Source organism: Antechinus flavipes, chromosome 4, assembly GCF_016432865.1.
Source record: "Antechinus flavipes isolate AdamAnt ecotype Samford, QLD, Australia chromosome 4, AdamAnt_v2, whole genome shotgun sequence".
Classification (NCBI taxonomy): Eukaryota; Metazoa; Chordata; class Mammalia; order Dasyuromorphia; family Dasyuridae; genus Antechinus; species Antechinus flavipes.
In genome coordinates, this window is record NC_067401.1 from 285,537,340 (window position 1) to 285,603,276 (window position 65,937).

Genomic DNA, 65,937 nt, shown 5'->3' on the forward strand with positions numbered 1-65,937 from the left:
CCCACTATCCATTTATTTCCCCTTGCTGTAACATCTGACCAGAGAGAATTTTCTTTTCAGATTATACATTTCCTAGATGATATTCTTCAAGGTACTTCCTATACATAGGTAATCATTTAGACATTTCTGCTCACAATGCATCTCAGCTCTGATATCAAATCTTCTTTCTTGCATTATTACCTCTAATTCACTTTACTTATTATCCAAAATTAGTGCATATGTGTGTAGATATCTGAAGCCATAGAATTTATTGTTGATTCCTTTCCAAATGTTGTATTCTATGGATTTCTCGGTGTATACTGCTAGTCTTTTTCCTATATCAAAGCTAACCTCTATAATATCTAACTTGGTGAATCGGTAGTTTTATTTTTCTCCTTTCTTTCAGTCAAAACCTTTTTGATATCTACATACACACACACACACACACACACACACACACACACACACACACACACCTTTTCTTACTAGGATATAAACACCATGAGGTTAAAAAAAAAAAAAATGAATATCATCCCTGGGTCTATCCCATGTCCAACTAATTGAGTCCAACCTCAAGTCTCCTCCTACTGTAGTACAACTTCCACTCAGATATCAAATTAATCTTCCTAAAATAAAGATCTGATCGTGTCACCAGCTCCCACACCCTTTCAATAAATGCCATCAACTTCCCATTACCTCCAGAATCAAGTTTAAAATCCTCTGTTTGACTTTTAAAGCCTTTCATGACCTGCCACCCATTCTATTTTTCCAGTCTTTTCTCACTTCCCTACTGAGCAATCCAATGACCCTGGTCTTCTTGATGTGCCTAGAACACTTCATCTCCAGAGTTCAATCATTTTTTCTTGCTGTTCCCCATGCCTGGCATATGCTTCTTCTTCATCTATACCTCTTGATTTGCTTTGTTTTTTTTTTTTTAATTGCAGCCCAAATCCCATTTTCTACAAGAAATCTTTCTTGATTCCTTTTAACATCACTGTTTTCCCTCTGCTTAATGTCTCCAATTTACCCTGTATAGCGATATCCCTTCCATATATATGAATGTTATGGAATATTATTGTTCTGTAAGAAATGACCAGCAGGATGAATACAGAGAGGCTTGGAGAGACTTACATGAACTGATGCTAAGTGAAATGAGCAGAACCAGGAGATCATTACATACCTCAACAACGATACCATATGAGGATGTATTCTGATGGAAGTGGATTTCTTTGACAAAGAGACCTAACTCAGTTTCAATTGATAAATGATGGACAGAAGCAGCTACACCCAAAGAAAGAACACTGGGAAATGAATGTAAACTATCTGCATTTTTGTTTTTCTTCCCGGGTTATTTTTACTTTCTGAATCCAATTCTCCCTGTGCAACAAGAGAACTGTTCGGTTCTGCAAACATATGTCCCCCTCCTTCAAATGACATATCTAAGATAGTCACTTATTCAACTTATTTCAATGAGCCTATGGGCATACACAATTTTTTTTCTTAAAGTAGAGATTGGGGGGGGGGTTGTAGAGAAAGGAATGAGTATTGGAAGAGATGTTGAAGAAAGTAACTATTTTATCAGAATAGTTGGGGTACAGCAGATAGACAAGTAGCTCTGGAGACAGGAAAATTCTTGGACAAGTACTTCATTTGACATCTGTTTGCCTCAGTTTCCTCAACTATAAAATGGAGAGAATAATAGCACCTATCTCTCAAGATAGCTGTGAGAATTAAAGTCTCAGTTAAAAATCTGTGATCTATAAAGCTATAGAGACTTTATGACTCAAAGTACTCATATTATTTTGTTTTGCTTTTTTGTTTCACTTATCCTTGCTATCCATTGAATAAGGCTCAAATTCTTTAACCTGACATTCAAGATCCTGCACAACCCAGCATCACCCTCTCTTTCCAACCTCATTTCACTCTATTTCTCTCTATGTACTATATGTCTCAGTCAAATAGGACTGCTCATCACAATTTCCCATATATGCTTCCCTACTCATTTACCTCGGTACCTCTCTTTTGGGTCTGGAGTAGCACCCCCCCAAAAAAAAGTCTTCCTATTTCTACCTGTTAAATTTCTACTCATTTTTTAAGACCCAACTAAAAAGTCATTACCACTTTCATGAAGTTTTCCCTAATTTCCCCAGTTAGAAATGGTTTCCCTTTTCAGTCTTTATATGGAATTTAGTTGGCATCTCTCTTTGGTCCTGATTCTCTTCTAATTTGTATCATAATTAAGATTACATTGTATACCTATCCTAGATATAAATGCATTATAAATAAGAACTATATCTTATTTAATTCTTGGATTTCCTGAAGTTCCTAGCACAGAGCTCTATACAGATACATAGGAAATACCTGGTAAAGTCTGGTGAAGTTGAAAGAGGGTTAGAAAAAGCCAGACTGTAGGACAGGGAATCCTTTTGGTGTCATAGAGCCATCTGCCAACAGTCTGATGATACCTAGGGGCTGCTTCTTAGAATAATATTTTAAAGGAATAAAATAAAATGCATATATTGCAAAAAAAATAATTACATGGAAATATAATTAACAAATTTGGGGGAGGGGGAGAAGTCACAGGCCACTAGTTAAGGATTACAACGTTTATGTTGGATCATGAACAGAATGACATCTCTAGCTGCATGGTATAATTAAATCTCACCAGCCTGTTGCCAATAACTAAAATTCACTACAAAAGATTCATACTATTGATTAAAGATTTTAAATCTCTTATTAAAAAGGAGATAATAACCCTGGGAAGTTTGCCAGCCATTTTTCTTTTTGGTTATGTTTTAGGGCCAAAAATATTAACTGTTCCCCTCTATGCTTTAATCTGGTGTACTTCAGAAGGAAAGATGGACCACGTCCATAAGATTGGTAAAGATGGCAAAAGACAAATATAAATGTTGAAAGGGCTATAGGAAAACAGGCACACAGACTTACGAGGATGGATTTGTGAATTGGTCCAATTATATGGGGAGAAGAGTCTGGAATTATACTTTTAAAAGTTGACAAATTGTACATGCCCTTTGATCTGACAAAAACACTTTTGGGATATATTCGTAGGAGACCAAAGGGAGAGAAAGATGCCATTTATACAAAAATATTTATAGCAGTATTTTTTGGTAACAAAGAACTGGAAAGAAAGTGGTATTCATTGAATGGAGGATAGCCAAGTGAATTGTATCTAAGTGTAATATATAAAATATCATATTATATATATACATATATATGTCATGTTATATACTAAAGCATATACTTTACTATATAACATGTCACTATATTAAATATATACTAACATGTATGGCATTAGCAATGCTATAAATTATATTATTATTTTATAATCGTATAATTAAAATTTGATATTTAATATCACTTAACATGATATGTACCATATAATATTATCATAATAGAGAATATAATGACTATAAAAAAGCTTCCCAGCAATAAAATAATTAGAACCACAATAATTTATAAGGTGGTCATAATAACATAAGTTAAGAAAAGCCATACTGAAAACTTCAGAACTCTGATTAGTGCAGTGACAAATATTGATTTCAAAGAAATCTGTTGCTGAACCATGCTTCCTGCCAAAATGGAAAATGGAATCAAAATATGTCAAAATATGTTGTATCAATGGGAAATGATAGTTGATATTCAAAATAAAAGAAAAGAACATCAATAAAACTCTGTTTAAAAGAAGAAAGTAAAACCCATTGTTTGATTATGGAATCAAACTAGCCAAATTCACTTTGACTTTTTAAATCAGTTGGCGGAAGAAAGTTAGGAACACTTTAAAAAACGAACTGACATAGTTCACTCTTAATGTGCACCTACTGAGAAAACAATAATGTTCCATTTATGTAGCATTTTCCTCATACAACTTTGTAAGGTAGGAAATGTGAACGTCATTCTGTTTTATAGATGAGGAGACCAGGATTCAACAAAAGTGAAATAAATTGCTCTCATTTAAAAATAGCAATTGCCTAAAGAAAGACTCACTTCTTGACCCTTAGCAATCATTTACTTTAGTGGAATCAAAAGGAAGAGGAATTATAAGGTTATTAGGAACCTAGACTGCATCTGATTAACTCCTTAAATTTTACAGGTAAGGAAGTTGAAACCCAAGAAGAAATGTCACACTACTGGTTATTTCTAAGCCCAGAACTAAAATTTGTACCTAATACACCAGCCTAGAGATTCCTAACATCTTTCTGCAAAGACTTTTTCCTGAGATCAAGTTTGATGAGGAAAGGGTAGAAAAGTCATGAGGACAATCAGTCCCTAAAAGGAGAAGGTACTAGGGTAGGTAGAAAGAGAGTATCACAAAAGAGAGAAAAAGATTAAAACTAAACAAGTTTCAGGATAGAGTTGTGCTAGAGGGATTTTGTGTAAGACAGGACACACACACACACACACACACACACACACACACACACACACACACACACATTTTTTCCCATAATCAATTGACATCATCATTATCATCATCAAACAAATAAATTCTTGGTTTTCCTGACCAAGCCCTTTAAGACTGAAATCACGTTAATTGGTTGTCTTCTAGCCTAGAGTACTTTTGAATGCAGAAAAGTAAGAAGAAAGGGACATAATCACCTGGAAAAAAAATAACTTTTTATAGACAAATTAAATCAGTCTCTTCCTAGTCCAAATTTCTTTTCAGGTATTAGACACCAGACTATGACTAGCCAAAGAAAAGCTGGAAAAAGAAATTCTAAAGAGGAATATTTAGGTATTTTTTCCAAAATATCACCAGTTAGTCAGTCAACAACTATTATGTGACTCACTATAGGTCATGTACTATGTACTAAGCACAGGAGATACAAAAAAGGTAAAAGATAATGTCTGCTCTCAAAATGCTCACAGTCTAATGGGAGACAACATGCAAGTGGCTATGTACAAATAAGATATATAAAAGATAAATTGGAGATAATGAACAGAAAGAAGACATTAGCTTTAAAAGGAATCAAAAAAGACTTCCTGTAGAAGAGGACAATCCTCCCTAATTCCTTCTCAATAATTTGGGTACACTTTCCAGCAGAGCATTTCATAACCTATGACTTTCTTCTCCATTTCTTGACATAAATTCTCCAAACAGAGTCTACCTGAAATGCAGAAGACCTTTTTCTAGATCAGGAATTCTTAAATTAATATCCATGAATTTGTTTTAAAAATATTTTTGATAACTATATTCAGAGTAATTTTAGCTTATGCATTTAAAAACAATATTCTAAAAATATTGTGCTATACTGCCAAGGGAATCCATGAAACAAAAACAGGACCACTAAGTTAGATCTTTTCACATTGCATAGCTACCAACAGACATCAGACTTGACAGTTATTTTTTATTCTTGCTGAATGACCTCATTTCCTTTTCTTTTCCAACATCTTTCTGATAATCTTTATACTGTTTCCTGCATAATTCAGCCTTGACAATAAAGTGCAACCTACACACCTATCCCATGAATCTCTCTGTTCCATTTTGGGTGATCTTCAGCTTTTGTAGATTGCAATATCCCATGATACCACCCAAAGAGTATTTCTGCTAAAGTTATATAACTGAGCTGACTGTAATTATATTACACTTTTATATAATTTAATCTCAGCGAGGCCCTCACAATTGCACAATGATCCTTTAAAAAGTCTTCCCTGAATTACTCATTATACCACTTTCCACAACATTGGTTTTAAATTTCCTCTTTCCTTAAGCCACCTGTATCATTATCTTCCTTTCCTTAATAAGAGGAATAATTTTATATATCTCATATTTTACAAGGAAATTAAAAGCATCAGTCATAACCTTCCACTATTTTAAATTTTACTTTGCAAATACCTTTGAGGAAGATGAGGATCTTCTTTGCCTTTACTGATACATCTAACTTTTGGTCCTTTCTCTTTTTTACTACTTTGAGAACTTGACCTTTCCATTATTCTCTCTATCTAAATATTATTTTCTCTTTATATCCTGGCTCCGTCCCTTATTCTCTACAAATATTTGCATTTGCATCCCAATTTTCCCACAACTCTTTCAACATTTATTATTATCTTTTTCTGTAATTTCAGTCAATCTGAAAGATGTGAAGAAGTATCTTAGAGTTGTCTTAATTTGTATTTTTCTAATCAATAGTGATTTAGAGCATGTGACTATATGACTATAACTGGCCTTGATTTCTTCATCTGAAAATTGTCTGTTCATATCCTTTGATCATTTATCAATTGGAGAATGACTTGTATTCTTTTTTAATAATAGCTTTTTATTTTCAAAATATGCAAAGATAGTTTTCAACATTCACCCTTGCAAAACCTTGTGCTCCAAATTTTTCTCCACCCTTCCTCCCATCCCATCCCTAGATAGAAAGTAATCCAATATATGTTAAATATGTGAAATTCTTTTATACATATTTCCACATTTATCATCATGTTACATGAGAAAAATCAGATCAAAAAGGAAAAAAAATGAGAAGGAAAAAAGTAAGCAAACATTAATAATAAAAAAGGCAAAAAAATATACTATGTTGTGATCCACATTCAATATCAATATTGGAATTGGCCTGAATCACCTCATTGTTAAAAAGAACCACATTCTACCAATCAAACGCCCAAGAAATTATTTTACTGACCTAGAAAAAATAACAACAAAATTCATCTGTAAGAACAAAAGGTCCTGAATTTCAAAGGAATTAATGAAGAGAAAAGCAAATGAAGATGGCCTAGCTATACCAGAACTAAAACTATATTATAAAGCAGTAGTCATCAAAAACATTTGGTACTGACTAAGAAATAAAGAAGTTGATCAATGGACTAGGTTAGGTTCACAGAACAAAATAGTCAATGACTATAGCAATCTAGTATTCGACAAACCCAAAGACCCCAGCTTTTGGATAAGAATTCACTATTTGACAAAAACTGCTGGGAAAATTGGAAACTAGTATGACAGAAACTAGGCATAGACCCCACCTAACACCATATACCAAAATAAGGTCGAAATGGGTTCGTGATCTAGACATAAAGAATGATATTATAAACAAATTAGAAAAACACAGGGTAGTTTACCTCTCAGATTTGTGGAGGAGGAAGGAATTTGTGACCAAAGAAGAATTAGAGATCATTATTGATCACAAAATAGATAATTTTGATTATATTAAATTAAAAAGGTTTTGTACAAACAAAACTAATGCAGACAAGATTAGAAGGGAAGCCATAAACTGGGAAAACATTTTTATACCCAAAAGATCTGCAAGGATCAATGTTAGAAAAATTACCCATGCATATGTTTTGTAAATAAACAGCTAAACATTTCTAAAATATATAGAGAACTGACTCAAATTTATAACAATTCAAGCCATTCTCCAATTGATAAATGGTCAAAGGATATTAACAGAAAATTTTCAGATGGAGAAATTGAAACTTTTGTAGTTACGTGAAAAGGTGCTCCAAATCACTATTGATCAGAGAAATGTAAATTAAGACAACGAGATACCATTACACATCTGTCAGATTGGCTAAGATGACAGGAAACAATAATGACCAATGTTGGAGGGGATGTGAGAAAACTGGGACACTGATACATTGTTGGTATACCTGTGAACGGATGCAGCCATTCTGGAGAACAGTTTGGAACTATGCTCAAAGAGTTATCAAATTGTGCATACCCTTTGATTTAGCAATGTTTTTACTGGGATTATAACACAAAGAGATCTTAAAGGAGGGAAAGGGACCCATATGTGCAAAAATATTTGTGGCAGCCGTCTTTGTAGTTGCAAGAAACTGGACACTGAGTGGATGCCCATCAATTAGAGAATGGCTGAATAAATTATGGTATATGAATGCTATGGAATATTACTGTTCTGTAAGAAACAACTAGCAGGATGATTTCAGAGAGGCTTGGAGAGACCTACATGAACTGATGCTAAGTGAAATGAGCAGAACCAGAAGATCATTATACATGGCAACAACAAGACTATAAGATGATCAATTCTGATGGACATGACTCTCTTCAACAATGAAATGATTCAAACCAGTTCCACTTGTTCAGTGATGAGAACCATCTATATCCAGAGAGAGAACCATGGGAACAGAGTGTGGAACACAAGATAACATTCTCACTCTCTCTGTTGTTATTTGCTTGCATTTTGTTTTCTTTCTCAATTTTTCTTTTTCTTCCTTCTTGATCTAATCTTCCTTATGCAGCAAGATGACCGTACAAATATGTATGCATATATTGGATTTAACATATTAAACATGTATTGGACTACTTGCCAACTAGAGGAAGGGGTGAAGGAAAGGAGGGGAAAATTTGGAACACAAGGTTTTGCAAGGATCAATGTTAGAAAAATTACCCATGCATATGTTCTGTAAATAAACAGCTTTAATTAAAAAAAAGAAAGAAAGAAAAAGAAAACTCTAAAAAAAAGAAAAAAGAAAAGAACCACATCTATAAGAGTTGATCATCACATAATCTTGTTGCTGTATACAATGTTCTCTTGGTTCTATTCACTTCACTTAGCATCAATTCATATAAATCCCTCTTCCCCCCGACCTTTCTGAAATCATCCTGTTGATGAACAATATATTCCATAACATTTATATATCATAACTTATTTAATCATTTCCCAACTGATGGGCATCCACTCAGTTTCCAGTTCCTTGCCACTACAAAAAGAGCTGCTACAAACATTTTTGCACATGTGGATTCTTTTCTCTTTTTCATGGTCTCTTTGGGATACAGGCCCAGTAGAGACACTGCTGGATCAAAGAGTGTGCACAGTTTGATAACTTTTTGAGCATAGTTCCAGATTACTCTCTAGAATGGTTGGATCGCTTCACAATTCCACCAACAATGTATTAGTGTCCCAGTTTTCCTACATCCCCTCCAACATTTATCATTATCTTTTTCTGTCATTATAGCTAATTTCAGAGATGTGTAGTGGTATCTCAGAGTTGAATGACTTGTATTCTTATAAATTTGAATCAGTTTTCTATATATTTTAGAAATTAGTCCTTTATAAGAAACACTTGTTTCCCAAATTTCTGCTTCCCTTCTAGTCTTAACTATAATTGGTTTTGTTTGTGCAAAACCTTTTAAATTTAATATAATCAAAAATTATCCATTTTGCATTTCATAATGTTCTCTATTTCTTGTTTGGCCACAAATTCCTCCCTTTTCCAAAGATCTGACAGGTAAACTATGACATACTCTTTTAAATTGCTTAAATTAAACTATGACAAATTCTCTTAAAATAAAAGGTATTAATTACCTTTTATATCTAAATCATGAACCATTTCAACCTAATCATGTTATATAGTATGAGATATTTGTCTATGCTTAGTTTCTACTATATTATATTTCCAGTTTTCCCAGAATTTTTCTCAAGTAGTGAGTTAATATTCCAGAAACTGGAGTCTTTAAATTTATCAAACATTAGATTACGATAGTCATTGACTTATTGTGTCTTCTAAACCTAAATTATTCCATTGTTCCATTTCTTAACCATTTCTTACTAAATGGTTTTAATGACTGCCACCTTATAATATAGTTTTAGGTCTGTATAACTAGGCCACCTTTCTTTGCCTTTTTTTCATTAATTCCCTTGATATTATTGATCTTTTGTTCTTTCAGATGAATTTTGTTATTTTTTCTAACTCTACAAAGGAATTTTTTGGCAGTTTGATTGGTATGGAACTAAACAAGTAGATTTAGGTAGACTTACCATTTTTATTATATTAGCTCCTCCTACCCATGAGCAATTGATATTTTTCCAATTGTTTAGATCTAACTTTGTGTGAAAAGTGTTTTATAATTGTGTTTGTATAGTTCTTGGCTTTGTCTTACCAGGTAAATTCCAAAGTATTTCATATTATCTACAGTTATTTTAAATGGGATTTTGCTTTCTAGCTCTTGTTACCAGGCCTTCTTAGTAAAAGATAGAAGAGTCAATGATTTATGTGTGTTTATTTTATATATTGCAACTTTGCTAAAGTTATTTGTTTCTAGTAGGTTTTTTTTGGTTGATTCACTAGGATTTTCTAAATTATCATCATATCATCTGCAGAGTGGCAGTTTTGTTTCCTCATTGCCTAATCTAATTCCTTCAAAGTCTTTTTCTTCTCTTACTGCTAAAGCTAACATTTCTAATACAAGATTGAATAATTGTGATGATAATGGGAATCCTTGTGTCAACCCTGATTTTACTGGGAATGCTTCTAGCTTTTCCCGCATTACATATAATGCTGAGGCAAGTTATGTTGTGATTGTATAATTAACAAGACTTGGCAACTGGTGGAATGTGAGAAGTAAGTGAGAAACTAGTCAGAGAATATCTGAAGTTTCTAACTAAACTAAAGGTATGGAGGGTAGTACCTTCAATAGAAATAAGAATAGTCTAGGATGATGGACCCAAGAGTCTTTGGAATAGCATTGCTTCCAACCAAATACCCTGAGACGTCATCTTAGGAAGCAACCTCTGTGATGATGCAGCCTGGAAACTGCATCATTACATCTATTGAAGATCCAGAAAAGAAAGTTCTTGTCACCAAAGTCATTAGCACTTTTAAATCGTCCAACAACAAAAAATTAATTTCATTTTGTTGGTAGAAATTACATTAAAGAGGAAACATTAACATTAACTTTGCTGCTTTGCCATAAGGATCATGGGACTTTTCCATTTGACTTGCAACTAAAACCTTTCATATGTGTTGTCTCTCCTATAGAAGGAATTCCTTGAAAGCAAGAACTATCTTTTCTATTTGTATCTCCAACATTTAATAAGTGCTTTACACAAAAGTTAGTTTTAATAAACAATTTATTGATTCATTCAATAATTGCTTTAAATTGAATTGATGGAACTCTAATGCATTGTTGGTAAAGTTGTGAACTGATCCACCCATTCTTTTTTTCCCTCCCTGAGGCAATTGAGATTAAGTGACTTGCCTAGGTCAAGGTCACACAGCTAGAAAGTGTTAAATGTTTGAGGCCATATTTAAATTTAGGTTCTCCTGACTTCAGGGCCAACACTTTATCCACTGCACTATCTAGCTGCTCCTCCACTCATTCTTTAGAGCAATTTGGAATATCCAAAAGGCAACTAAAACTATCTATACCCTTTGATTTAGCAATAATGCTACTAGGTCTGTGTCTCAAAGACATCATTAAAAAGAAAAAGAAAAAGAAAAAAAAAAAAGGAAAAGGACCCACATGTACAAAAATGTTTATAGCCACTAACTTTAGGATGATAAAAGAATTGAAAATGGAAGGTATACCCATCAATTGGGGAATGGCAGAACAAGCCGTGCTATATAATGGAATACTGTGTTCTTTAAGAAATAATGAACATGCAGATTTCAGAAAAAAACTGTAAAGATTTACATGAATTGATACTGAGTGAAGTGTGCAGAACCAGGAGAACATTGTGGATATTAACTGCATGGGAGACAATGAATTTTGTTAGATTTAGCTCTTTTCAGCAATACAATGATCTAAAACAATTCCAAAAGATTCATAATGGAAAATGCTATCTACATCCAGAGAAAAAACTATGGAATGTGTATGCAGATTGAAGCATACTATTTTCACTTGTTTTCTTTTCTTATGATTTTTTCTTGTGTTTTGATTCTTCTGTTACAATATGACTAATAAAGAAATGTTTAATATGATTGTACAAAACCCATATCAGATTGCTTGACAGTAGATGTTGAAATTTTTTTAAGTAAACAATTGAATGACTGCAAATAATTTTAAAAATTGAATTTATTTTTTTAAAAAGAGTATTTGTTTCAAAGAAAGCTTGAAGTCATTAAGAAAATTCTGAAATTCCCTCAAGTGATTTTAGCCTGCTATCCCATTGAATTTTGGTTCTAGCTTATTGTTTATTTGGAGTCCCTATTGAAGATTTATGTCCTTATGATTGAGCTTTTTGGGCTGTCTATCTGTAACCGCATATCACAGTCTGAGAAAAAGCAATCTCCATCCTCTTGGGCTTTCCTTTTTGGATTGTTATAACTCTTTAGAGTGACCATTTTTGAGCCTCTTCAGTGTTCGAGAGTTTGATACAAATAGCACAATATCATCAGCAAATAAGAGCATCTGGTGGAATTCACCACCAAAGTGCTGAAGTCTAATGGTCTCAAAGTAATGAAAGAATGAAAGAAATTCTCTTGGACTATTTGGACTATGTGCTGGTTATGCTTCATGACAATGGTGAACATGTTTGGTAAAGCACCTGTTTTCTTTATCCATTGATGTTAATAATCGAGATTATTAATCTAACACAGCTAGGGCATGAACTGTCTTTTGCCTCTTTTTATATACTTAGCGCTTAGCACAGTGCCTGGCATTTATTAGGTACTTCATAAAAATGTCTGTTCATTCATGCTCTTTACTGATTTATTTGAATGGATATGACAGCCACTGAGACGACTAAATGAACCCTATAGCTGTTTAATTGTTTAACATCTAGTTTTTGTCTTTTACTGGAAGTAATACAAGTATGTGTTGGGACAGGAGTAGATTTGTAGAAGGTAGTAGCAGGTGGCTAAACAAACAAAAAAAAAACAAACAAAAAAAAAACCTTGGATTTCCTTGTACAAGCTATACAGGTACCTAGTATATGTCCCTCTTTGGAAGCGCCAGGATCTATTTCCTCTGAACCTGCAGTTTGAAGAGTGGAGAGGATAAAGATTTGACTAAGTCCAGAGATGAATATAGCAATACCTCCCTGGATTTTTTTTTTTTTTTTTGGAGAGGGATTGATAGGCCTCCTCTCTATCTAAATTGTGCACACCTGAATGCGGAGACTTTCTTCCCCTCTGTCTTCTGATATTACCTCCGTCCCCCAATACCCACACATAAACATCCTTTTCTTTTTAGTGGTCAGACAATATATGCCTCCTGAGATGCCTCAAAAAATGTTTACCATCAATAAATCAATAGTTGCCCTTGCTGTCCCCTAAAGACCAATTCTTTCAATTTAGTGGGTGCACTTAAAGGTACAGGAACATGTTTACATCCACCCTAACCTTGTTGTGGGTATTGTTGTAATTGTTGTAACGCTTTCTCCCTAACCCCCACCCCACCCCCGCTTCGCCAACCCTTCCTTCTTTCCCAAGTCTGGGGTTCTAAGGTCTTCTAAGTCTGAAGCCCCTTAACCGTTGAAACGATAAATCTCCCTTGGCTTGCGCACCCTGCCCTCCCATCATCCCCTCCCGGTCCCTCCTTTTCAAGGCGCTTTCTCTGCTATTGCCACTATACCAATCACGCCAGAAAGTCATCACGATGATTTCAGAGAGGCATTGTGATTTATGCAAAGCACGCGGATAATTACTGCCGGGCGCAAAGAGAGAGGAACACAAGGACGCGCGGGGCGGGAGGGAGTAAAAGAAGAGGGGGAGGGGAATGGGGGACCGACCGACAGACGGAGATAGAGAGTGAGAGAAAGGAAACAGGAAAAAAAAAAAAAGGAGAGGGAAAGAAGTCAGACACACAGAGGGAGAGAAAAAGCAATGAGGAACTAGACAGAGAGCTACAGGCACACTGGGAGCACTAGTGTTGCTGGGTGGTTTCTTTGGTGTGGAGTTTTCCAAGACGTCCTGGTTGATTGGGGTTAACCGGAGGGGGACCCGGAACGTCAATATTCCAATCTGGAAGTTGAGATAGCTTGTGACCACCGCCCCAAATTTTCCTGAAAGCGAACGGTTGAGTCTAGGCCAAGAATAGTGTCCTACCCAGAGGAACAATGGTTCTCCCAGAGTGCAATTTGAATTCATTTCATTCAGAACCTCTAATAAGAGCTAGAACTACGCAGTCTGGGACTGGGGGTGGGGGTGGGGAGAGCCTTATCTCTGTGCTTCTTGGGTCTAGTTAGATACCAATAAAAAGAAAATTCTTCCTTTAGATAACCCAGAAGAAAAAAAAAAAGTCTGTCTCAGCTTCTATCATTTTCTTTTCCGACCTTGAGTTAGCTGGCCAGAAGTCCTAGAGAATAGTGTTATTTGGGATGATGGTAATGTTGACTGTGGGTGTGAGAGGGAACGAGCAATGTGTAGTCAGTAAGATTTTCTGCTGCAGCCTCTGCATAGATCGGTAAAAAACATGTCACAAATTTAGAACTGGAAGAGACTTCAGAAGTCATTTGGTGTAGTCTCCTCAAACAAGAAACAGGGTTTTCAAACTAAACTCCCATATAGAACTGGCATTCCTGAGCCCCAGATGCTCTAGCTTTCGAGCTTTCTTTAGAGAAACACTACCATGACTTTTGTGAGTGAGGTTCGTGACTGCATTGATTCTTGGCTATATTAGTATCCCTTTCAAAAAGGCAGGCTAGATTCGGCACTTCAGTTTCTACTTCCTCTTAAAAAAAATACTTAAGGGCAGTTGCGAGTGAGCTGTCATTTCACCTAATTCGTCTTGTACCTACTAAAAACTCTGATACTAGTAAGCTACACTAACATTTCCCTAGTTGAAATAATTATGAGGTGCAATCTTACCTATCTTCTTCCTCCCAACCTCTCTATAAGGGATCAAAGAATCTTAGGTTTCTAGATGTAAGGTACCTGAGAGATCACGTGGTTCAACTCCGTCTTTTTGATGAAGAATATATAAGCACAGAGATGTTGTGACATGACCGAAGTCACAAAGATAAGAGTTTGTATTTGAACCCAACTCTTCCGACTACAAATCCAGACTGTTCTTTGCACACGTATAAAATATCGCATCCAACCTCCAACCACAAAACCGATTGTGATTAAGGAGGCATTCACTGAATATAGAAACATAGAAAGATCTGGGTTTCTTATGTATTAGTGCTGTGTTTTCTCTACTGTGTCCAGAAAGTTAGTGTCACATGTTGACTCAAGCTAAGTAAGGGGGAGGCACCGAGCCTGTTTCTCAAGGGAAGGGGGTGGGGTGGGGTTGAGAAGTTGTTCGCCTACTAAGACTTTTCCAAAACACACACACACACACACACATACACACACACACACACAAGCACGCACTCACACGCACCCACGCACGCACTTTTTGAAGTCAGGAATTTGTCCCAGAATCCCGGGGAATAAAATTTGTCTTGACCTACGTCAGATTTATACAAAGCAAAACAATCGTCTCTCTTCCACGAGTTTCACACCCTTTGGATCCCGGGTTCTGGAGATCTGAGCCCAAGGCATGGTCGGGGGGAAGGGACGAAGGAAGCTTGATCTTTAGGGGCTCACACGGCCCCCTACTGGTCACGTTAAGGGGCTTCGCCAAGGGGGCCAACTAAAGGGTAGGGAAGGAGAAGGTGAAGGAAAGTAGAATGAGACGGAATCCGTGACCTTCAACCCGAGGCCTAGCCCACGCCCCGAGGAAAGGTTAACCGGCACTTGTAGGACAAGTTTGATCTTCCCTCGGGGCTTAAAGGAGTATTAATCTCTTAATAAAGATGTGGGATGTGGCTAATAATCCTCCAAACCCTTGCTCCACCCCTCCCTCCCTCTTCTGTTCCAGGTGGAAGGCGGAGTGAATAGCGGAGGGGACAGCCTAGAAAAGGCAATGACTGGGGGTGAGGACCTACGGAGTGTTCCAGCCGAGAATTGCCTCAATCCTAGGTGGGCAGAGAAGGTCGGAGGGCCGGGCTCAGAGGCACACCTGTTCTCCCTCCCGAAAAAGAAAAGAAAGGAAAGGAAAGGCAATGGATGCTTCGGTTCCTCTGGTCGAGATGGGCCTATCTTTGTTTTTGGGAAAGAAGAAAGCACCTACGTGAGAAGAGTAGGGGAGAAATCGGCACAAATACTAACGGCAGCAGCAGCACCAGCACCACCCCTGGCCCCAGACCTACTGCAAAAGAGAGAAACCAGGCGCTCTTCCCCTTTAGCTTCCCGCTTCCACCCTCCATCTTCCCTGTGTGCACCCATATCCTAGCCCATGCCAGAAAACATCCCTGCAAGACGCCAAAACTTCCCTCAGGTAGTTGCAAAATGAACAGTTACTCACCTCGGGTCAGATGCAAGTTTTACCCTCAACAGAAGGGACACAGGGCACAGAATGAACCAAGCTCACATGGGCCACGTCCAGAGCGCGTTCACACACACAAACACACACACACGCACGCACGCACGCACACACGCACACTCACACATACAGGTCTCAGTCGCAGCCCGGGAGGAGTGGGAAAAGAGCATTTTGAGGAAGTCCCTGTATCCCTTCCCCCTTGCCCATTCCCCAAGGGGAAAAAAATCATAATTTACTTTTATTACTGTGGAAGCACAAAACAAACGCTCACACGCATACACTCAAGTCACACTGCCATATAATGCACACACCCTGCAAATCCGCTCCCCGAGCGCTTGCATTTTCTATGGAAGCCGCTTGGAGGTTCATTAATATCATTAGCATTTAACCCCCTCCCCCTTCCTCGCCCCCTCCCAGCACACAGCTGACGTCAGACCCCGCCAGGAGTTGGGGGAAAAGCAGGGAAAAGCTAAGTGGGCAAGGGACGCCCTCTTCCCCTCCCTACTGCTGCTGTCAGAGCAGCTCTGGAGGTATTATAGGGAATCCAGCCCGGAGCTCCAGACACAAAGTCACAGTGCAATGAACTTCTGGAAACCTTTGCTGGTTGGTGCCATTCCCTTGTTGGAAGCTGAGGCGCTGCTTCCGCGGAAGCCTTCTCCCCCAGCCAGAATCTATCTATCAGGCTTGGAGCCTCTTTTTGGGCAACACCGAGCCCAGCTGCTTCTGAAACTCGGACGTTGCGATTTGTCGTTGTTTGCTTAGAAGATCAAGCGGTCTGTATACATTTGCCCGTAGTCTACTTGTAGAAGGAAACTTAGAGAGAGAGAGAGAGAAAGAGAGAGAGAGAGAGAGAGAGAGAGAGAGAGAGAGAGAGAGAGAGGAGAGAGAGAGAGAGAGAGAGAGAGAGAGAGAGAAGAGAGAGAGAGAGAGAGAGAGAGAGAGAGAGGAGAGAGAGAGAGAGAGAGAGAGATTATAAGAGAGAGAGATTGTGAGAGAGAGAGAGATTGTGAGAGAGAGAGAGAGAGATTGTAAGAGAGAGAGAGAGAGAGATTGTGAGAGAGAGAGAGAGAGAGAGAGAAAGAGAGAGAGAGAGAGAGAGAGATTGTAAGAGAGAGAGAGAGAGAGAGGAGAGAGAGAGAGAGAGAGAGAGAGAGAGAGAGAGAGAGAGAGAGGGAGGAGGAGGAGGAAAAGGAGGATTCCTCCGAATTCCCGAGGGAAAAAATAATAATCTTTGTATCTGTGACTGTCCTTTAAGCCTCCTCCCTTCCCTTACTTCTTTCAGTCTGTCTTCCTGTCTATGTATCTATCCATGTATTTGTCCATACCAAGAAACATTCCTAGAAGCTGCATATTTGCTAGAGCCGGGAAGAAACTCGAGGATGCTTAAATTTCCACAGTGACACGAATTCTGACAGCCCAAGGGAAACACACACACGCACACACACACACACTCTCTCACACACACAACAATCAAAATCCACCTGTCACAGCGACAGAGGCTCACAGGCGGGAGAGAGGCATCCAAGAGAAGAGAGACCTACAGGCCGAGACTTGATCAGAGCCAACAAGCCCCTTCACTCCAGGATTGTCAGCATGAGCAAGCCTGCGGGATCAACAAGTGGGTACAATCGCCGTCCAGGTTCTTAGTGGATTCCCCAATCCGGGAAGACTTAGAGGTGGGAAGTGGGGGAGTGAGCAGCTAGTGTCGGGGAAACTTAGTATCCTGCCTAGCCCCTAGGAAGTACCAACTCTACTTTTCTAGAAATGTACTTCTTGTTGGGTCTTGGCGTTTTTGAACTGGTTATTTGCAGAGATAGCTCGTCTTTTACAAAGAGAACTATTTTTGTTTCTTTAGTGCTTATTTTGGTGCCTGGGTTTTACAGTTTATTTGCAAGACAGCCGAAAGCGCATCAGATCTGTCCCTACGAATTGGATGCTCCCTCTGCAGACACCTTTGTGGGGAGAAGAGCAGGGCAAATAAGTGGGGATGGGGGAGGGCGAAGGGGGTGGAGAACAAGATGTAGGGCTGACGCCGAAACTCCTTATTCTGCCTCTAACTACAAATTTGTGCAATCCCCCTCCACCGCCGCGCAGCCCAATAACAGACGTTTCAAACTCTGGACACTGCGAGCCCGAGAATCCCTTAAGCAGCTGCAAAAAGCGGATTTAAAATTCAATGCCTTGCACACCATTTCTAGTTCCTTCAAATAATCCTGCAAAGAGGGAAGCAGAAACGACTGAAAAGTCACACTCTCCTTAATCCTAAATCCGTGTACCTCATAACTGGGGAATTTAAAGTATGGCAAAGAGGGGCTCAAATCTATAATCCCGAAAGGGACTTTTGGCGAAGGTAAAATGGAGCTGGGGCTAATTCTCGTATGTGTCTATTGCAAACACAAGCATATAGTAAAGGGGGGGGGGAAGGATTGTAGGTTCCCAATTCATCCTTCCAGATAGTGTGGTTCCTTTGACAATGGCTTTTCCCCTTCAAACTTCATTTGCTATTCAAGCTTTACATCTCGACTGGGCTACTGTCCTATAACTTCTCATGTACACTTTGTGTATATGTACGTGTGTGAGGAGGGGCAATGGCTGCATAAGCGTACCATATACAGACATCGTTTATCGCATACCGGCTTTGGTCTGATTTTTACTTCGGTCCTTGTTGCTATTTTCCTCCGTTCACCTTTGCTCTTACCCGAGGTTTGCTGGAATACAGGTACTTTCGGCAGCTGCAACCTAGCGGTTGCAACAATCTAGTCTCAACACTTCCTGGTTGAGGTTTTGTTGTTCTTGTTTTCTTCTGTTTTATTTAGTTGTAAGTCCTCTTCCCTTCGCACCCCTCTTCGCCACAGTATGTGTGGCGGGGGAGATTTAAGTTGTAGGCCACCAAAGAGAGCTAAGAACTCCCTGGTGATTGGCAGAAAGTCTCCGGCAGGTGGGAATTTATCCTTTCTCCTCCCCCCCCCAAAAAAAAAATAGAACTGGGTTGGAATTTTCTTTTATTGAGGTCAGAGGAACACTCCGAGCATGTGGTATTTGGGTTATTTTCTATACACACACACACATATAGCAGCAGACATGAAAAAGAGATATGTTTGGAAAGGAAGGAAAGAAGAAAGGGAAGGAAGGAAGAAAGGAAGGAAGGAAGGAAGGAAGGAAGGAAGGAAGGAAGGAAGGAAGGAAGGAAGGAAGGAAGGAAGGAAGGAAGGAAGAAAGGAAGGAAAAAGAAAAGAAAGAAAGAAAGGAAGGAAGGAAGGAAAAAGAAAGAAAGAAAGAAAGAAAGAAAGAAAGAAAGAAAGAAAGAAAGAAAGAAAAGAAAGAAAGAAAGAAAGAAAGAAAGAAAGAAAGAAAGAAAGAAAGAAAGAAAGATAAAAGTAGGAGCTTTATCTATGAAGAAGTAAGAAACCGGGGTCAGAGGTAATGTAAAAAACTTGTTCTGTTTCTTGCAACTCATAGTAACAGTCTTTCTGGGGTCCTCATTTCGAGTCATTGTACAAGTAATGCGGGGTTGATTTTTGTCACTTTGGTGATGGTGAATTGTTTCCCGAGATATTTTCCCACGAAAGAAGCAGAAAGTAATGCTTCTTACCCGCGTTATAGTCACTTTGGCTGAACCGCGAGCGTCCAAAAAGAGTGAAGCCAAAGGCGTCCGATTCCTGCCCCTGCCCATGAGATGCAGGGTCACAAATCTCCCTTCTCTCTTTCCCGTCGTAAGAAGGAAACCAAACTACCCTTTTACTTCGGCAGGACAAGACGTTTGGCTGCCTTTTCCGAGACCGGGTTTTCTCTGAGTCCAAAGCTGCTGAGCCAGTTAAAAAAAGAAAAGAAAAACAATGAAGGCTGTTTTGTTTTGTTTTTTTTTTTTTTTTCCAGATCCCCGCGCTAGGAGCGGCTATGTTCCGGGGATAGTGGGGGGAAAGGGGGGGAGGGAGAGGGAGAAGCGAAGAAAGGACTAAAGATTTTCGGAGGAAGCCACAAAGTGTAAATCTCTTAAACTTTCTCGGAGCTTCTAATATTTAGCTTTTCTAAGATGGATTGTGCGAGGACGTCTGAGGTCAGGTCCAGAAGCCCGAGAGTAATTCGGACAGAGGTCACAAACTCTCGCGGCTCTTTATCTACTCTATTGCGTCTATCGTATCTGTCCAACCAAACAAAACTACGACTTCATCTTTCGTTCTGATTAGGGCGCATATAGAGCCCCGATCCCTGCATTTCTTTTACTCAATCACCCAGCCCGTTCCAGAATTCGGGGTACACTCTAGCTCCTCTCCTAAAAATGTAAGCCGAGAAATAGTATGAGTCCGAGCACAGTTAGAACAAAGCGACGTCGGTTCTAGGGACTAAATTGGTTGGACTCGGGGTGCCGGCGGAGTAGGGCTAGACCGGTAACCTGGGGAGGGGGCGGGAATAGGGCAAGGGGGACACGCCCGGCCTGCAGACCTCGCCTCGCTTGGCTTCTCTCGGTTGGAGTGTAGAGCTGTGTCAAATGTGATCCCTTCCTGGGTGGTAACAAGACCCCAGCCAGTCACCCCTCCAGCCCAGACTAACTTCTTTCAACAGCCTCTGATGGTAATTACAGTAATCGAAGCTGCCATATATCTTTAAGCAATTATAACACACAAAAAGCCCGAGGGGACCCCCTGGCGAGGGATGTTAAGAACGGTTTCCCGGCCCCAATAAAATCCCACTTTCCTCACGTTGTACCTCGGCTGGCCAAATCAGAGGAGCTTTACAACAAGACCAGCCAGTTATCTCATGACCCCATGTCACCGTAACGTGGCTTGGTAGGGTTGTTTTTTGGTTGAGACTTTTTTTTTTGAGCAGATTTTCTCTGCCCAGGAATTTTTCTCATCCCCTCCTGTCCCCCAGGATTCTCGACTTCTCCTTTCCCAACCCCCCTTTGCCTAGAGTGGTCTACTAGGGCTGTCTCTAATCAGTCAGAGCACCTACATCTAGAGTATAGGTGAGAGAAGGCCCTAGCAACTCAAGTAAGACTGCTCCAGGAGGACAGTCTTGGCTAAGGGAGCTAGAATCAGGACTGAGGATGCAGAATCAGTCTGTCTCTCTTGGCTGCGTTACTCCCTTCGCTCCCTCAGCTCCACAACTGAAGATCGATGAAAAAGTTTGCTTTTGTTCAGGAACCATACATTTTCCCTTGAAGCTCGACAAAGGAAAAACAACCAGAGACAACCACCACAGCAATAATAATAATAATAAATAATAATAATAATAATATCGACCAGAAAAATTAGCAGCGTCATCTAATGTGAAGCAGTTAACAGAAGGGACTGCAACAAGTCTTACAAACTTGAAGTACAGTCTGAGCAACTCGATTGGAAACCCGTTCCCTTGCATTTACTAAAGTCAACTGGAAGCTGCAAAGAGAAGATAAGGAAAAGAATATCTACACCCATTCATTTCTAGTGATCACAACTCCAAGTCGATTCAAAAAACAAATGCTGGCAACAATTCCATGCTAGAAACCGTTGGGTACTTGGGAGTACAAAGACAAAAATAAGACTGTCCCTCTCAAGAAACTCCTTTCTTCTATTGAGAGATTACAAAGTGTAAGCAAAGAAGTAAATATAGCCGTATAAAAAGTAAAAACAAAATTATTTTATGGAGTGAATTATCCAGATAGACACACAAGGAAATTAAAATTGGTCCAAAGGGAGGAAGATTGACAGGGAAGCAAGTATGCAGACAGACAGACAGACAGTCCTTCCCTTAGAGGCAAAGTCAAGTTCTCTGATTTCTGCAAACTCAGATGACCTGGGAGTTCCTCCTGCAGAGAGGGCCTGATGCCCAGGAAGCCAGAGCCAGGCAACAACGAGTTTTCTTGGCTGCGATGACCCGGCACATGAAGAGAGGGGAGATGGTACTGTTGGCTGTACATTCTCACTGTCTTCCTTCCATCCACCCTCTAGTACCACTCTCACACCCCACCCCCAACTACTCTCTGGCTTTGTATAAGCCTGTGGGCGCGGAAAATGTCTCAGTTGATGTGGAGATGGAGAGGAGACTGGGGTTGAAGTTGGAGGGGGGGGGGCGCGGTGGAAGAGAGAGAATTGAGTGCTTTCCTCTTTTGGCATTGTGTGATATCCGAATTCCCATGCTACCCTTTTTGACGGGTCACTGGTGACTCTATAGGCAGGTGGTAAGAAGGGTTTGTAATTACACAGTCCCAGGAACCATTCCTTGTTGCCCACCCTCCCCCTCCTCCCTTCTTCCCATTTCTGTCCCCGGACCTCCTACCTGCACCAGTCCCTTCTCCACCACTGACCTTGCACCCTTAGCAGGGAAAGCTGGCCTGGATGTGCCCAAAATGGTTAAGTATGGAAGAAAAGTTTACCCTATTCCAACAATCACACACACATACATACATACACACGCACACGCATACACCACTAGCCTTTCTACTTCCCCTCCTCCCTCCGCTTTTCTTTTCTTTCCCCTCCCTCCTCCGCCCCAGTCCCCAACTTAATCCCCAGTCCTCTAGCTATGTTGTATATAGCAGCTGTCGAGTTTCATTTAAGGGAGAAGCTGGCAGGTTGTACTGATTGGGAGCAGTCAAATGGGTTTCAATGAGAAAATCATTAAGTTAACACTTTATCTAATGTCCTCATTGTCTTGGAGAAGGGAGGCTTTCTGAGACTTGATATTAGTCCCTGGGTACTCCGTGGATCAGAAAGCTGGATTGTGGGCCCCCCTCCCGGCTCCCGAGTAAGGGGAGGCTATTTTGCGCTTTATCCCCTCCCCAATCCATTTCTTGGGTGCCTAGACTTTTAATGGAAAAAGTAACTAATGGAAAACGGGAAGTAGAAGGTGGGAGAGAAGTCGAATCTGTTTGTGGGGTGTGTGTATATGTATGTGTGTGCGTGCCTTGTGCGTGTGTGTTAAATCAGTGCCAGAGGGGCGCCGAGCACGAAAAACGGGACTGAAATAATTTTTCAGTCAAATGTCAGTTTTTTTCCTTCCCAAGCCTGAGGACAGACAACCAAAGAATGCATCCACCTAAAAGAACCAGTCAGCTGAGAAACTAAGGCTAGAGGAGAAAGGAAAGCTACTTCACTCAAGTTGGCACGATTGGGGTGGGGGGGGGGGGGAGGGAGAGATTCATTTCAGATCCCTATTCTGGTAATTGATATTATTTTTAAAGCATTTATTTAAACGTTGGGAGGAGAAATTATTTCTAAGATTCATCAAACAAAAGTAAGGTGAAAGTTTCACAGCTATAGAGTATTTATTATTACTTCTACTACTAAGTATGACTATAGTAACAATGGGTCTCAGAGCTGAGACCCAGTCTCTATGGTGGGTTCCCAGAATGTTTCTTTTTCTTGACTGTTTTTAAATTTCAAGTTTGTCGTTTCTCTCCATCACTAACGGCTTCCCTGGGCTCAATGGAGAAGTCCAGGCAGGCAGGCCAAACTTTTTGTCAGAGCAAAAAGACGAAGGACATTTTTGCTGTTGCTTCTACTGCAACTGAGGCTGCCGCCGCGGAGCCCAGAACTGCAAGGCCCTTTTATTCCAAACTGAGCCTCGCCGATTGTAGAGGATTCAAATAAATGTAGCGGTGCATGAATAATGGTCATTGTAGAAAACTGACACTTGCTCAAGGGAGGGTGGGGGGAAAGGTTGGCTATAAAATAACTTCATTATTTGCGTTTACCACAGCTCCAGTGCTAATCCCTTCTCAGGTCAGATTGCTTAGCCTCTCTCTCTCTCTCTCTCTCTCTCTCTCTCTCTCTCTCTCTCTCTCTCTCTCTCTCTCTCTCTCTCTCTCTCTCCTCTCTTTATTCATTTCTCTTTTCCTATTCTCCTTTCTTTCGGTTTTCCGCCTTCTGATTTCAGGTCGTATTTTAGACATCCCGTGTAAAGTGTGTGGGGATCGCAGCTCTGGAAAGCACTATGGAGTATATGCTTGTGATGGATGCTCGGGGTTTTTCAAACGGAGTATCAGGAGGAATCGGACGTATGTCTGCAAATCTGGAAACCAGGTACCAGTCGTTTTGTCTCCTCTTTCCAAGGTATCACTCTCTTCTCCTCCTCCTTATCCTCCTCGTCATTGTTTCTCCTTCGATCTGTTCAAGAGTGCACACATGGTTCTTCTATTTGGGATCTTTTCCTGCTTTTTTTTTTAACCGTTCATCTCCTGGTTTTCATAGGCTCCAAGCCTCCACCTGATGAACGTGGATAAAAAGCCTAGTAAGAGAGAAGGGGCGTGGAGAGAGGAATAGATTTTTTTTTTCCAAAAAAAAAAAAAAAAAAAAAAGACAGGAACACAGATTAAAATGTTTTCAACCTGGAGGAATGATTTTTAACAAATGGTAAGTCACAGGCAAAGTGCTTGGAAAGTAGATCACAGTTTCGAACCCAGAACAGGTTCTTAGTTTCTTTAAATCAAATACCAAGAGAGAAATCCTCAGATTTCCATCCTTCCCCGGAAGCCCTTCTTCATTCTCAGTAGCATGTATGGATCCTTACGCAAATCTGATGTTTTAGAAGTGACCTGTGCCTTAGGGGGATTCCGGAGAGCTTTTCTCTCCCTCTAAACTCTTGTTCTGTTCTTTCCCAGTTAAAGAGAAACCTTTAGAGGGAATCATCCTAATAATGATACCAATCAAAAGTCAGGAGCATTCGAGATTCAGAGAGTCAGGTTTGTAAATGTAGTTTTAATGCAAGTAAATTCCAGAATATTATATAGAATATTAGGGTTGGATAAATGATAAGGCAGATGAGAACAAAGCAATCTCTTTCAATTCCCAGGCCCAGAGTGGGTTTTCCTCTTCCCATCCTGTGCATCATAATCTGGACTGGTGTCAGAGATCATATTTAAAAAGATGGCTTTAAAAGGTTTTTGGAGGCTTGAGGAAATTGTAGCTGGCATATTCCTGCAGAATTCAGCAATCACCAAGAGGACTTAACTGAATTCCGACATAGGAAGTGAGGGAGACCAACCAAGAGCCAGACCAGGGCAGTATGAGAATTTCAGAAAAGCCTCCTGAAAGGAAAAACAGATGCCTCTATCAATAGAAAAGAGATGCCCAGGTTTTTAATAGGCTTAGCTTTTTCTTTTCATATCAGCCTTATGGTCATAGAATCTCCCCTCTCATCAGCCATTGAATCATAAATGCTCATTTTAGTGAAGATAGAGCTCTAGCTAAGTGCTTATGGTGTTAATATGGCAAGAAACAACTAGCAGCCTTCATCATACTACTGAGGGAATGATCAAAGCTATGGAGGTAGCTGTTGCTTTGCAGAATTGTGGAAACCTACTATATACATATATACATACATGCATGTATACATAAAAATATTTAAATATATACACAGAAATTACATTATTGTTACTAAGTTGCTTTGATTTCTATCTTCGGCTATATCTATACTTATGGATTAATTTGATAGAATTATATTTTTAAAATCATATGAATATAGCAAAATTTGAAGGAATAACTTAGTTTGATCGAAATTTTCATTTTGTGATTGATCATTTCATTCCTTTGTTTGAAAATCACAGCTATGTATCTATTAGGTACTTTAGTATCTCCATTCTTGGGCAATTAGGTGGTTCAGTGAATAAAATACTTTCCCTGGACTCAGGAAGACCTGAGTTCAAATTTGACCACTGACACATACTAGCTGTGTGACCTTGAGCAAGTCACTTAACCCTGTTTTTGCCTCAGTTTGCTCATCTATAAAATGGACTAGAGGAGGAAAGGGCAACCCACTCCAGTATCTATGCCAAGAAAACTCCAAATAGGGTCACAAATATTCAGGCAGGCAGGACTGAATAACAAATACACACACACACACACACACACACACACACACACACACACTACTTCTTGGAATGTGGGGGAAATTATTACACTCACAAGATGAGAACACTGTGTTAGAATCATAAGATTACAGTTTTAGATATGGAAGGGATCTTTGAAGTAATCTAGCCAACACTCCTTAGGACAGAAAAGTTAAGGAAACTGAGATTAATTGACTCATCCAAGGTTACTTATAGTAAGTGACTAACCCAGATCTTTTGACTCCAGACAACTTCACCATTCTGTCTTTTTCAATTAATTTTTTTTTATTGAGATACAGTGTGAATACACCAACAAACAGAACTGGAGAATCAAAATATGGGAAATGTTCTTTTAAACACCAGGAAAGCAGCCAACTCAAAATATATTGATGACATTAGCATTTGTAAATGAGCAACAATGGACCTTAGCTTACCTGCTCTTTCCTGACTTTGCTGGCCAAATACATAAATTGATCTAGTCAGATATCTTTGTTCCAGGCTTTTGATAGTCATGTACATTTAATCTAGCTAGATGCACATACACACTAATGAAGGCCTTTAGTTAGGGTTAACATGTTTGTCAAAAGAATGAGATGACACTCTTAATTAAATGTTAACATACTTTAAATTTTTTTTGGAAATCTTTGAAAAGAGTTGCTGTTAGGGAAGATGTGCTATAGAATTGTTCCAGCAATCTTCTTCTCTCCCCCCAAAATTCATCTTTCATTTTACTCAATTTAGAATCAGGACATCAATAATTTGAAATTATCGCAAATTCTTTATGCCTTTCTTAGGACTTCAAAGGACGCTTCTTTTTAAATATAAATATATGGATACTACACTGATCTAATTGTATATCCTAAGATAGTGCCCTTTCTTCCCCAAAGAGAATAATCAGTTCTTTTGAACTGCTCTGAACATTTAACTCCAAGTTCCCTTTATATGAATTTATCTGACCTTACAAAGCAAAATAAAAGTATCTTTATTCCACTTTTTTCTACCACTCATATAAAAGTACTTCCATGAATAAAAAGAGAGGAAGTACTTACCTTTGGTGGAATCAGAAAAACCTACATAAAATATTAGCTCTGTGAATCTCTAAATATTAGCTCTGCAACTCTCTAAGATTCTATTACAGATAAATTGCCATTAATGGAGGCAGTTTTCACACTTCAATAACATCCTAGATCCAGATCAAAAATAAAATAAACACAGAACACAGAGACTGAACTAACTTTTTAAAGTCAGTGTTTGTAGCCTATTGATCTCAATACATGTTATTTCCTTCTCAAAATTATACTGTATGCTATAGTTTGGAGGTTTCTTCATGCCTTTCAGTTCTTCCTTTTTCACTCCTCATTATGGGTTTCCTGATCCTCTGATTTCTTTAACCTTAAATTTGCTTCTGTCCTGTACCATTTTTGTCCCCAAATCAATGTACATTTTCATAACTCTAGACTTAGTCAAATCTTCAGGAAAGCCAGTAAAAATGTTGAAACATAGAATCAATATAGGAAAATAAGAAAAAACTGAACCCATAGGGTATTTATCAGTGGAACCTGAAAGGAAAGCCTGACTGGTGAAAAATGGAGTAAGAAGCAAACCATAGAGATAGAAAGAAAAAGGAGGGAAGGAGAAAGAGAGGTGGGGAGTGGGAGAGGAAGAGAGCTCAGAGATCTGCCCCATCTGGAGTAGTGATGGAAGCCTTTCTACTATGGGGTGGGGGTGAGGATGGGGCATAGGAGAGAAAAGAAGCCCTGAAGGTAGCTGCTGTCTTTGGTGCTGAATAGACCTCACCAACCTCTTTGTCCGAAGTTCTCTATTTGAAAATACCTCTCAAAAACTTAGCAGTTCCAACTTGACTCAAACTCCAGGTGGTTGATCAGCTCATTATTCTTCCTTCTATTCTCACTTCCTCTTTTTCCTTTTCATTTGGCCATTTACCCCGGGATTCTTTACTTGCTTAACTGAGGCAACCAGTACTCACAACACCAAAGGACTTTTTCAAGCTCAGAGAAGCAAACTCAGGTCAGGAACCCAGATATTTAGTGCCTTTCTAACACGCAAAAGGAATTATCTCAAATTGAGAAACCCAACCTGGACTTTTTAAAGCCTTCAGGATATAAAACTTCTACTTTCTGGGGGTTTCAAAGGCAAAAGCAATAAAGTCAAAGATGAAAATCAAATAAATAGAACAGCACATTGTCCGTCTTGTCTTCTGCAACCTCCTCTTATGTGTTAATTTGTTTATTTTCCTTGAATCTGCCCTGCTGTATCTTCCTTTCATGAACAAAAAGCATCCCTCTCCCCTTGCCTGTAAACTCTTATTTCCCTCTCTGTTTCAGGGTGGCTGCCCAGTGGATAAGACGCACAGAAACCAATGCAGAGCTTGTCGCTTGAAGAAGTGTTTGGAAGTCAACATGAACAAAGATGGTAATCAGTACATTCCTTTATTCTTCTAATGTTGATTGAGTAGTAAGTAAATTATATGTACAGAAAATACATTGCATTCATATGCATGTAAATCATCTTCCCCAAACACTTCTACCAGATGCCTGGGAAGTTGTCCCAGTGTTTCAGCCAAAATCTCTCCCTTGACCCTGATCAGTGTCAGTCCATTTAGAGTTCCCCCTTGTAGAGGGAACCATTCTAGTAGGAAATCTTAAGACCTGCCTCTGCCAAATTATTAGTTCTGTGATCCTGGGAAGGTCAGCTAAACTCTCCCAACCTCAACTTCTTCATCTATTAAAAGTGAGAATTAGCCAGAGTTGGAAGGAGTCCTAGAAATCTCTTCCAAGCTCTGTCACTCTGAACTACTGCACCCGATTCTCACTCTCAGGATGAGATGCTGAAATAAGGAGGGGAGAGACTGCTTTTTAAAACACTGGGTGGGCATTTCCCGGCATCTGTGGAAGGAAGGACAATGATTTCAGCCTCCTTTCCTAATCCCTCTTTTTCGCCTCTTTCCAGAGTCATTTCTCTTTGCCTACCCTTTGTAACCCAACCTCTAAGCCTATTAGACATCCCTGGGACCTTGGCACCCATTACTTCTTCATCTTAGTGAACCTGGAGAAGGGAGAACGGAATTTGTGAGACTTTTATGAGAGAAGATAAGAATACAGAAGAAAAACACTTTTTAGCAACAAAGGAGTGCTCTCTAAGGTTACTTCACAAGAGAGAGTTCTGCATCCTCTACAGATATGAAGAGGAAAGAATGCCTTTGGGAGGCAGGGGAGCATCTCCTATAGATCCCCCTTTCTCTGTGCTTCCGAGGAGAGCCTCTTAGTAGCACCAGGAGAAAGAACTAGCGACTGGGGTTCTGCAGGGGGCCGGGAGAACACACACACACACACACACACACACACACACACACACACACACACACTACAATTCCGAACAGTTTTGGGAATGCCTCCCAGCAGAATGGGAGGCTGCTACTGCTCAGGCTGAGGTGTCAGTGTTAGGGACCAGGGTCAAGTTTGGGGAGAATTTGGATTTCGGGACCAGAGCCAGGGACCGCAGCTCCCCAGCATCTAGTTGCCAGTTCAGGAAGCTCGCTTGCTCTCTCTGCAGCAGGGGAAAAAAGCAGGAGCGAAAAACCTGTTGAACTTCTGTATTGACAAGTTGTCAAGCTCCGCGGGCGGGAGATTGCCCCTGAATTAATTTGTTTGTTTAAACTGTTTGCGGTAATTGTCAGATCTCTCTCCTGCTGTTTGCCTGCCTGCCTCCCTTCCCGCACACTCTTCTGAGGCTAGCTCTCTTTCCTATCACATTTTCCCCACTCCACTCCCCAGGCCGCTGGCACCTTTCCCTCTCGAAGCCTTGAAGGCAGAAAGTCACTTCCTCCCGGGGGCTTCACATTGATAAGGGATTCAGAACCTGTTCGTGTGCAGTTGCTGCCGGTAGGATTCAGGCTGCTTTTTGAAATGGGAGTCCTAAACGCCTCTGAACTAGGAGACCTAAAATCGCTGTCTGATAAAAGACAAGATACTCCTCAGAACTCTGCTTTCAGCCCTCCTCTCTAAGTTCCTCTCTCAGAGCAGATTGTGAGCAGGTGACAGACATCCTATTCCTTGCGGGCAAAGTTGTCTCCAGTTTCCAGTGATAGTCCCCAGATACTGAAGATATTCTCTCCCTCGTCTAGCATCCCTGTTCCAGTTTTGGAGCTTGGAACCTGGGGTCTTTCCTGATGAGCCAAACGAGAAAGAGTGAGATTATCTCTAGTGCGAGCACCAAGTAAATTCATGAAAAAGCAAGATTAGGGATTTGTGGGATTTAGACTAGAAAGCAATTTAGATAAAACCAAATCTAACTCCCTCGTTTTGCAAATGAAACTAAGGCCTGGAGCGGTGAAACTACTTGCCCAAGGCCATACAGCTTTTTAGGAAGGAAACAAGATTCAAAAGCGCATCTTCTGATTCTAAAACCAGAATGAGGCTGATAAACTGAGGCTGGAGTCCTTGGGTTACCAGACTTGTTAGAATCAAGCTCAGCCTTGTCACTGTCTGTCTCTTTCTGCAGCTGTGCAACATGAGCGAGGACCCCGGACGTCTACTATCCGCAAGCAAGTGGCCCTCTATTTCCGCGGCCACAAGGAGGAGAACGGCGCAGCCCCTCACTTCCCTTCCGCAGCCCTGCCTGCCCCAGCTTTCTTCACGGCAGTCACGCAATTGGAGCAACATAACCTGGAGCTGGCGGCAGTGTCTGGTACCCCAGAGAGGCAAACGTTGGTGGGACTGGCCCAGCCCACACCCAAGGTCAGTGGTCCATTCCAACCCATGAAAAATAGGAATAAGAGTGTCAAAGATTCGTTGTCTCTGCATTGTTGGTGACAAGGAGATTGAGAAAGAAAATAAAGTTAGGTCTTTTTCTATTCCCCTTCGATTTAGAAGTGGGAAATATTTCCTTAAATGGAAATATTCATCATAGGAGTTGTCTTCCTTTAGCTGGGGAGGAGGGAAAAGGGGACAGGGATCCGACTTTCTTTGCTGTTAACAATTTCCTCAACCCTGTTAAAATTTTGTGTTCCTTGCACATCGGTTGAACAGCAGTATGAGGGAAAATGACCTCCAAATTGGAACTTAAAAGGTTATTGACGTGGGACCTAAAAATTAAATGCGATTTAATTCAATTCAAGAAGCAGCCATTGAGTACGAAAGGTACTGTCCAGGGTTCTGGTACTTAGAAGACAAAAGTCAAAACAATTCCTGCCTCCAAGGAGTTTACCATCTACTGGAATTAGATCAACTATTAACTTCTTATATCGTAAATCTAATGTTAAGTCTAGAAACTGACAGGGAGTTGCTCATTAACCGGTGTGAAAAAGTTAAATTCTGTACTACCATTAAAGAGGGGAAACACAAATGCAAACCCATATGGTTTGCTTTGGCTCCTTCCCGACACTCCCCCCAGTCTCTTCCAAACTGCTTGGATTTATTCCAGTGTTAATTCTCTAGGATAAAAAGGAGCATAACATTTATCACCAATTTAGAATGCTGCCATCTAGAGACTGGATTTATAACCCCTAAAAGGAAAGCCTCATTTAGACACCTCACAATTTCTCTGAAAGTAGAACCACAACTGTATGGAGTCCTACACTGTCAGAGTTCACACACACACACACACACACACACACACACACAGCCTCAGAAAGCAAAACACCTGTGCACCAGTACACGCACACATGCATACACAATATTTAATTTTTTTCCTTACCCCTTGATGCGTATAATAAGCATGGGAAAGTGCTGCTATGAATATGTTGTCAGTTGTGAATGAGAATGCTCTATGAATGATTAAAATGTCTAATTGAAATATTTCCATAATATACTAATCCTTTCTAAAAATATTCATATGCATATTTGTGTTTTGGATGCCTATTAATTTATACTTTTTCATGTCTATTTTTATTTACACAAATACAAGCTGCTCTTGTCTAAATTGGGAGCCAGGCCTGCCACTTGGCTCAGCCCTGTGTAAATTTGCTGGGAAGGATAAAGAAAGACTGAGAGATTCATAGACTATTCACTCTGGAAGAGACCTTAGCAATCATTTAGGCCAACATTTTCATTTTGCAAATGAGAAAACCACTTCCCAGAAAAGGGAAGTGATTCAACCAACATCCACCTCTCCCAAGTGAATTCTATCATTCAAATAAGAACTTTTAATTGATCCTTCTTCCAAAGGGATCAAAAAAGTTGGTGCAGAGTATGGCTTCTCCCAAAGAGTTACAAGTGACAGTTCTCAAACTATGCATAGGTATTTTAATTATACAAAAGTATATAAAACTTAAATGTTTCCTTTTTTCTTAAGAATATCTTTTTCCTAGGAATTTTTGGTTTTTATTCAAAATAATAAAAGATTGGTTTCCTTTTAAAATGCTGTGATTTTCTCACTCTGCCCCCTATTAATCTAGATTTCTTTCTTTCTTCTTCCTTTCTAGTATCCTCATGAGGTTAATGGAGCTCCCATGTATCTCTATGAAGTGGCCACTGAGTCTGTATGTGAATCAGCAGCCAGACTCCTTTTCATGAGCATTAAATGGGCCAAGAGTGTTCCAGCCTTCTCCACTCTGTCCTTGCAAGATCAGGTAGATCTGAGTGTACTTTCAGAACCTTAGGCAATACAAATAATAGGAGAGAGAACACAAGAGAGGAATAAGAGTAATTACTCCCAGTTTCATGAAGCTGAAAGGGATCTGTGGATATCATCTATAACAACTCCTTGTTATCAGTCAAGTATGTGTCTCGGTCTTAAATACTTAGCTGGCTAAACAGCCACTGATAACAAAGTATTTTTTAATGCCCCAAAACATAACCATGAAGTCAATTCAACAAATATTTGTTAAGCATAATGAGGTTCAATGACAAAGTGGTTGGGAGCCTGACTTTGGAATCAAGAAGAACTGGGTTCAAATCTTACCTCTGAAACATAGTAGCTTGACCATTATTGATTCATTTTACTTCTTAGTTTTCAGCAACTCTCAAAGACTATAAATTACAGAAGAATTACTGAGCTGCATCTCAGGATACATCCATACTAGAAGTTCTGTACATCAATCATTATGAATCCAGACTCAAAAAGAAAATGTGCATTGTCTTGTGCTATGTCCTGATGATATACAATCACATTGAGGAAATTAGTAAGATAAAATTCATTTAGGAAACTCAGTAAATTGGAAGAAGAAAGTCTCCTTTTTCAGAGGGTGCCTTTTCCCCTAATAGTTCCACCAGTTACAATGTTTCTTTACTTCAGGAAAGTAGAATGAAGCTTATTAAGAAATAAATGTATAAGAAAATGTGATTTTTTTTCTTGTAAGTGGAATTTTGAAATATTGTCATACATATTTTAAATTTTTTAAACATTTGTGGAAAATTAGGAAAGGGAAAAATAAGATGTGTGACTGATAAATAAGAAGACATTTCCATTCCTCTCTTGAAGAATTATTCACATCACATTATGGTCACACTTGTGTATTCTCTGATGATGATATATAGAGTGTGGGTCACTAAACTATAAGGAGATAAACAAGAAATAAGAACCCAAAGTGTATTACAAAACTTATAGAGATGAGTTCATTTAATTCTTAATTTTAAAAAAATAAATCCTTACAAACAAATATTTCTCACAATCCTATGGTCACAAAAGATTTTTAAAACAGATGATATTGTACCTAAAATTTTAACATGCTCAGAAAGAAAATAATTTTTATTCATCTTAAAGTAATTCCTTCTAGAATTATTTTGACAGTAAATGAATCTACTACGAAGAAATTGCAGTCTGGATTGTTTTCTGAAGAATTGGCTGTGGTATATGCATTCAGAGGGACTAGTGGCAATATCTACCAAAAACTATTAAGTGATTATACAAGCAAGCGATATAAATCCTTTAAAAAATAATAATAATTTAAAGATCCCATTTTACCTAATTAGGTTATACTAGCTCTCCTAAATATAAAATGCATTTTTTTTTTACTGAGACACACATTAACACATTCAAAACACTTGCTTTTTCTGAATAAAGTCTATTTTATCATTTATCAAGAATAGACAAATTGCTTTTTTAAAGATTAGAACTAGATATGATTCATTGAAAGTATTTTGATAAATATTTAGTGAACCAGTTCTTGAAACATTTAACTTATTTAAAAAAATAACAACAACCTTAAAATGAGCTATTTTTTGCTCATTTTGGAAGACAATTTTAAAATGTTCATCAGCTATCTTTACTGATTTACCTAACATTAGATCCATTTTCAAAATTCCCATCTTTGTGTCATTTTTAAACTCTTCCAAATAAATGTCTAGAAGCTGTGGGAAGCCAAACATAAATTGGTTCTCTTTTCAGCCTTCAGAAGAAAACTGTACAATAACAAATCAAAGCAGGAAAGGGTACAAAAAAAATGGTAATTTAAAGACAACCAAATTTTGGCTTCGAGTTGTCAGTATCACTTCACATAAAAATTAATGCAATCTGTTTCTTTATGCTTATCTGAGAAATCAGGCAACCAACAAGGAGTTAAATGTGGAAACCCTGATTAACTTAATTGTATCACTATTTTTCCTCTCCTAATGCTTGTCTTTGATAAGTACTGTGACTATTATCCCTCACATACATACTGTTCCTTGATCTTCTCATTCTCCAGATCTTCTTTGGGCATAAGAGTTAGACAGAAATTCAGCAGTCCAGTCAGTAATCCTTGAGAATTTGAGCATTAATATTCCAGAGGGGTCACTTTAGATGGCATTCCAGTATGTTACAGTTTGCCATTTCATAGAGCACTAATTTAATGAGTAATTCCTGAGTTTGGCTGTAATAAAAAGACAAGAAAAGGAAAGCAGACCTTTTCCTGGGAGAAGCAAACTTTGGGGAAAATAGACTCTGGAGTGCATATTATTTTATCTATAGGCACCTTGTGGAAAAGAGAAAAGAGAAAGCTAAAATATTCAGAAGAAATTACCAAGACAGGCATTTAAAACATTTTTTTTAAATAATGGAAATTTACATATTGAGATTGTTTATAAATTTATAAATTATACACTATATTCTATTATACATCTATTGTATGACAGCTGATGCTTTTGGAAGATGCTTGGAGAGAACTGTTTGTTCTAGGAATAGCACAATGGGCCATTCCAGTTGATGCTAACACTCTACTGGCTGTATCTGGTAAGAACTGCACAATTTAATGACTTTGTTGTAGAAATTACCATAAAAATACATTACTGAAAAAAGAACAACATGTAAAGAATAACAAATTCCTACTGAACAATAGAGTATACCTGTCATTTATAAATCTATATTTAAATGCAAATAATGTTGTTTTGTTGTATTCATGACTGCTTGCATTGTTATTTAAATGCAAATTACTGTGTTTGTTATCATCCCAGAGAAGATTTTATATTAACTTCCATACAATATAGTCAGTCTACTTGGAATCAGAGATCTCAGAGTGACAATTGAATAGATATTTATATGCAGAATTTTGTCAAAAATCAATATGAAATCATGAAAATGCCCTAATATTAGGACATTTATTTCACATTCCCATTCTAGGCATGAATGGTGAAAATACAGATTCCCAGAAGCTGAGTAAGATCATCTCTGAAATACAGGCTTTGCAGGAGGTAGTGGCCAGATTCAGACAACTTCGGCTGGATGCAACTGAATTTGCCTGTCTCAAATGCATTGTCACTTTCAAAGCTGGTAAGCAAACGTGAATCCCTTCTTCTTTTTCTTCTTCCTCTTCTATTCCCTTCCCCTATCTCGACAGCTTCCCTTCCCCATCCCTGCCCCTGCCCAAACCTGCCCCTTCATGATAACCGCCACTTCAGAGTCAGAAAGAGCCTCATAAAATGGAGCTGATCTTTCGGACCCTTTGACTCCATTTTAGAGAGCCACGGTCTTCTTTCATGCTGGACCAGCTTTGCATTTCATCGCTGCTTTATACCGTTGCACCCACCTGGAGGTCAACTGACCGACTGGTTCCTGATCTCTTTTCTAGTACCTACACACAGTGGTTCTGAACTGAGAAGTTTCCGGAATGCCGCAGCCATTGCAGCACTTCAAGATGAAGCGCAGCTAACACTTAACAGTTATATCCACACCAGGTGAACCTTATTTATTTAATGATTAAAAATAACAAGAACAGTATCCGCCATGCAGATAGCTATTTTACATGGGGTATAGTTTACAAAGTGTTTTCTCTGAACATCCTCTCATTTGCTTTGAGCATGTACCTAAAAAGAATCCTAAATTTTAGATTTGAAAGGAACTTGAAATTTTTAAAAATCAATCAACCAACAAAGCATCTTAAACATCTCCTAGTGCTAGACCGATGATCTGGTGATAGGAACACAAAGACAAAAATAAAATCGTGCCTGCCCTCAAGGAGCTTACATTCTAATGAAGGGAACAATATGTTCGATTATAAATATATGCAAATTATTTACCAATTAATGGGGGAGGAGCACTGACTATTGGAAGGATTTATCAATTGGTCCCTGTTCCTTAATTTAGACTCAGAGGTGTGAAGTAACTGGCTTAACCCATATAAATAGAAAACCCATACTAGAAAATTACTTTTGTGAAGGAACAACATCAAGCTATATATAAATCTCCCCAGAAAATCCAATCCAACCAATTAGGGGAATTAACCCCTGAATCCAGTGAGTTCATTAAAAAGAGCACTAATAACAGATCAATTAGTCAGAATGGTCCAACTGATATTTGTGCCTAGACTCAAGCAGAGTGAAAAAGGTCAAAGATGATGACCAAAATCTGTTGTGGACAATGACTTTTTAAATGGAATTAGATAATCCCAAAGAAATGAAGGTTTCTTTAAGGGGATTCTGATTAGTTGTCCATGGAAAAGATGGACTATCACACTGGTGATTCATTCATTTGGGGCTTCTTTAAACACCTGACTGGTAAGACCTCTGTGATTGGCTCCATCTCTGATTGTGAAGGCAACCAGAATGGGATTGTCAGCTATGAATAGATGCTAATGCTTTCACACTGTTTTTGGCAATGGGAAGCACCTCCATTCCAGGGAAACCTTGATAGAAAATATAGCAGATTAGAGTATGGAAAATTTATAATGTGGGACTTATTCTAGATCCTAGGAATGAGCTTTATAATAGCATTTCAACAAGGCAATGCTTTCTATTCTATGACTCTGTGGATTATTATTAGCCTCCATCATTGTTTCAAGATATAACCCTCCCTAGTAAAGTGGGAAACCCTACATTCCTCTAAAATAGGGGTTCTTAACCTATAGTCTGTGAATTTTTTCAAAATTTTGATAATTATCTTTCAATATAATTGGTCTCCCCTTGCAATCCTATGTATTTTATTACTGCATTTAACAACATTATTTTGAGAAGTCCATAAATGTTGCCTGATCACAAAAAAAGTCTATGACAGTTGAAGGTTCTTGTTCTATAACTTTTGCAAATAGTATACTTGGCTTCCTTAGCCAATCACTCACCATTAAATAGCAATATTTTTCTTCTTATGCATGATACCTTTTGGGTGTCAGTAAGATGGTATTTTTTTAAAAAAAAATATGTACATCTATCAATCAATAAACATTTCTTAAATGCCTATTGAGTGCCAGGCACTATATTAGACTCTGAGGATACAAAAAGCGGCAAAAGATTATCCCTGACATCAAGGAGTTTGTAATCTAATGAGAGTACTTTGCAAACCTTAAAGCACTGTATAAATATTATCTATTTTTTATACCTTAAAATGAGCATTTGTTTTGAAATGGTTCCGTTGTATTTTTTTAAAAAAATTAATCCAAGTCAAGTTCTAATAATCCAAGTACATGGGCAATTTATTCTAGCTGTAAGAATTACAAAGAAAATATACAATAGTGATGGGGAAAGACATCAGGCCAGAATAGTGGCCATGGGATCTAGAGAAGACAGAAAATAGTATATATATGGATTATAAAAGCCCTCAAAGAACAGTCATGTTTTTCATCAATCCTTCCATTTTTTCCTTACTTCTTTGTTTTTTACATCTTTTACTTTCAAAATGCAGAATGGCAGTGCATAGTGGGCAGTATTGACTGATATTTTGATAACTTTTGATAAGTGAATTCTGATGAATGATAATTGTGATAGATTAGATTAGATTAATATAGATTAGTTATGATAACATAATGGTCTGAGTTCATATCACAGTACACTTAGAGATGAAGAAAATTTAGAGACCAAAATTCTTGCCTTCAACACTGTTTTGCATGGCACTTCCAAAGTATCTTTTGCTCAAAGATTTTAAAACTCTTGAGAAGTATGGTTTAGCCAAGAAACATAATTTTCAGGTATGGAATTTCTTGATTCCATTCTTTTTTCAGTTGGAGATGGGTTTATTAAAAGCAAAAATTTTATCTTTGCTTGCTTTTTGCTTAATGGCAGAATCAAGGAGAACCCTCAATTATTCTGGTTTCTGGTTCTCTATATTGATCTTAAAGAAAAGAACTAAATATGAGAACCAGTTTGGAAAACTTCAAAGGAGTTACCACCCTCACAACCAACCCCAAGAAATACAAATTCAGTTTATTACAAACATTCATTTTTAACTCTCTAGATATGAACAAATCTCTAAAGAGTCAGAATAAGACTGCAGGCCAAGTCAATATTTTTGTTTTGACTGACATAATGTCCCCTAGGGACTCTTCATTTCTCTTATAAAATTCCTTTTTTTTGTGAGAGGGAATTATATTAGTTGTTATACTCTTATATGGTGTTTTCCCTCAAAATTAAAAAAGGTGTTTTTTTTTTTAATTAAAGGCCGGACTTTAATTTTAAATTTTTAAATCCATTTTTAGTCAGTTAACCACAAACCAGCTTTCTTTTAGAACTGATATTTGGTTTGAGTAGTAATCTTAGAAAACAATACATTGTGGTTTCTACAAAGAACCTCAGCTTGAGTCAGATGTTCACAAAATGAAAAGTATGAAAGATATGACTTCATATAAAATTAATGATAAGATTTAAAAAAACAACAGAATAAAGTGTTTTATGAAAAGGCAATTGCCAAACTTTGATCCACCAATGCAAGGAAATAATTTTTAGCTGTTTTTCAGTCATGTCCAACTCTTCATGAACTTCATTTGGCCTTTTCTTAGCAAAATACTGGAAGGGTTTGCTATTTCCTTCTCCCGCTCATTTTGCAGATGGGAAAACTGAGGCAAACAGGGTTAAGTGACTTGTTCAGGATGACACAATTAGTGTTTGAGGTCAAATTTGAACTCAGGAAGACACATCTTCCTGAATCCAGACCTGGCAATACATCTACCACACTCACTACCTAGCTCCACTAAATAATTATTAGCACCAAAATAAATTGTTACATTTATGAAGTGATTTAAGCTTTACAAAGTACTTCCCTCACAGCATATATGCTAAGTATATAATATAAATATTATCACTCTTTGGGTCAGATAAGAAAACCAAAGCCCAGAGAGATAAAATTATTTTTTATGAGCAGTTTATCAATATTTATGAGGTGTCTACTATTTATTTGATCTTCTCCTAGGGACCATAGATCTACCAAAAATGAAACAATCTCCATTCCCAAGGAGCCTAAAGTTTATTAGGAGAGACCACATATAAACATATGAGTAAATATAAAATAAATGCAAAATCAATATATTAGCTAAATTCAAAGTAATTAGGGAAGGTTAGAAAGCATTAGAAGTTGGTAAGAAAGAAATGCTTTGCATAGATGTTAGTTCTTGGGGACAGGGGAAGAAGTTAATTCTTGACCTGCCTCTTGGAGGAAGAGAAGGATTCTGTAAGGTCAAGGTAAGAAAAAAGTGCCTTCCAGAATGGGAAGACAGTCACTGAAAAGGAATAGAGATAGAAAATGGAACATTAACATGTGAGGAGCAGAGATAAGACCATTTTCACTGGACTGAAGAGTGCAGGTAGAGATGATCCAGGAAAAGTAGATTGAAGCAAGCAAAGGATTTGAAACTAGAAATAATAGAAAGTCACTGAAGTTTATAGCATGGAGAAGTGCTCTGTCAGGAAAAACTAAGGAAAATCACTTTGGCAGCAGTTGGGGTGAATGTATTGAAGTGGAGAGACACAAGGTGGATTGAATAATTTGGAGGCACTTGGAATAATCTTGATGAGAAGTGATGAAAACCTATTCTGCTTAGAAGTTGTTAAACTAGGAATCAAATTTGGATCCTTAAACTCTCAAAATAACATTTTGTTTCATTTTTTTCTCTTTTTTGGTAAGTACTTAATAAATGTTTATTTTTCCCCTTTTTCAACAGTATTTTATTTTTCCAAATACATGTAAATATAATTTTTCAGCATTTATTTTTGTTGTAAGATTTTGTATTCCAAATTTTTCTCTCTGCTCCTTACCTTCCTACCTCCCCACAACAGCAAGCAATTTGATATAAGTTAAATATGTGCAATCCTTTTATACATACATATTTCCATATTTGTCATATTGTGCAAGAAAAATCAGATTAAAAAGGGGAAAAAACAAATTTGTTTTTTTTTTCCAATCATGTCATGCATGTGCTCTCTCTGCAGCACACAGCCTTCCAGCATTAGTAGTAGTGAAATATCTGCCTTTACCCATCCTTCTCAGTTTATGCTCTTGGCCTAGAGATGTAATTTAGTGCATCTGGAATCATACTTGTTATGAGATTTTCTCTATGTCAGTTTAGTTTCATGGAACTAGTGAACACAGGCTCATACTCTCCCTTGTGAAAAAATAATGGTGTAGTTAAGTAAAGCAAAGATAGTAGTCCAGCTGAATTCTAGGGATGGAAATGCAATAGCTATAAGTGGTAATCTGAATGTGTATTCTAGCATCTTTCCTATTTTGAAGTTGCTTACAGTCAGCATATATAAGCTGGGAGAAAAAAAGAGTGCCTCTGCTGATAATTGAAAGCTGTCATTGAGTCATTATAATAGGAGAGACAGAGACAGACAGACAGACAGATACACACACACACACAGAGTTTTTTCAAAGGAGTTATGAGACAGGAGATTCCTGGGCATCTTTCTTATTGTATCTATCTATCAATGCTTTCCCTTTTTTCTGTGAATAATCTCCTGAGGGAATCTTTTTTGTGTCCCACCTTGCTACCAAGTTACCTGTGGTCTAGGTATGAATTGACCCTCTGAAAAGTTATCTATGATCAACTTATGCCATAGGATCCCTAAGACTCCATCCTTGACTCAGTGACTTTTGGAAATCACTGTCCCTGCCCTGACTAGAATGGAAGGATTCACATAACTGATTTGTGCCATATAAAATATGCAAGTACTCATGGGCAGAATCAGTTCTCAAATATCCCAGCTTCTGGGTAGATGAGAAGACCTATAAATATTTTTTTCAAAACCACATTTAAAAATTAGTGACATACAAGATGGCCATAATGGAAATATGTTTTACATATTTAAGCACATATATAACTATTTCAAATTGATTACCATCTTAGGGAAGAAAGAGGTGATGGAGGGAGGGAAAAAATTAGAACTCAAAAAAAATTTTAATGAATGTTAAAAGTTGTCTTTACATATAATTGGGAAAAGAAAATCATAGCATTTTTTTTAAGAAATCAGTGACACAGATGGTAATTTTCAAATATATACTTCAGATAATGTACATAGTTCTCTTTGTTCCTGCCTGGTTTGATAAAAATTAAAGTGGGGAAATCAATTCATGTTCCCCTTTTTGACTGAGGATCAGCCATGGAAGAAGACTGTAGAGGGAATGATTTACTTATAAGAAATCAAGAGTTGACTGTTTTTGTGACATATGGATTTTGAGTCATTTGAAAACTTCAAAACTTTGAATAATAATAACAGTAGTTCACATTTCTATAGCATGTTAAGAGCTAGGTTTTTCTTTTTGGACCAAACTTGTAATTTCATGGATGTAGGACACTATCTACCAATGCATTTCTATACCTGCTCCACAATACATAGACTTAGAAAGTAAAAGAAAGGGCCTAACTGGGGGTCATACAGCCAATATATATGTCAGAGGTCTTCCTGATTCCAAAGCCAACCCTATATCCAATATGCTACTTTGCAAACATTAACATTTACAGAGCACTTTTCTCACTGCAACCCTATGAAGTTAGTGACATAAATCTTATTAACTCATTTTGCAGATAAGGAAATTGAGATTTTAAGAAGTCAAGAGATCATGAATATATAGCATATTTCAGAGCATTGATTCAGAGCAATTCAGAAAATTGATAGCTCCTGACTCCAAATCTGATACTTTAACTAATCTTTTTTCTTATTGAGGACATAGTATTGCCTTTCATTCTGGACTTTTAAGTAGCTTTTGATGTGTGCCTAATACTGTTCTTCTCTCTGCTATAATAGTAAGGGAAAAGATGAGTATGGTGAAGAGATAAGGAAAGAATTGACTGCAGTGGATATCAATGTTTCTCTGAGAAAAATCTTTTTGGTTCATAATCATTCTCCACTACAGACTCAGCAATATTCATACAATCAAAGTCCCAATTTTGGAAAGGATCCCAGAGGCCACTTAGTCCATCCTGTATTTGGAAAAGAAACCCCTCAACAAGAGCTCCAACAAGTGGTGATCCAGTCTTTACTCGTAGACTCACCTGTAATAATGACTTATGATCTTTCAGTTTTCCACTGACATTCATCTTTTTTTTTCAGGTCTTAGGTTCCTTGCCTATCTTCAAAAGCTTTTATGTGAGATATGGAGCTTGAATTGAGCTTTGAAGAAATCAAGGGATTTTTAGAGGTTGAAGTGAAGAGAGAGGGAATTTTAGGCTGTCCACTGGATAGCCAGTCAAAGGCAGGGAATCAGAAGGATTGGACAGCCTTGAATGAGGTATAAAAAGTAGGCCAGGTTAATTGTATCATAGAAAGACTTTGCTAGAAGGTGAAGATGGTCAAGAGAGAAATGCTACAGAGAATTCAAGAAGGATGAAGATTGATTTTTAAAAATTATGTGTGGCAATTGAGAGAACATTGGTAGCTTTGAATGGGACAGTTTCAAATAAAGCAGATTGCAAAGGATTAAGAAGTGAGTAGGAGGAAGCAGAAACAATGAGAACAGGTAGCTTTTTATTTAAAGGAGTTCAACTATGAGCAGAGCAAAGAAAAATAGAATAGCTTGAGTGATAATAGGGTAAAGTAAAGGTTTTTTAAAGGATGAGGAAGTCTTGGACATGTTTGTAAGCTGTACAAAATTAAGACCAGTGAAGAAGGAGATACTGAAGAATAGAGAGTAAGGTGGAATCAAGAGTACATGTAAATGAGTTGATATTAATGAGGAAAAAGGTCATTTCTTCATGCAAGACAGGAGCAAAGAAAGAGAAAATGGGGAACAAGGGCAAGGGGGGCATTTTCATGGTTTCAAAGGGAAGAAGAGATCAATAAAGGGATTGGCAAATTTGGACTTTCACTCACCCCTTGTCTGGTGTTTGCTATGGCAAAGGAGGCTACTTAATTCTGTCTTTAGTAAAGCCTTATTTTGAATGAATTCATATATTAGCCAGTTTCCAATATGAGAGATTAAATTTGGTCTTTTCACCAATGTTTCCAAACGATGGCTTTGCTTGTGATTTATTTCCAGAGAGACCTGGAAGGACAAGTTCTTAATGACAAAGATTACATTAGTATAGACCAGCAGTCTCAGAGGCTGTACAAACTTGTGCATTGGAGCCTAGATGGATGTTGGACCTCAAGAGGGAGAATTGTTCAACATTTTTTCGTATCTTTAATTAGATGCCAATTTCATTGACATGTAAGTTGGGTGGCATTCCCACCCAACAGAATTTAGTCTTTAATTTGTAATGTAATAGCAGAATTATTCCTGTGAGTGACTAAGTATAAATCCTGAATAATAATTTGGAGAAACACTTAGAAAAAAGAGCCATTTCATTTGAGGGAAGCAATCTGGGGGAGAAACATTTGGACTAAGAATCAAGAAACTTTCATTCATTCAAAAAAGCATTTCTTAAGCTCCTGATATATTCCAGGCTTTTTGCTAGGCACCAGGAATATAAAGATAAAGAAAATAGTCCCTGCCCTTTGTAAGCTTACAGGCCAGAAACAATGTTTAAGAAAGAAAGAGTCTGATAACTGAGTGAAGGAAGGCAAGATTGTTCTTTTTTGTAATTGATCATTAGCTCATAATATAAAAAGTACTAAATAAATGCTTGGTTACTGTGCCTCCATTTCTCCCTCTGCAAAATAAGTGATGTCACTCTTCTAAATTCATTTCTAAAATATCCTGTTATTTATAAAATCAGGTCAAAAATCAGTCGGCACATTTGGATATAATTTTTGACCAAATATAAGACAGTAAGATCCTTTTAACAAACTTTATTTCTGGAAGCACTTTGACAAATGTTTATCTAACTCATCTGATTTCTTTGCATTCCAGGTATCCCACCCAACCTTGTCGATTTGGGAAACTCCTGTTGCTTCTGCCAGCCTTACGCTCCATTAGCCCATCTACAATAGAAGAAGTGTTTTTCAAAAAAACCATTGGCAATGTGCCAATTACGAGACTGCTTTCAGATATGTACAAATCCAGTGATATCTAATCTCTGCTGAACATACACAGTCTTCAGGATGGACAGTGTCAGATGAACTTTTACCTTTGGAGAACAAGCCTCAACTAACAAAAACCTTCAGGAAGCATAAACCTGGGAAAGTGTAGTCTTTGGAGGAAAGAAAACAAGAAAATAATTAATTGGCACAAGACTATTCCAGTAGTTATGACCTGCTGCCTCTACAGAAGATGGTAGACCTGAAGAAAGGGCATTGCTTGATAGGACACTTGGAGTGGAGAGAACTCACCAGTTCCCCTTCTTCCTGAAAGGGATTCACGATTGTTGGTTGCTACTGGCCATACTATTCTATCACTTATTTTGGAAAATGATTCTGACATAACAAAAGCTCGAATATAGCACTTCATTTTTTCCTTTTCAGTATATCAAGTTGGGTTACCAAAAATTACTCTAGAGGTGTAATACATTGTACTCCAGCCTTCAGAAAGTAACTTAAGTTGAAAGATTTGTTCTGAAAATAGTAGGCAACATTCAAAATCAAATTCTCCACCACACACTTTCCTTCTATTGCAAGACATCATCAAATGGCTCCATAATGAATTGAAAAGTGTTTTATGTGATTGATTTCCATCCCCCCCATTTTTTGGCCTTTGAAGGCCAGGCAACCCTATCAAAACAACTGGTGAACATAGATGACTCTCTCATCAGAACTGCAGTTTGGATAACATCTCAAAGACAGAAGAATTTTGCAAAAACAATACAAGTAAAAGAAGGAAGAATAAAACAGCAAAACCAAATAAAGCAGAGATGTCTCACTGAGTGAGCTGATTGCTGTCCCGTTGGCATAGTGCTGAAACCAAAGGCAATGGGGTCCGAACTCTTGGTCCAATGAGACATGCAGAACAGCAACTGAATATACACAGCATGCTAGAATGAACTTCAAAGAGATAGGCACTAAAAAGTTTCTTAATTGATAAACTGCTAACAGTCTCTGAGACTCTACAATGCCTTTCAGAAAACTTTGGTTTCTAAATAAAGCCTTGTTCACACATACACACACACACACACACACACACACACACACACACACACAACCTTACACTATACGCTGCTTCTTTGAGATGAGACTATACTTATGGAAATGTAGAAACAAACATTTGAAGATAGCTGCTGTACTTTTCATGTTTTGATTTGTTATTAGATACTAGCCCTGAGAAAAATCAGCACTTGGCCTATCATAGGATGAGTAAAACTTTTCTTGTACAAAGTGAATTAACAGATTTGTGAAGTTAAAAAGTTGTACTCATTGTATTTACAAAGAATAAAATATATATTGAATTTAAATCATCTTCCCTTTATTTTATCAATGTCTCTTGCTAGTTTTTATCCCTTAGATACAAAGTGATAGCAACACTTATTTTTAAACATCTAGCACTCAAATTATACTCCACACTGGAAGTCTAAAAGATTGCAAGACAAAGAACTCTTTTTTTTTAAACAACTAATCCAATGTATGAAAATCATAAATAAAGGAATGAAACAAAAACTGTTCTCCACATCTCTCAACTAGAACTGCATCTGCAGGGAAAAATTACTATGTGAGAAAGAGACTGATTAAAACAGGTTTTGTTCACTTCTCTATTTCTCACTATCTTGCCAACATTTCAATCCCAGCCACAAATTTCTTTGTTCAGTAATCAGGAAAAAAAATCATACAGAACTAGACAGAGTTAAGTGGGTAGTAAGAGAGGAGAGGTGATTAGAGGAGAAACAGCAAAAGAAAAGGAAAATAGATGTCAGATCCAGACTTTCAAAATAAAGATCATCCATTAGCCTTTTCTTTAGAGGGCATAGAGGTAGAATATGCCCTCAATCTACTATTTTTCATTATTTCTAGGAAAGTTTCCTTGCTGAGGGAATTGAAACAATTAAAATGAAGACTGGAGATGATAGGCAGATTTCAATTCATATTATCATGATCATAGTTAATTGAGCACTGACTTTAAAGAGAAAAAGGGTGAGATTCCCCATAAGATTTCACTCAGAACAGGAATCACTTAAATTTCTGGCAACTCCAATTTACTTTTAAAACAAATGTTGCTAAATCACATTTCACTAAATGCTTTCTTTTTGTTACAAGACATTATCAAGTGGTCTTCATGATGGATTGAAATGGATTTATTTTGTTATTGAATCTTTTTTCTCTTTTTTGGCCACTGAAGGCCAAGAAACCCTATCAAAGCAACTGGTAAACATAGTTGATGATTTTCTAGGATGTGACTAAGCTCAACAACTTGCTAGGGAGTCTCCTTGTAACACCATCTTACCTTACAACTTACCTAATCTTCTATAAAAGAATCATGAATTCTCTCTAGTTTAGATCATAAAAAGGTTATAACATATTCTTTCAACTATAAATTTCCAAATGTTATTTTATGATCTATTTCTTTAATAAAATTCAAGGCTAAGAAATAGAGTGACGGGTTAGTGGAATAGGTTAGGTACACAAAACACAATAGTAAATGACTATTAGAATTGTCCTGGATCACTAGATTGCTGAGAAGAGCAATGACTATAGTAATCTACTATTTGATAAACTAAAAGACTCCAGCTTCTGGGATTTGAACTCACTATTTGACAAAAATTACTGAGAAAACTGGAAAGTAATACGTAGAAACTAGGCATAGTCCAACATCTCACACCTATATATACCAATGGGTATATGATGGGTTCATGATTTAGATATAAGGAGTGATACTAAAAGCAATTTAGGAATGCATGTGATAATTTACCTGTTGGATCTTTGGAGAAAGGAGGAACTTAGCCAAAAAAGAAACAGAACATTATAAAAAGCAAAATGGATAATTTAAATTATATTAAATTCCAAAGGTTTTGAACAAACAACCAATTGCAGCCAAAATTAGAAGGGAAGCAGAAAGTTGGGAAACAATTTTTATGGCCGGTGTTTCTGATAAAGGCCTCACTTCTAAAAATGTGTAAAACCAAGTCAGATTTATAAGAATACAAATCATTACTGAATTGACAAATGGTCAAGAGATATGAACAGACAGTTTTCAGATAAATTAATGCCAGTTATAGTCATATGAAAAAGTGCTCTAAATAACTATTAGATTAGAGATTATGCATGATTATGATTAGAGAAATGCAAATTAAAACAACTCTAAGATATCTCCTCAAACCTATCAGATTGGGCAAGATGATAGAAAAAGATAATGAAATATATTGGTAGGTGATGTGGAAAAACTGGGACACTAATGCAGACTAATGCATTGTTTGCCGAGTTGTGAGCTGGTACAGCCATTCTGGAGAGCAATTTGGAACTATACCCAAAGGGCAATCAACCTGTACCTATACTTTTGATTGATCAATGTCACTCCTGGAGCTGTATCTCAAAGAGATCATTAAAGACGGGAAAGGATCCACATATGCAAAAATGTTTGTAGCAGCTCTTTTTTGTGGTGGCAAGAATTTGGAAATTGAGTGGATTAGGGAATGATTAAATAAGTTGAATGTAATGGACTATTCTTGTTCTATAAGAAATAGGAGCAGGCTTGATTTCAGAAAAGCCTAGAAAGATTACATGAACTGATGCTGAGTGAAGTGAGCAAAACCAGGAGGACATTGCACATAATAACAGCGATATTGTGTGATGATCAACTATGATAGACTTGGCTCTTCTCAGCCATATAGTGATACAAGACACTTTCAATAGACTTGGGATGGACGTTATCCATCTGAATATAGAGAACAAATTATGGTGATTGAATATGGATTGACGCATACTATTTTCAGCTTTTTTGTTTTGTTTTATTTTTTTCTTTCTCATGGTTTTTCCCTTTTTTTTTCTTTCACAACATGTCTAATGTGAAAATATTTTTTAAATGATTATACATGTATTAACCTACATCAGATTACTTGCTTTCTTGGGGGAGTTAAAGGAAGAAGGGAAAAAAACAATTTGGAACACAAAATCTTTTATTTTTAATTAAAGCTTTTTATTTACCAAATATATTCATGGGTAATTTTTCAACACTGATCCTTGCAAAGCTTTCTGTTCCAAATTTTTCCCTCCTTCTCCTCACTCCCTCCCCTAAATGGCAGGTAGTCCAATACATGTTAAATATTTTAAAATATTTTTTTAATTTTAATTTTATTTAATAATAACTTTATATTGACAGAATCCATGCCAGGGTAATTTTTTTACAACATTATCCCTTGCACTCTCTTATGTTTCGATTTTTCCCCTTCCTCCCTCCACCCCCTCCCCAAGATGGCAAGCAGTCCTATATATGTTAGATATGTTGCAGTATATCCTAGATACAATACAAAATATGTTAAAATATATGTTGAATCCAATATGTGTATACATAGTTATACAATTATCTTGCTGCACAAGGAAAATCAGATCTAGAAAGAAAAAAGACCTGAGAAGGAAAACAAAAGGCAAGCAAACATCAACAGAAAGCATGAAATGCAATGTTGTGGTCCACATTTAGTTCCCACAGGCCCTCTCTCTGGGTGTATATGGCTTTCTTCATCACTGAACAATTAGAACTGGTTTGAATCATCTCATTGTTGAAGAAAGCCACGTCCATCAGAACTGGTCATCATAGAGTCTTCTTGTTGCCATGTATAATGATCTCCTGGTTCTGCTCATTTCACTCAGCATCAGTTCATGTAAGTCTCTCCAGAACTTTCTGAAATCATTTTGCTGGTCATTTCTTATAGAACAATAATATTCCATAACATTCATATACCATAATTTGTTCAGCCATTCTCCAATTAATGGGCATCCATTCAGTTTCTAGTTTCTAGCTACTACAGAAAGGGCTGCCACAAACATTTTTGCACATGTTGGGTCCCCTTCCCTCCTTTAAGATCTCTTTGGGATATAAGCCCAGTAGTAACACTGCTGGATCAAAGAGTATGCACAGTTTGATAACTTTTTGAGCATAGTTCCAAATTACTCTTCAGAATGGTTGGATCCATTCACAACTCCACCAACAATGTATCAGTGTCCCAGTTTTCCCATATCCCTTTTAACATTCATCATTATCTTTTCCTGTCATCTTAGCCAATCTGAGAAGTGTGTATTGGTATCTGAGAGTTGTTTTAATTTGCATTTCTCTGATCAATCATGATTTGGAGCACCTTTTCATATGACTAGAAAGAGTTTCAATTTCTTCGTCTGATAATTATCATGGAACTCAAAATCTTACAAAAATGAGTGTTGAAAACTATCTTTACATGTAACTGGAAAAATTAAAAACTATTAAAATAATATACTATGATAATATATCATATACTAATTAATAATATAGTAAAATATGGATATAATATAATTATAACATTAAAATAAATAAAAATAAAATACAATTAAATTTTAAAATATTCAACAGAGTGCTAGGTGAAATGAAGAAGTTGAGGGAAGAAACAGTACTTGCTTCAAGTAGCTTATAGTTTCATAAAGCAGGGATAGAAACAATGACTGATAATCCACAACAGTCTAAGATAAGTGATTAATATCATCTGATACATTTAATATTTATGTATATGAAAGAGATCTTACAGACCCTAGGCAAAATATGAGATTTTCACAAGTGTGAGTGGCAATGATAAAACTATAGTAAGGGGGTTGGGAGGCATCAGACCCTATTTGGACATGCCTAATACTTGATTATTAGAAGTAAGTCTTAATTCTTTTCTTTTTTGCTCTTTAGTTTTTTTCACTATTATAAAAGTTTTATTTTTTTTTCAATTATTGAAAACTGATTATTCATCTTCCTATGTCTCCTTGCCCATAGAGAGAGAAAAACAAAACCCCCTTTGCAAACATTTATTCTTTTTTTTTTCATTAAAGGTTTTTTTCCCCAAAAAACATACGCATGGATAGTTTTTCAGCATTAACCTTTATAAAATCTTGTGTTCCAATTCTTCCTCCCTTTCCACCCAATCCCTCCCCTAGATGACAAATAATCCAATATATGTTAAACATGGTAAAAATATATGTTAAATACAATATATGCGTAGATATTTATACCATTATCTTGCTGCATAAGAAAAAATAAATAAAAAAAGAAAGAAAATAAAATGCAAGTAAGCAACAAAGACTGAAAATGTTATGTTGCAATCCACACTCAGTTCCCACAGTCTTCTCTCTGAATGTAGATGATTCTCTTCATCACAAGATCATTGGAATTGGACTGGATCATCTCATTGTTGAAACAAACCACGTCCATCATAGTTGATCATCATATAATCTTGTTGTTGCCATGTACAATGATCTCCTGGTTCTACTCACTTCACTTAGCCTCAGTTCATCTAAGACTCTCCAGGCCTTTCTGAAATCATCCTGCTGATCATTTCTTATAGAGCAATAATATTTCATAACGTTCATATACCACAATTTATTCAGCCATTCTCCAACTGATGGGCAAGCATCCACTCAGTTTCCAGGCAAATATATATTCTTAAGCAAAATAAATTCTTCCATTGGTCATATTCAAAGAGGAAAAAAACACTATATCTTCCCTTGAGTCTACTACCTTGCTTTCAGGAATTAGATAGCAGTAAACCCACTAGAATCATGGTTTGCCATTGCATTGATTAGTCTAAAGTTTTTCAAAGTTGTTTGTCTTTACAACTATGTTGTTATATATGTTGTTGTATAAATGGTTCTCTGGGTTCTGCTCATTTCATTCTGCATCAATTCCTGTAAATCTTTCCAGATTTCTCTAAAACCACCCTCTTTATCATTTTTATAACATGGCAGTAATTCCATCATATTCAAATTCCATATAACTTATTCAGCCATTCCCCAGTTTGTGGATGCCCTGTAAGTTTCCAATTCTTTGCCACCACAAAAACTGCTGTTATAAATAAATTTGTACAAACCTCTTTGAGGGTCTACATTCCACAGTGATATTGCTGGGTCAAAAGGTTATGCACAGTTTAATAACTTTTGAAGAATAGTTCCAAACTGCTTTCTAGAATGAGGAGACCAATTCACAGCATCATCAACAATGACATTAATATACCTGTTTTTCCACAGTTCTTCCAGAATTTATCATTTTCTTTATTCACATTGTTTACCCTCAGATGGATGTGAGCTAGAACCTCTGAGTTATTTTAATTTTTGTAATTATTAACAATTGAGAGGGGTTTTTATATGATTATTGTTAAGTTGGCTTTTTTCCTTTGATCACTTGTCAATTGGGGAATGGCTATAATGTTTATAAATTTGAATCTATTCCCTCAGAAATGTGATCTTTACCAGTGAGACCTGCTGCAAGAATTTTTTCCCCTTTTGCCTACCTCTCTAATTTCATCTGTATTTGTTTTGTTTGAACAGAGACTTTCTTCAAGTCAATAACCTTCTTGGGGCATAATCCTATTAGTATAATTTCTGAGCCAAAAAGTATGGATATTTTAATGACTTATTTGTATAATCTCAGGACTATTTTGATTTGCATTTTCCTTTTAATTAATTATTCAAAATATTCTTTCATATGATAGTTAATAGTTTACAATTCTTTCAAGTCTTTGTTCATATTCTTTAAGCACTTATCTATTGGGGAATGACTTTTGATATGCCACTTTGTTCAATCATTCCATTCCCCAGTTGATGTGCACCCTGTTAGTTTTCAATTGTTTGCTGATATATATAAATAAAAGAGCTGCTAAGTGGGCTACCCCTGATTCCTAAGAGGTTGTTAGGGGACATTACTAGTTATCTGTATCCAAAGAATTTTCATAAATTAAATGGCATTTTAAAAGATTTGGAAACTACTAAAGAAAATATGTGAAGAATTGTACTTATTTGCTGAGTCTTTCAATGATCTCACTTGGGACATGGAGGTCATCAAGCAGAAGGTCAAGAAAGATAATTGACTTGATTTGGAGACCATTGAGATTAGATGTGAACAAATCTTTAAGGGTTTGATCAACTGTCTTGTTTGTACCAGTATTTTCTTAGGCAGATTCAAGTTTGCTAAATGTTGATAAGAGATATCTGCATTTACTACTGGCAATGAGACTTGTTTTCTCATAGACAAATTAGAATCCTTGATTTTGAAGAGGGTTGTCACTGACAAATCTCCTCTCTCCTCAAAAAGCTTCATTGCCTCTTTATTACTTCCAAATCACACATAAATTCCTCTGTTTGACATTTAAATCTCTCCATAACCTGGCACCTTCCTACATCTCCCATCTTTTTACTTATTATCCCCTTCCACAAATCCTGCATTCCAAACTACACTGTCCTACTAAAAATTCCTCAAATTTGACACTTCATCTCTTATCTCCATGCTTTTTGTTCTCCTGTATGTGAAATGCTCCTGTCCCTTCACTTCTGCCTCTTCATTTACCTGAACTTTTTTTCAGAACTCAGTTTGAAGTTCACCATCTTCAGAAGACCTTTCCAGATTTCCTCAACTTCCCCTCTCAGTTTACCTTACATATATTCTGCACATATCTTTTATGTCCTTAATTATTCATATCTTGTCTTCCTCCCTCATTAAAATGTAAGTTCCTTGAGGGCAGGGACTATTTTTGTCTTTCTTTATATCCTGATGCTTTGCATGTTTCCTGTATATAGTGAATGCTTAATAAATACTTATTGACTTATTGAGTTTTGACTATAAAGAGTTCAATTTCAAGCATAAAGTGACCAGCTTATAAATGGAGGAAAGGGACGCATTTTGATTTGTTCGAAGTTGACCATTGTCTATTAGAATTAAGACCTGTAGGCAAGCATGAGTTCAATTGTTTCTATGCCTCAGGGAAAACTAATTGAAATGAAGACATATCTTAACATTTAGGTACAGGTTGGTCCCTTTGCCTTCATTTCCATTTATATCTATTTCTAGTTAACTTCTCTCTTCTTTGTGTTTGAGGCAAAATTCAGTTTACCTGAACTGTTTGGGTAACAAAGCAGCAGAATGGATTTCATTATCTGTTCTTGGACACATACACAGAGGGGAAGATGGCAAAAGAGCATTTTCCTGGAATTTAAAACTTTCTCAACAGTTGGTGATGTAGTGGATAGCACACTGGGCCTAGAATTAAGAAGACCTGAATTAATTTCCAACTTCAGACCCTTAACAGTTGTGTGATCCTGGGCAAGTCACCAGCTTCTGTTTGCCTCAGTTTACTCAGTTGTAAAATAAAGATAACATCATTTATGTTGCAGAGTTGTTGTAAGAGTAACATGAGATAATATTTTAAAGCACTTTGTCAGGCACATAGTAGATATTATATAAATGTTTATTCTTTTCTCTTTCCTTGAAACTTCCTTCAGTTCTTGAGTAGGTGGATGCAATTAGGGGCATCAACTGTCCGAAATGCCCAGAGGGAAAATATCTCCCTTCTTTGGCACAGCACAGTGCCAGCTTCCATTTCTGGTTGCCCCTGGAGGATTAGATTTTCTGGCTTGGTCCTGAATTCCCCATTCTTTTCACTCTAAATTTCTCCTTGATCAGGACCTAACTAAATCCTTTATCCAAAACTTTTAATCGTAAAGAAGATTCTAATGAGATATTTAGGCCTTACTCACACCTAGTTATGATTTATGGATTCAATCAAAAAAGTACTCTTAGTGGAGTGAGCAATGGAGCCAGACTGATCTCAGATACAGAGCTTGCGTTATAATAGGGGACATAGACAATTAATCAGTTAGCCAGTCAATAAACATTTAATAAATGCCTATTATTTGTCAGGCATTCTGTTAAGTAATGGATAAGGCAAAAGACAGTCCCTGCTCTCACAAACTAATCAGGGAGAAAACATGATTATGCACAAACAGACTATAGACTGGACAAACTGAAAATTATCAAGTCTCTTTTTCAGAAGTAATTCCTTGATGGCAAAAAAGAAGCCTGAGGATTTTGATATATCTGGAAATCTCCAGCAAATGCAGACAGCTCATAGATTCTGATAATAATAATAATAATAATAATGATAATCATAAGTCAACAAGGTTAAAGGATCCACAAAGACAATCTATGCTGGTTCAGATTCTTATCAACAAGGACAAACTGTCTGCTCAGGTGAAAATAATTGGGATCTTGATGGAGGGAGAAATGACAGATTATTAGAATTTGTGATACAGAAGGAGAGCAAAATAGGATACAGTCTAGTTTGCACCTTTGATTTTTGGGAAAATAAATTTCAAAGGGTTCAGAGAAAAAATAGATAAGACCTCATAGGCTAACATTCTACAGATAAAGTCCTCAAGAATTAAATTTAGAAGATGCAAAGAAAAAAATAATGAAGAAGAATAGGAAGAGTTGTTTAAAGAGCCTGATATGTTAAGGGAACTTATGTACCAACTTAATTTTTTTAGTTGTTGATAATGTTCTACTTTTATATCATCTTCACTAGCCAATGTGTCTCCATCCAGTGAGTTCTCCCTTCCAACAAAGAAAAATGTTTCAGCAAAACTGACCAGCAAAACGACTCCATTGAATAGTGTAAGTTTCACACTCAGAGCCTCCCATTTCTCTACTGAGAAGAATGAAATATATTCTCTGGTATCAAGCTTACTTACTATAATTAATTAGTGTCATAGTTTATGTTATTGTGGTTATTTACATATATTACTTTATTGGTCCTCATTATCAGGTTCTATATATTAGTTTATTTGATTTTTATCATGTTCAGCTCTTCTCTCTCCCTTGGTTTTTTCATTCTTTTCCCTTGTCCTCTTCTGTTTCTCCCTTCCTTCTGTGTTTCCTTCCCTCTCTCACACTGTCTCTTTCTCTTTTCCTCTCTCTCAGTTTGTTTTTCTCTTGTCTCTCTCCCTCCTTCCCTTTCTAGCATTCTTCCTACCCTTTTTCTCTTGCTCCCTTCCTTTCTCCTCCTCTTTCCCTTCTTCTTTTTCTGTGTCTGTCTCTCACTTTCTGTCTCCCTTTCTCTCTCTCTCATCCTCTTTCTTTCTGCCTCTTCTTCACTTTCTCTGCATCTCTTTTCCCCTCCCACCTTACTCTTCTGTCTCTCTTTTTTTTTGTCCATCTTCTGTTTCTATGTCTCTATATCTGTCTCTGTCTCTCTTTCTTATATACTTTGATGACCTTTAAGAAAGTTAATTCTTTTAACTCTATTCCCTTTTTGAGTCCATTATTGAACTCGACCCACTGATTGCAGCACTTATGATTGAGAACCCTCTTCTGATCAATTCCCTTTCCCCAGAAATTAATTTGCCCATTAAGGCTTATAATTTTACTCACCAGGGCTATCAATCAAGGAGCTCAGAAATAGAGTTAAGGGTTTTCTTATAATTGGTAGCTGCCTGAGCTCTGTAAGAGAGTGTGCAGAGGAAAAGGGGGAGTTAGAGGGGGAGCACAGGACTGAAGTTCCAGTAACTGGTTATATGTCTCTGTCAATTTGCCTCTTTGTAGGATCAGAATGCCTTTCAGATATGGACAATTGCAGGACCACCTGACTTGGTCATCTTCCACAAATATCAAAAAGAAGCGATATTTCCAAGGCTGGATTTTTATTGATGTCCCTAGCTGGCCCTTCTCTTCCCCAGCTTCCTGAAAATCCTTTGAATTGTTACAAGAAAATGAAACCTGGAGACATTAAAGGACTGACTTTAGATTCCACAGATAGGAAATAACAAGTTCAAGTATAAATCCAAGTCTTTGGATACCAGGTTTCATTCACTTTCTACTTTCCCAGGCTTCCAGAGGGAACAATCTCTCCTGTCCACATGAGTTAGGACCATGTCTTAGGTTTCTTTCCAAACATGGGAGAAAGTTAGAGGTCAGACATAGGACAGAAGATTTTTTTGGTTAGATCAACACTGATCCAAATCAACCAATCAGCAAGCATTATTAAGCACCTACTGTGTACCATGAAGTGGGTAGGGTGCTGGAGGATGGACAGAATGCTTAAGTCCTTTGCTACTAGCTGTTAGGCCCAATTAAAATGCATTCTCTAATCTCCAGTGGAAGCAAGAAGTTGGATAAATGAGTTGGCAATATTATTTTGGCCAGCTATTTGCATGAACTTACTGTAAGTGATGACTATTTTAAAATAATATTTTATTTTCCAAATATATTCAAGGATAGTTTTCAACATTCAGCTTTGCAAAATCTTGTGCTCCAAATTTCTCTCTCTCTCTCTCTCCTTCCCTCCTCTTTCTCCAAGACAGCAAGTAATAATCTAAGTTAAACATGTACAATTTTTCTGAACATATTTCCATATTTGTCATGCTGTGCAAAAGAAAAAATCAGATCAAAAGGGAAAAATCATGAAAAAGAAAAACAAACAAACAAACAACAACCAAAGAAAATACTATGCTTTGATCCATATTCAGTCTCCATAGTTCTCACTCTGGATGCAGATGGCCCTTTCCATTATAAGTCTATTATAATGACCTTGAATTGCCTAATTGTTGAAAACAGTCAAATCTAAGTGATGACTATTCTTAAAACCAATCAAAAAGATGGTCTTTCTAATGGCTAAAGAAAAACCATAGATTCCCAGTAAGAAGAGAAAAAAAGTCAGGAAGAAAGAGTCTTCATCTTAAACCCTCAAAATTAAGACCATGGTCTTACTGACATTTTTTCTCACTGGGACTGAGATTTCATCTTAAGAGGAAAAATTCCCTTCAGCAATGCAGATCAATAAAAGCTGAGATCTTTAGATTTCTCAAACACAAAATGATTGTGTTCATTTGCTACTGAATATTGTGTGCCTAATCTGTTCTACCCATCGATTTCTCTAATTCATAGCCAGTACCAAATCATTTTGATGCTTACTACTTTGTACTATAGTTTGACATATGGCATTACTAGATTTCCTGCCCCATTTTATTTTTATTACTTCTCTTGAGATTTTTTATTTTTTTGTACCTCCAGAATTTTTTTCTTGCTTTATTAATTGATCCATTGGTTTATTGGTTGGCATGGCACTTAGTAAGTAAATTAATTTAGGTATTTTTCCACTTTTATTATATCCAGACTATTCTATTATGGTTTAGTCTACCCATGAACAATTAACATTGCTCCAATTATTGAGATCTGTATTTATTTGGGTAAAGATCATTTCAGAATTGTATTCCTATAGTTCCTATGTGTACCTTGGCAGATAGACTCCCAGGTATCTTAGACTTTCAGTAATTATTATAAGTAGAATTGCACTTTCTAGCCCTTCCTATTGGGCATTGTTGGTCATAGAGAGACATGCTGATGGTTTGCATAAGTTTATTTTATATCCTGTAAACTTGCTGAACTTTTTGTTTCAATTATTCGTTTAGGTGACTCTAAGTAGGTTTCTCTAAGTAAACTATAATATCATCTGTTAAAAATAATACGTTGGTTTCATTTTTGACTGCTTTATTCCCTCAATTTCTTTTTCTTTTTGTATTATTATAGCTAGAATTTCTAATACTATAATAACGGTAATGGTTGTAATGGACAGCCTTGATTTACACTTCATCTTACCAGAAAGGTCTTTTGTTTATCTCCATTACAGATGATGCTGGCTCTTTGTTTTAGAAAGATACCATTTATCTTACTAAGGAAAGATTCATTTATTTTTGTGCTTTCTCAGTTATAAAACACTAACACAATAGCTAGCATATGTTAATCACTAAATAATTCCTAGTAAATAAATGCTAGTAGGCTGAACTGATATTGTATTTTTTTAAGCTTTTGTGTATCTATAGATAGAATTCTGTTATTTTTATTCTTCAGTGTTCATTAGAGATATTGGACCATAGTTTTCTTTTTCTGTATTGATTCTATCTGGTATAGGTATCAATACCATATTTGTATGATGGGAGGAATTACTAGAACTTTTTCTATTTTTTTAAGCAGTTTATATTGTATATTGTAATTCATTGTTCTTAAAATGTTTGATAAAATTTGCTTTTAAATACATCAAGTATGAGGTTTCTTTGTTTTCCTTTGAGAGTTCATTTATGGTGATCTCTGCTCCTAAAATTTGGTTATTAAGTCTTCTAGCTCTTGTTTTGTTAATCTGTACATTTTCACCCATTTCATTATGTGGTCAGTTTTATTGGCATATAATTGGGCAACATAGTACTTAATAAGTCATTTGTTTTTCATTAGTTGTGAATTCAATTTTTTTTATACTGGTAATTTGGCTTTCTTTATTTTAAAAATCATTATCTGATGATTTATCTATTTTATTGGTTGTCCCTTCCTCTCCCTTCCCCATCCCTCTACCCCCCAAGAACACCATAGCTTCTAATTTATTAATTCAGTGAGGGGGGTATTTTTTGCTTTCAATTTCTGTGAGTTTCTTTTTTTGAATTTCTAAATTTGGAGTCTAATCAGGGGTTTTCAATGTTACTTTTCTATTTTTCATGTGTTTTATACCTAATGCATATATCTGCTCTTTCTCTTTTTTTATTGTGAGTTTACAATTTCCCTCAAGAATTGCTTTGACTTCATTAAAAATATTTTGGCATGTTGTCATGTCCTTATTATAATATAATGACCAATTGTTTCCACGATTTGCTTTTTGATTCACTTATTCTTTAGGTTTAAATTATTTGGTCTTTAATTATCTTTTTAAAAATAATAACTTTATTTTCAAAATACATGAAAAGATATTTTTCACCATTCATTCTTGCAAAACCTTGTGTTACAATTTTTTCTCCCTCTGTCCTCACTTCCTCCCTCTCCTAGACAGCAAGCAATCAATTCAATATAAGTTAAATATATGCATTCTTCTAAACATATTTCTACATTTATCATGCTGCACAAGAAAAATCAGATCAACAGAGAAATGCAAATTAAGACAACTCTGAATTACCACTACACATCTGTCAGATTGGCTAAGGTGACAGGAAAAAATAATGATGAATATTGGAAGGGATGAGGGAAAACTGGGACACTGATGCATTGTTGGTGGAGTTGTGAACGAATCCAACCATTCTGGAGAGCAATCTGGAATTATGCCCAAAAAGTTATCAAACTGTGCATACCCTTTAATCCAGCAGTGTTTCTATTGGGCTTATATCCCAAAGAAATACTAAAGAAGGGAAAGGGACCTGTATGTGCCAAAATGTTTATGGCTAAAACTGGAAAATGAATGGATGCCCATCAACTGGAGAATGGCTTGGTAAATTGTAGTATATGAATATTATGGAATATTATTGTTCTGTAAGAAATGACCAGCAGGATGAATACAGAGAGGCATGGAGATACTTACATGAACTGATGCTAAATGAAATGAGCAGAACCAGGAGATCATTATACACTTCCACAACGATACTGTATGAGGATGTATTCTGATGGAAGTGGATTTCTTTGACAAAGAGACTTAACTCAGTTTCAATGGATAAATGATGGACAGAAGCAGGTACACCCAAAGAAAGAACAATGGGAAATCAATATAAACTGTTTGCATTTTGTTTTTTCTTCCTGGGTTATTTTTACCTTCTGAATCCAATTCTCCCTGTGCAACAAGAGAACTGTTTGGTTCTGCAAACATATATTGTATCTAGGATATACTGCAACATATCTAACATATATAGGACTTCTTGCCATCTAGGGGAGGGGGTGAAGGGAAGGAGGGGAAAAATCAGAACAGAAGGGAGTGCAAGGGATAATGTTGTAAAAAAAATTACCCTGGCATGGATTCTGTCAATATAAAGTTATTATAAAATAAAATAAAATATATAATAAAAAGAAAGAAAAATCAGATCAAAAAGGAAAAAAAAATGAGAAAGGAAAACAAGCAAGCAAACAACTAAAATGGTGAATATACTATGTTGTGCTTCACATTCAGTCCCTGTAGTCCTCTCTCTGGATGCAGATGGCTCTCTCCATCACAAGACTATTGGAAATGGCTTGAATCACCTCATTATTGAAAAGAGTCAAGTCCATTAGAATTGATCATCACATAATCTTGTTGCTGTGTACAATGTTCTCTTGGTTCTACTCACTTCAAGTATATCAGTTCATGTAAGACTCTCTCAGCCTTTCTGAAATCATCCTGCTGATTGTTTCTTGTAGATCAATAATATTCCATAACATATACAAACCGTAAATTATTCAGCCATTCTCCAATTGATGGGCATCCACTAAATTTCCAGTTCCTTGCCACCTCAAAAAGGGCACCACAAACATCTTTGCACATGGATCCAAAAGTCATTGTTGTTGTTATTGTTCAGTCATATCTTATTCTTCATGACCCCATTTGGAATTTTCTTGGTAAAGACACTAGAGTCCATCAGTCAAAGAACCTGAATTCAATTCTTGTCAAGGTGAATTACTAGTTTATCATTTTGGTATGGTCCTACGTTTTTATATCAATCAATCAAGTGAGATGTTTGGACTAGATGACCTTTGAAGTCCACTACATTGAAGAACTTATAATGATGATCTATAAAAAACAAGGAGGATTAGATTAAGGGAGCATAAAGAAATAGAAAAAAAAATCAGTAGTTTGGTTTGGGATGTGCTTAATTGAAGGTGCCAGGAGGACATTTGAGTAGATATTTTTATTAGATAGTCAAGAAAAGCAGGGGAAGGAAGTGGAGTACTATGATCTAGTTATCTAGTAAATAGAGTGAAAAGAAGTTACATGTTTAATAAATGTTTTTTAGTTGATTAATAGACTATAATCCAGAGGTTCTGTGTTCTGATCCCAGCTTTGTTCCTTATCAGATATATGATCGGGTCAAGTCATTCAATATCCTTCTCTGTGAAATGAAGGAATTGAGCCAGATGGCATCTAAGGTCCTTCCCTTGATATTTTATCTATCTTGGAAGTGAGCATGGGTCAAAGATAAAGAGAGTAGACAAAATCCTAGATAGGAAATTGGGTAGCACTTCCAGTGGTTCTACTGGTTGCTCCAAAAATTCATATTTTTTAACACCAATATCTGTGCAAAGATATTATACAATTGGGAACCTTGGAACATGAGGATAGCAGATGAATCACAACCATATGTGACCCCAAGGTACAATAGCATAAACCTGATGTGTACATGTTTGCCATGACGATTTACTTTAATGTTCCAAATATTTTATCAGGGATAATCTATATATATTTAGATTATACCTTCCCTTATTTAAGTGTAAGGGGTGTTCAGGGATGACTAATGTCCCTGGTGTGAGGGCTTGCCGAGCCCTTTTCACCTAGTTCTCATCTATGGCTCTAAGAAGCTATGGCACACATAGCCACCAACACCACAATAAAATCATCTCACCAAAGGACCTCCAACCCATCGATAAGTTAGGGGGACGTCTCCTCCAAGCATGTGAAAACTTCTTTACATGGCAGAATGGATGGCTGAGAACAATTTGTTCCAAAGCTATGAAGGCTGCTGAAGAAGGTGCTATGGAGGGCTTATAACAGACATTGAATTTGCTAAGGACATCCACTGAATCCTGGGTCACAACCAGTTTGTATTCACTTTTGCCTTGCCACTGGATTCCAATGACTACAGAAAATTCTCATTGGAACAAATTATTCACATCCATGTATTCTACCAAGGAAGTTTTCATAGGCCTGGGGTAGATACTTCACTAACTCATGGATTTGAAGCCTGTCAGTTACACTCAACTTAGCTTAATCCATCTGTCAAGACAGCATGCTTCAGTTTCTTAGATGAGAATTAGGTGAAAAGATAGACACCAAAGATGGATGAGCAGCCCTGAAAGGGGCTCAGTAAGCCCTCACACCAAAGACAGGAGCCTCAAAGAAAGCTAAGAATTCTAAGAGAAGGAGAAGAGGAAGGAGTTTATTCTATAAAGTGTACAGGAAGATGGAATACTAAGTCTAGAGAATAGCAAATAGGCTAAATTGGTTGGGACAATCAATACCTACATGAAGAATAATGTGAAATTAATCTGGAAAAGTAGAATAGAGCTACAACTAGACTGTTAAAGGCTTAAAAACCAAACCGAGAAGCTTATATTTGGTCCTATAAACTATAGGGAGCCATTGAAGAGAAATATTTTGTTAACCCAGACTAATATATGATTTTTAGAGAGGTAGCACAACTCTGAGGTACAAAAGGAAACCAGTTCTGAAGAACACTGTAACCGGAAACCTTGGAAGCAGAGTCATTAAGTCTATGAAACATTGGAGGACAGGAATCTGGGATCAGAATTCAATAGCAGTATTTCCTTTCAAAAAGGGTATTTAAACACAAAACATCATTATGCCATTAATAGCCTTATTAAAACCTCTAGATGCAAATTATAACTTGATGAAATTACAAATTAAAAAATCCTACCAATCACAGAATAAATTATTTGTCTGATGGATAGGCATGAGTTCCTCTACCTCAAAGACCTTGAACTTTCTGAAATAAGAGAAACTTGTAGAAATTATCTCCTAAAAGAATCCAAATTTTCATAAATCAGGCAGAAAGATAGGGGATGTCTCCCTATTTTTCCAGGAGTTTCCTAGAAAAGTACACACACAAGCACACACACTCCAAAAAGTGGTGTGAGACTTTGCCAACCCCTTTTCACTTAGTACTCATCTATGGCTCTTAGAAGCTATGGCACACACAGCCACCAACACCACAATAAAATCATCTCACTAACAGATCTCCAACCCATCGATGAGTTAGGATGATGTCTCCTCCAAGCATGTGAAAACTTCCTTCCATAACAGAATGGATGGCTGAGAACAATTTGTTCCAAAGCTGGAACTCCTCCTTGGGCTCCCCGGGGACAAGGGAGAGAGCATTACAAAACTTATGGACATATAATGAAAAATGTTATTTAGTTGAAAATTTGCCCTCTCCTCTTTTCATAGAAATTAACTAGAAAGGATTCATATCATATTCATATTTTGTTGGTTAGTCATCTTTAACTGTTCATGATCCCATTTGGGATTTTCTTGGCAAAGATAAGTGAGTTTTTTGATATTACCTTTTCCAGGTCATTTTATAGGTGAAGAAACTGAGGCAAACAGAGTTAAGTAACTTTCCCAGAGTCACAATTACTAAATGTCAGAGACAAGATTTGAACTCAAGAAAATTAATCTTCCTAATTTTAGGCCTGCGTATCCACTGTGCCACCTCACTGCTCTATATTCACATGGGTTTCTAGATTTAAAAGTGGAAGAGACCTCAGAGACAAGTTAAGTAGTGTGCTTAAGGTCCCACAAATGCTAAGTGTTTAAGGTAGGATCTTTGTCCACTTTTTCCTGTTTGGAGGTCCAGTAATGCTATCCACTATACTACAAGATCTTCATAGCTCCTATGTGTCTTTATAGATACAGATTTAACATATGGAATTTAGGAGAAGGTGAGAGGATCTTAGGATGGTTAATCCATTATGTAAAGATTTACTTTGTTGTCATTCATCATTTTCAGCCATGTTTAATTCTTCACCATCTGTTTTGAGGTTTTGTTGGCTGATACACTGCCTGGCTCATTTTACAGATGAGGAAACTGAAGCAAACAAGGTTTAGTGACTTGCCCAGGGGTCACACAGCTAGTAAGTATCAGGGACTGCATTTGAACTCAGAAAGATGAATCTTCCTGACTCCAGACCTGGTAGTCCATCCATTGGGTCATCTAGCTGTCCTCAAGCAGAACATCCCTGGGATAACAATTCCACCTTAAAGATTTAAATAGCTCTAGGGGGAGTTATCATTTATTCACCTCTTTGTGAACTACTTTAATTACAGAAGAATTATATTGAAGAGATAACATGAAATGATGGAAAGAGCTCCGGACTTAAAGGCAGGAGATTTGGCTTGACTCCAGGATCTAACATTCATTATCTATGGAACCTTGAATAAGGGCCAAGTTTTCTTCTCTCATCACCTCTCAGAGCCTATTTTCTCTTCTGTTATTTTAGTCATGTCTCACTTTTTGTGACTTCATTTGGGATTTTCTTGGCAAAGATCTTAGAGTATTTTGCCATTTATTTCTCCAGCTCATTTTACAGATGAGAAAACTGAGGTAATTAGGGTTGAGTGACTTGTCTGGGGTTCACACATCTAATGAATGTCTGAGATCAGATCTGAACTGTGCGCACTATAGCCCAACCTAGCTACCCCTTCCTCATCTATAAAATAGGATTAAAAATTCTGGCACTCTGTCTCTACCTTCAGGAGTTAAAAGGCTGACACTAATTGACATTTCCATGCATTCAAAATGCTGGCCTTTTAACTCATGGAAATGTCCATTAGAGACCCCCCTAGTGCAGTCCCCTCCACAACAGTTTAGGGTTCTGAAGCCCTGAGGCATTAGTAGAGCATAGTAGAATTAAGATATGAGCCCAGGGCTTCGGATTCCATGTCCAGACAGTAAGGTATTCTAGAACTTAGTAGAGTTCAGTATTTGGATTTTTAATTAGTAGCATAAAAAAAGAGATACTTATACAATATAGGTATAATAAAAGATGATATTGAGTCATAACGACATAAATAAAGAGTTTTAATGTTTGCAAAGTGTTTTACAAATGTTACCTAATTTGATCTTCATAATGACCCTTTGAGGGCCTTGCTATTATTAGCAAGATGAGGGAACTGAGGCTGAGAGAATTTAAATATTTTGTCCAGGGTCACACAGCTAGTAAGTGAAGTAGGATTTGAATCTGGATCTTTCTGACTCCAAGTCCTATCCACTCCTCCAGGTAGCCCACAAAGTAGATCAATGCAACTTAAAGCATTTTTGTTTGATGATGTTCAACTACTCTTAGGAGGCAGAGGCAGATACTACTTAAGATCTCATTTAATAGATGGGAAGACTGAGTCACAGAATGATCTAACACCTTTCCCAAAAGTACAGCCAGCGGATCTGTGGCCAAGTAGAACCACTTCAGCAAGTACTGGTTCTCTATAATTCCTTCCAAACCTCACAAGGTAACCCAATAGCTTACATTTGTTCTTGGATCTCCTTTCATCCTACATAGTCCCAATGGAGCTTTGCCTTATTATAAAAAATAAAAAAATAAAAAACCATCTCCCCAGCATCTGAAACGCAGCTGCCTCTGGGGAGAGAAAATGGGAGCTGTTTATTGCATAACAGCAGACCCACAACCGTCAGGAAATTCAAGCAACAAATACCAGAGGGAATTTAGGTTGACAGACTATATAGCTGCCCCATTTGGCAGGCAAAGATCATGGAAATAGTATCTCTCCTCCAGAAGATGATGCCAGCAGAGGAATTAAGGCCTCTAGCTTTACAGAATTAAAGCTTACCTGAAAGCCTTCACTTCCCCGAAGGACAGTTCCTGCAGATTAAAAAGTGGGCTGTCAATTTGGTTTTGACTTGGGAGGAAAAATAAAATGAGGAGTGTCTGTGAAGATGTTTCCCTTGTTTGTAAAGGGGGGGAGGTTGATTCCAGAGGTGTCTAAGGTATTTCCAGCTTTATCTCCTATGATTTTTTTTTCATTAAGTAGTTTATGGCTTGTCTTCTAGATCTGGCACACTCTTTGCACCCAAGTCCGTGTCTCTCTATTTGAGATATACCACCTGGAGAGTGATCCACTCTGGGAAAACTGAGTGGCAGAGAGAGGAATGCTAGTCTTGATTTCTTTCTCACAAGGGAAAAATGGTAGTACTCAGTGTCTGTATTTACAGAACCATCTGCCTGGGTTGCTGTCTAGCATCTAATACAG

The 65,937-nt window shown here is 37.2% G+C and overlaps 1 protein-coding gene across 1 annotated transcript; it reads left to right on the forward strand.

The window, feature by feature from the left end:
• Nucleotides 1–17,155: 17,155 nt before the first annotated feature.
• Nucleotides 17,156–45,687, forward strand: NR2E1 (nuclear receptor subfamily 2 group E member 1). Its single transcript, XM_051997492.1, has 9 exons — nucleotides 17,156–17,600; nucleotides 23,840–23,985; nucleotides 28,136–28,223; nucleotides 30,312–30,547; nucleotides 32,233–32,379; nucleotides 34,862–34,958; nucleotides 35,346–35,495; nucleotides 35,794–35,899; nucleotides 44,214–45,687. Exons 1-9 carry the CDS (start codon nucleotides 17,576–17,578, stop codon nucleotides 44,374–44,376), a joined length of 1,158 nt encoding a protein of 385 aa, XP_051853452.1. The 5' UTR covers nucleotides 17,156–17,575; the 3' UTR covers nucleotides 44,377–45,687.
• Nucleotides 45,688–65,937: the final 20,250 nt, after the last annotated feature.

What these genes read in the sequence shown, in the direction of transcription:
- NR2E1 (XM_051997492.1), top strand. Translation starts at nt 17,576, where the DNA reads ATGAGCAAGCCTGCGGGATCAACAA. An exon ending in TGGCCCAGCCCACACCCAAG is followed by an intron (nt 30,548 to 32,232) that starts GTCAGTGGTCCA and finishes CTTCCTTTCTAG; the next exon opens with TATCCTCATGAGGTTAATGG. An exon ending in CATTGTCACTTTCAAAGCTG is followed by an intron (nt 35,496 to 35,793) that starts GTAAGCAAACGT and finishes TCTCTTTTCTAG; the next exon opens with TACCTACACACAGTGGTTCT.